The 72,089-nt window shown below is 35.9% G+C and overlaps 1 non-coding gene across 1 annotated transcript; it reads left to right on the top strand.

The window, feature by feature from the left end:
* The first annotated feature begins 38,303 nt into the window (after positions 1-38,303).
* LOC124965073 (U6 spliceosomal RNA) lies at positions 38,304-38,410 on the top strand. The gene has a single exon (XR_007105081.1). It is a non-coding gene; the product is annotated as a U6 spliceosomal RNA (small nuclear RNA).
* Positions 38,411-72,089: the final 33,679 nt, after the last annotated feature.

The raw sequence follows: 72,089 nt of genomic DNA, 5'->3' as shown, positions 1-72,089 counted from the left end.
ACCGATAGGCCTAATTCATTAGGATGCCTCTGTCATCTACTCAGTCATAGAGGATAACACATGCTGTGAATCTCAGGGATGCTCACACCACAGATGTTCCACAGAGGACTAAATTATGATAGGCAAAATGGCATTAGATTTAAGAGGATAAATACTACCCCAAGTTCTTTGAGCATTGTTATTGTGCACTTAAAATTTTGTCATCATAATCAAATAGCTCAAGCTAGGAAAGAAAGAAACTCAAAACTCTGAAAGACCTGAAAAGTGAACTCCCACTTTACACCAGAATCTTAGTGATAAAAGATCCTACTGCTTTGCTTGAACAAATTCAGTTGTGAAAAAACTCTCTTCTGAAGCATCTACTTTAATTCCTAAATGGCTGTCACTGTTAGAGATTTCTTTATAGTTGGTCAAACCCAATGCCTTTGTCTTATAAGGGTTAAAATTTCAGTGCCAAAGTCTGTTTCAATTATCTTGTATTTGTTCAGAGAAGTAACAAGTAAAATTTGTAGGCTTCATTCTTGGGGTGCCACTTGCACCAGAAAGACCTGTTTCATGATTCTAGTCCATTTCCCTGAGCAGCCATGTTACCCAGAAGTGTTCCGCAGTTGACGGCAGTGTGAGAATGAGAATGGGGATCAAGAGGTAGCACTAGGAAGCCCACTCAGTACAAAGCCATTGCCACTGTTGGAATAGTTGGCTTCCCTGTTGGTACTGTGAGCACCTATTACTTTCACAGCACCTAAGGTTCAGTGATATTTTCCTAAAAGATACCAGGAGAGGTAATTAAAAAAAAAAAGTTAATTATCTTTAGGAGAAAACTATAGCTGCATTTCTGAATGTTTCCTGTATTTCAACATTAAGATTATGGACACTTATTTCTCATTGAAATTTTAAATACAGATTCAGGGGAATTCGGATGGAATGGCATTTGAAGGGAGAACTCTTAAAATCCTGATTGTGATAGGAGAAACACTTCTGCTAATGCTTTCTTATTAATGCACTATATCTGTTATCTGCCCTTTGTCAGAAGCCTCAAAGAAAGCAGGAATCTTAAGGGGTTGTTAGAAGGTTATTTAAGAGAATAATAATCAAAAAATGAAAAAGCATCTCTCTGGGTAATGATTTGGAGGTGAAATTGGTGAGAAGAAAATTTGTCAAATGTCAGACTGAAATGGCATGCTGAATTTTGAGCCACCTTTGTTGGGGGAGGCTGTTCCCATTGTTTTCCTTCATAAAAGAACTTAATTTTAATGTAATAGAATTTTATAATTGATAGAACCTACAAGACAGTTTTGCTCACTCCCCTTCATTGTACAGGTAAGAAAACTGAAAGGATTTTTTTTAACAAATAATTATTGCATGCTTATTATGTTCTAGGCATTGTGGTAGAAACTGGGAATATTGTGGACAAGAAATCAAGGTTGACTAGTTAGACTAATTAGAGGGAATTCTAGAACTGGTCAGTGATGACCAAGGCTAGTACCCAACTTGCTATTACTTTGACCAGCAGCCTTGCCTCTGCCCCAAAGCAACTATGAACACCTTGAATTACTTATTCTTCTTTGTTCTTCACACTCGCTTCCCATATGTGTGAAGATCAATGGTTCTCAACACCTGTAGCCTTTCATCTCCTTCAAATGCAAATGTAAGTGCACACATGTAATTTTTCAAATGATCTCAGGGCATGTACAGCTCTTCTGATAGTCAAATGTCCATGAGCATCAGGGCAAGAAACTGGATTTGGGCGACATATGCTGGAACACTAACCAAATAAAGAAAGCCTTATGGGCTATCATTTTGTATCTAAGGGATTTTGTAAGTTATATATGCATAATTTTTATTATTGGTGGGAATTTTTTCAATCACTCAACAAATTAATTAAACTAAGAAGTAATTGACAGACTATTTTCTGGGCATTGTGAGAAATAAGGAATTTTAAGACACGATCATTGTTTTACTTGTGGAGAAACTGGGTTTTAGAAATGGTAAATATCAAGGGCCCACAGCTGGTAAATAGTGAGACCAGGGTTGGAGCTCAGGGCTTCAAACTCTGATTCCAGTACTTTTTCTTCCCCAAAGCAATTAATTTTGAAATATCAGAAGTAGCACCAGTGTAGAGAAACTTTGTGTAACAGCCTTCCAAGGTTTGGAGAGCACAAGAAGAAGTTCTTGGTGGACAGTTTATCAGTGAATGGGAAGATAATGAAGCAGGATCAAAACGATTTTGGGTTTTGAGTATAGCTCAGTGGTAGAGCACTTTGCTTAACATGCAAGAGGCCTTGGGCTTGGATCCCCAGAACTGCCAAAAGAAAAAAAAAAAAGATTTATTTTAATTTTACCCAGATGTTTCTAGAAGAATGGGAGTTAGCTTGAAGTACCAAAGAGAAAATTGCTGGTAAAGTAACTCTGATTACTTTAAATCTAATTTTAAATATAGACAAGTTTATTTAGGTAAGCAATGTTTTTCTTTTTATCCTCATATCTGGTATTTCAAGATGGAGAAAAGAAGAAGATGGCATCTGGTTACTTCACATATTTAGTCATCTATTACTTAGATGTGGTAAATAGAAAATAATAGTAATGTCAAAAAGTCCTTATTCTCAGGAAACTTGGATTCTGGAGGATTATGACTTCAGCTATGCCTGGAAAACTCAGCATTTAAAAATTATTGATGATTTTTATCTTTTTAATGCTTTTTAAATGACTAGTTGATAAGTAGAATAAGAAAATTAAATTAATATTTCACGCTGTATTAGCTATTTAGCTCAAGCTGACTAATACACCATAAACTAGGTGGCTTAAATGACAGACATTGCCAGATGTGATGGCTCATGCCTGTAACCCCAGCTACTTGGGAGGCTTAGGCAGGTGTATCACAAGTTAGATGCCAGCTTCTGTAACTTAGCAAGACCCTGTCTCAAAATAAAAATGTTTGGGGGATGTGGCTAGTTGGTAGAGCAGTCCTGGGTTCAACCCCCAGTACCGAAAACAAAGCAAAAATATGACATTTATTTTCTCACATTTCTGGAAGGTGGAAGTCCAATATTGGGGCTCTTGGTGAAGGATGGTTATCTTCTTTGTTCTCACATGGTAGAGAAAGACAGAGAGAGAACATGAGTGAGTTCTTGTGTTGCTTCCTATTCTTACAAGGACACTAAACCACTTCATGAAGTTTCCATCCTCATGACCTCATCTACACCTTGTAACCTTCCCTAAGGTCCTATCTCCAAATAATCACATCGGCCATCAGAGCTTCAACATATGAATTTTGTGGGGACACAAACAATACATAACTCTCAAATACATTTTCACTGGCAAAGGAAATCTGCTCTGCAATTTTAATTAAGAGACTAACTTCATATTGTATAGACTTTGAAGTTATCATATTTAATTCATGTTTTTTATTTTATTCAAAGTAATTAAATTGGTCTATAACTTAAGATGAGCTGGTTAAGAGAAATTTAAAATTATAAAGCATTGTTATTGCAAATGTTTCTGTGTATATAAATAACTGTAGACAAATTTGTAGAGTACCATGCTAAGTACATCATGGTGTGCTGCACCAGTATTGTCTCCATTCTGCAGATGAGAAAGTCCACAAAGAAAATAGTCTAGCTAGAGAGGAAGACTTCAGGGTTGTAATACCTAATACTTGAGTACAGAGTGTTTAATGGTAGTGATAAGTAACTTTCCTTGTACAATGTTATGTGCCCATCTTTCATTTATCAGAAAGAGACAGAAGTATTGTTATTGCTGATATTTTGGGATCACCCTACATTTAAATCTAGAAACTTCAGTCTGAAGTGGGGTGTTTCTCATGTAAACTTGCAGCTATGTTTCTTAAGCTGAAAGATCCAGAATGTCCATGTTTATGCAGATTCTGGACTGTTTAGTTTCTATGTACTCTTCTACAGTAGAAACCATTCTTCTGTATAATAATAAATAGCAATTTTATAGCATAATAAAATACAATTCTTTTGTGTCTTAATTCTCTTGCATCATTACATGGTATGTTATGAGAAAGGGTGCATCCGATGGTCATCACACTTTACCAATTAATTCTGAGTCTGTTTTCTGTTTGAAATTAGCTTGATTTCTGGAGGTTTAGGAAGAGTTAGTAAGTTTCCCTATTGACAACCAGAAAACGAAGAAGCAAAGATTCAAAACACATGCCCTTTACTTGCTGCTGACCCCAGTCTACAGTTTACCTTTTATCACACTCATTATATTTGTGAAATCATTAACTTCTTAAGTATATGCTTTTGAAGAGGTTTCAAGTTCATAATTCCATTAGAATTTCCATGCATGTAAGAGCATAAGGGACACACCTTGGGAAATTATGGAAGTTAGCACACAAAGTGTATGTATAGCATGCATGTTTATTATCCAGAGACCCATGATCCCTAGCTGTGGTTCTGTGAAATTATTTATGGAACTTGGCCAAAAAAAAAACACAGGAGCTATATACTGCACATGTAAAAATATGCTGAAATGATATTTTTCTGTCTTCGTTTTGGTTGAACCTAAGAAAATTGGTGGCATTATTCTGACTATCCAAAGTGAGGTGTGAATTTACTCCAAACTGTTAAAGGCTGTCAAAAGCAAGTTGAAGTTCTGTGATTCCTGTAAGGATGGAATAACAGGAATTGGCACTTTGCGAAAACATTAAAAAAGGAGAAAATAGACAAAACCACAGTTCTCAAGACATAGACCATCAGTCAGAAAGTCAGTGGTCATTGAGAGACAAGAGGCAAGAAAGGTGATCCCTATGACTGTCCCATTTGGCAGCCTTGAGATTCTGTCTGTGGCACGGAGTGGGGCACTGGGGTCTCCTTGAAAAGAGGAGATCTGTGAGCCGTGAAAGATCAAGACAGCTAAAGGACATCACACAGAACACTGAGGAAGAAAGAGCTGCCCAGAGTGAAGACTGCGGATCTGTATCCTTGGAGTATATGGCTGAGTAGATACTTCACAAGTACATGAGAGTATTAGAAACCAAGGAAAGAACCACAGAGAGGATTTAAGGGAATAGTGCTTAGTCTCCAGGACTGGACTAGTACTTATTTCCCCTAGCCCACACAGGAAAACCTCATTGCATTTGTCAGCTTTCTACCACTGTAATCAGTCAATGAGATAAATAAACTCTAAAGGCAGAAAGTTTTGTTTTGGCTTATATAATTCAAGGTCACTTGGCCTTGTTGCTTTCAGTTTATGTCAAAACATTATGTGAAGGTGGGAATGTGTTGTGGAAGAGGTCTGTTTACCTCATTGTGTCCAGAAAGCAAAGAGAGAGGAAGAAGAAAAGACCAGAGTCCCAACATATCTTTCAAGGACACACCCCCAATAAGCTAACTTCCTTCACTAGGTCCCACTTCCTAAAGATCTCACCACCTTCCAATAGTGCCTCAGACTGGGGACCAAGCTGTCAACCTATGGGCCTTTGGGAAGCATTCCAGATACAAACCATAGAACTCATCATAACCAGATTTGGAGTAGTGCACTCAGAAGAGTCCCATTTACTTAGTGGGGAATGATTAGCCCCTAAACAGACCATTCCGGTTTTTCCATATTGAAAGTTTAAAAGTAAGATCCAAAAAGGATAAACTTGTATCCAAGTTACTTTAGTACAAGATGAGACTATAAGACAGTACCAAACGTTGTTGAGTATATGTAGAAACTGGAAATCTCATACATCACTGATGGGAATGTCAAATGCTATAATCACTTTGAAAAACTGGCCATGTGTTATAATGTTAAATATATACCTACAATATGCCCCAACCATTTTTACCCCTAGGTACTTTACCAAGAGAAATGAAAGCAGCATCTTTACAAAGAATACTATACAAATTTTCAAATCAGCTTTATTTATAGCACCCCCATGCTGAAAAGAACCCCAATATCCATTAACAAATAAATAAATAAATAAATAAATAGTGGTATAACCAGTGATACAAAGAAATGAACTATTGAACATGGGTGGATGTCAAAGTCTTTGGTCTTGGACTTAGAGTTATACCATCAGTTCCTGTGCTTTTAGTCCTGGGACTCATGCTGAATTACATTGTTGGCTGTTCTGGTCCTCCAGCTTGCAGATAACAAATGATGGGAATTCTCAGCCTCCTTAATTGTATGAGCTAATCCCTATAATAAATGTCCTCTTTATCTCTCTCTCTCTCTCATCTATATATCTATCCCCTATTAGTTTTTTTTTTTTGTTTGTTTGTTTGTTTGTTTTTTTACAGTGCTGGGGATCGAACCCAGGGCCCTGTGCTTGCAAGGCAAGCCCTTTACCAACTGAGCTATCTCCCCAACCCTCCTATTAGTTTTATTTCTCTGGAGAATGCTGACTGACCAGAAATCCTGTTAAAATGTGGATTCTGATTCAGTAGTTCTGGGACACAGCCTAAACGGTCAGCATTTCTAATAAGCTATAGTGCTACCGGTGTGAGCCAGCCCATTACATAGGTGAGGTTATAAATGATTTGAATGGGTAATGTATAACAGAGTGGGTTAAAGTTTTGGTTAAAGCTTACTTGTTAATTGGATGGCTGTATTAGTCAGTTTTTCATCATTTGACCAAAATACCCAAAGAGAACAACCTAGAAGGGGAAAAGTTTATTTTGGCTTGTGGATTCAGAGATTTAGTTCATTGTTCTGGACCCATGATGAAGCAGAACATTTTGATGGAAGGGTGGAAAGCAGCTATTTACAGCTGCCATAAAGCAGAGAGAGTAAAACCCTTCTCAGGAAGACTCAGGAACCTTTGGAGGACACCTTTTATCCAAACCATAACCATGATTCTGGACAAGTCATCTAGTGTATGAAATCCTTCTATTCTTGTGTATAAAATGGGGATAATAATCTTCACCACATAAGATTGTTATGATAATTAAATCAAGTACTGCTTAGTGGTGCTTAATGACATGCAGTAAAAAATAACAAGAGTAGGGTGGAGGAATTTCTAAAATAATTTAGAATTTTCTAAATTATTTATTTCTAAAGAATCTCTACCATTTAGAGATAACATCATCTTCTACCAAGTAGTCCCAGTTCTATCCTCTGAAACAACAGAAAAAAAGATGACTTTACCCACCAGTTTTTCAATCCCCTCATATTTTTCTGCTGTATAGAGTTTCACATTTAATCAAGTCATCCTAGTCATTCACAATTACTTCATTGTCTCTGGTAGATATGAAGAGTCTTCCATAAGAGCTGAAAGTTATCATTCATTCCCCCTACAACCTCATTAAAATAAAAACCACAGATAGAAATTGGCCATTTTCAAACAAGCATGCATAAAAGGTCATGCAATCTACAGCAAGCTCACTAATTTCCTGAGTCTCTGTTCTTGTACGAATCTCCCAAAGGCTCTTTGCATGAAAGAGTCTGTAGAGATACTACTTCAGTGTTAGGAATCATCTAACCCCCTCTGAGAAGCAGGGAGTTAGGAATCCTAGGGGTTGGGTATCCTGTGTCTGGGATGCTGTTCTGAAGAATGTAAGATATTGGGCTTTTATGTCTTATTATCTCTGACAAGGAGAGAAAGATTAGTACTGGGTAGTCTTTTGATTGTTTTCTTAAGAAACAGAACACTTCATCCAGTTTAGGTAAAAGTATTTATGATCAGTGAAGAGGAAGTTTTCACAGAATCCAAGGGCAGAAATCACAGCTGAGGCTGATGAATCTGAACTTGGAAAGTATCCCTTTCCAGTGGCTAAGGACTTTCTACCTTCCTTGGTCTGGTATCATTAGACCTCTTGTCCATTCTTGCATGACAGTTTGCTTCACATTTTCTTTTTTCTACAGAATATATTCTCTTTACTTCCCTACACCTTTGTATAGCTACCACCAAACTGTGCTTATAGTCCTTGGGTCTGCATTATTTCCAGACCAGGGCACTTATGAAACAACTATGGTCTCTACCCAATCCAAATTCTGAAGATGGAACATTGATTGACAAACTCGAATCCTTTTTTCTCCTTGTTCCAGCCAGCAGAGGTTAAGTGGAAGTATGCAGGGAGGCCTAGGGCCTGCTCCCATTTGGTAAGAGCCCTGTATGTAGGCCGAAAGTTTGAATGTTATGTTTACTCTGGTTTTGCAATCTAATCTATTAGTCATCAACACTGTTTGGTTTACAGCAAATTTAATAAGTGTACATTTTATGTGTTTATTGTGAGCAGTTGGTAAGTGTGAATCAGGCCTTTGCCAGACAGCTAACCTTGTTTATTATTGGCAGTCATTCTCTTGGTTGATCCCAGAAGACTATTCTTGTTCAGTAATCTTTGGATGGGGCTATAAAATCAGCTGTAAATTGTACCACATGCATTTTTAGATTCACCCACATATTTATCCTTTGTCTCTAAGGCTATGATGAAGGTCAAAAACATTTTCTTAGTCTTAGTTTAATAGAACTGTTGAGAAAAATGATGTTAGATTAACAAGTTTTCACATCATAAAGAATATGTAAAGCAACAGAATGAGCCCTGTTCTTAAAATTAGAAGTCTCTTTCTCTGCCACTTATTGGCTAGCTGAACTCCTCCATCAGACTCTTCCAGTCTACTCTCCTGATTCATAAGTCAGAATTACAGTCTTATTTTCTAGTCTTTTTTACAGCTATGTGGGGTAATTTCTGTCTGTTAAGTTGCAATATTAAAGTAGTAAATTGAAGAAATTGGGTCTGGCCCTGTAGAAGGCTTCTTCCCTTTTATAGACCACTATACTAAGTTATGTCTCCAAGGATATGAACTCTTTCAGGGATGACAAAAGCCATATTTAATCTAATTGTCATATTTAGTAGATTTAGTTTATCAAATTATGTGAGAATTTTTAAAGACGAGGACAAAATGGTGTCAGTTCGAGAAAAGGGTGTATTTGGGAGGGTTGATCACTGATTTTACATGCAGATTCTCCAAGGACCTTGGGCATAACTACTAAAAACAAATTTCAGGAAAGTGGAGGTACTGAGGGAATGAAATTAACCAAATTATATTGAGTTTGTGTATAAATATGTAACAACAAATCCCACTAGTATGTATAATTTTAATGCACTAATAAAAAAATAAAAAATTCAAATCAGAGGTCTCAGTATTCCCCCACATTTGGAAGCTTTTACTTTTTGAAGTACTGATAACCTCAAGTAAAAATGTTTTTGTTGTGTTCCCTGGATTTAGGCTCTGACACCTTAGATCTTACACACATTATGATAATAAAATCATTAGTTTAAATATTATGAAAACTACATGCCATTTAGAGCAAGCACTTGGGCTTGTAATGAGTTCCATTGCATTTGAGATCTTTCCTAGAGACATTTTATTGACCAGACAGCCCAATTAGGCTTGTAAAATAATGTCAAGAAGATCTACCTTATAGATTCTCTGTGTTAATAGTCCTTACGACTCCATTAAATTTGCTCTTATGCAGGGATTACTGCTTAAATGTGGAGAATGGGAAATTTGTATATTATACATACAGAATTATCCTTTTCAAGTCTAGTGTTTTCCACAACACTTAAATGCAGAGAAGCTGTCAATATAGCTTTTGATAAAGACATTTTCTTTGGTCAGCCCCTTCCTTGTTAGAGCTCTGATAATTGAATGGAGTGTTATTGGGCCATCTTGGAAATCTGTCTGAATCATGCAGGATGGAAACACATTTCAGTACTGACTTCAATAGGAAACAAAGATTCTACATGAAAGGCTTTTGCTTTTAGCTTGCACAGTCATATGGAGATTCTCAGACCCTCAGACCTGATAAAGCATTCAAAGAATATCTGTCAAAACATAGGCAGTGCATGTGTGTGTGATGTCACCTGAGGTGGTCTTGTTTGACGTTCTAGAGATTGAGTTCTTTACCTCTGTCCTCTACTGCAGGCTCCAGAGTCTAAGCATGCCTGTGTGTTGGTCCAAGGCCTTTGGCCCTTTCAACAGGCAGCACCTGAATGAGAAGAGATGCCTGCTGGAGGTGTGATGTTTTAAGATTCTTTGATGGCAGTTTTCAAAAGAAAATCCCACTCAAAGTGCTTTGTACTCATTCAGAAAAAGCTTGATGCTGTATCATATAAAGCCTGGAATCTCTGTAAAATCTTACCATGAGAAATTTATTTCTTGAGCTTGTATGGCCTGTTTGGTGAGGGTGGGATAGTTGCTCCAAGCACTTTTTTTTTTCAGAACCCAGAATAATGAGCTCTGGCATTAACACGTGGATTTCATCATTGCCCTGGATGTTGACACCTGAGCACAGGAGAAAAGAGAGTTAGTGGAGACTCATGGGGAAGGTTTATTTATCTATTTTTTTTACATAACATAACAAAAAAACCATAACAATCATAAATATCTATGCCCCAAACAGTGGCTCACCCATGTATGTCAAACAAATCCTTCTCAATCTCAGAAACCAAATAGACCACAATACAATAATACTAGGTGATTTTAACACGCCTCTCTCACCACTGGACAGATCTTCCAAACAAAAATTGAACAAAGAAACCATAGATCTCAATAACACAATCAATAATTTAGACTTAACAGACATTTATAGAATATACCATCCAACCAAGAGTGAATACACTTTCTTCTCAGCAGCACATGGATCCTTCTCTAAAATAGACCATATATTATGCCACAAAGCTAATGTCAGCAAATACAAGAAGATAGAGACACTTCCTTGTATTTTATCAGACCATAATGGATTGAAACTAGAAATAAACGAAAGAGTAAAAAACAGAAATTACTCCAACACCTGGAGATTAAATAATATGCTATTATATGAGGAATGGATAACAGAAGATATTAGGAAGGAAATTAAAAAATTCCTAGAGGTAAACGAGAACAAAGAAACATCGTATCAAAATCTCTGGGACACTATGAAAGCGGTACTTAGAGGAAGATTTATTTCATGGAGCGCATTTAATAAAAGAAGTAAAACTCAAAAAATAAATGACCTAACACTACAACTCAAAGCCCTAGAAAAAGAAGAACAGACCAACACCAAAGTAGTAGAAGACAGGAATAGTTAAACTCAGAGCTGAATCAACGAAATTGAAACGAAAGAACAATACAAAAAATTACAAAATAAATAGTTGGTTCTTCAAAAAAATAAACAAAATTGATAACCTTTAGTCACACTAACACAAGAGAAGACGAGAGAAAACCAAATTACCAAATTCGGAATGAACAAGGAAATATCACAACAGACACGATTGAAATACAAACAAATTAGAAGCTATTTTGAATAATCTATATTCCAACAAAATAGAAAATTTCGAAGATATCAACAGTTTCTAGAGGACCTATGAATTGCCTAAACTAAACGAGGGAGGACATACACAATTTAAATAGACCAATTTTCAAGTAATGAAATAGAAGAAGTCATCAAAAGCCTACCAACAAAGAAAAGTCCAGGACCTGATGGTTTCTCAGCCGAGTTCTACAAAACCTTTAAAGAAGAGCTCATTCCAATACTTTTCAAAGTATTCCATGAAATGGAAGAGGAGGGAACCCTCCCAAACTCATTCTACGAAGCCAATATCACCCTGATACCTAAACCAGACAGAGACACATCGAGGAAAGAAAATTTCAGACCAATATCCTTAATGAACATCGACGCAAAAATTCTCAACAAAATTTTAGCAAATCACATACAAAAATGTATTAAAAAGATAGTGCATCATGATCAAGTGGGTTTCATCCCAGGGATGCAAGGTTGGTTCAACATCAGGAAATCAATAAATGTAATTCACCACATCAACAGACTTAAAGTCAAGAATCACATGATTATTTCAATAGATGCAGAAAAAGCATTTGATAAAATACAGCACCCCTTCATGCTCAAAACACTAGAAAAAATAGGGATAGTGGGAACGTTCCTTAACATTGTAAAGGCCATCTATGCTAAACCCATGGCTAATATTATTCTTAATGGTGAAAAACTGAAAGCATTCCCCCTAAAATCTGGAACAAGGCAGGGATGCCCTCTCTCACCACTCCTATTCAATATCGTCCTTGAAACTCTAGCCAGAGCAATTAGACAGACCAAAGAAATTAAAGGGATACGAATTGGAAAAGAAGAACTCAAACTATCCCTATTTGCTGATGATATGATTATATACTTAGAGGAACCAGGAAATTCCACCAGAAAACTTTTAGAACTCATAAGTGAATTCAGTAAAGTAGCAGGATACAAGATCAATGCTCATAAATCCAATGCATTTTTATACATAAGTGATGAATCTTCAGAAAGAGAAGTTAGGAAAACTACTCCATTCACAACAGCCTCGAAAAAAATAAAATACTTGGGAATCAATCTCACAAAAGAGGTGAAAGACCTCTACAATGAGAACTACAGAACACTAAAGAAAGAAATTCAAGAAAACCTTAGAAGATGGAAAGATCTCCCATGTTCCTGGATAGGCAGAATTAATATTGTCAAAATGGCCATACTACCTAAAGTGCTATACAGATTCAATGCAATTCCAATTAAAATCCCAACGATGTACCTTACAGAAGTAGAACAAGCAATCATGAAATTCATCTGGAAGAATAAGAAACCCAGAATTGCTAAAGCAATCCTTCGCAGGAAAAATGAAGCAGGGGGTATTGCAATACCTGAACTTCAACTGTACTACAAAGCAATAGTAACAAAAACAGCATGGTATTGGTACCAAAATAGACAGGTAGATCAATGGTACAGAATAGAGGACACAGACACAAACCCAAATAAATATAATTTCCTCATACTAGACAAAGGGGCCAAAAATATGCAATGGAGAAAAGATAGTCTCTTCAATAAATGGTGCTGGGAAAATTGGAAATCCATATGCAACAAAATGAAAATAAACCCATATCTCTCACCGTGCACAAAACTAAACTCAAAATGGATTAAGGACCTCGGAATCAGACCAGAGACCCTGCATCTTATAGAAGAAAAAGTAGGTCCAGATCTTCAACATGTCGGCTTAGGACCAGACTTTCTCAACAGGACTCCCATAGCACAAGAAATAAAAGCAAGAATCAACAACTGGGATAGATTCAAACTAAAAAGCTTTCTCTCAGCAAAGGAAACTATCAGCAATGTGAAGAAAGAGCTTACAGAGTGGGAGAAAATCTTTGCCAATCATACTTCAGATAGAGCACTAATCTCCAGAATCTATAAAGAACTCAAAAAACTCAACACCAAGACTACAAATAATCCAATCGACAAATGGTCTAAGGAAATGAACAGACACTTCACAGAAGAAGACCTACAAACAATCAACAAACATATGGAAAAATGTTCAACATCTCTAGTAATAAAAGAAATGCAAATCAAAACAACCCTAAGATTCCATCTCACCCCAATCAGAATGGCAATTATCAAGAACACAAGCAACAACAGGTGTTGGCGAGGATGTGGGGAAAAAGGTACACTCATACATTGCTGGTGGGGTTGCAAATTAGTGCAACCACTCTGGAAGGCAGTATGGAGATTCCTTAGAAAACTTGAAATGGAACTACCATTTGACCCAGCTATCCCACTCCTTGGCCTATACCCAAAGGACTTAAAATCAGCATACTACAGAGATACAGCCACATCAATGTTCATTGCTGCTCAATTCACCATAGCCAGATTGTGGAACCAACCTAGATGCCCTTCAGTTGATGAATGGATAAAGAAACTGTGGCATATATATACAATGGAACATTACTCAGCTATAAAGAATGATAAATTTATGGCATTTGCAAGCAAATGGACGAAATTGGAGAATATCATGCTAAGTGAGATAAGCCAATCTCAAAAAACCAAAGGAAGAATGATCTCTCTGATAAGTGGATGATGACACATAATGGGGGGTGGGAGGGGTTAGTTTTAGGGTTAGAGTGAGGGTTAGGAGGTGGGCAAGAATGGGGGAAGGAAGGACTGTATAGAGGGAAAAGAGGGATGGGAGGGGTGGGGGGAAGGGGAAAAAATAACAGAATGAATCAACCAACATCACCCTATGTAAACGTATGATTACACAAATGGTATGCCTTTACTCTATGTACAAACAGAGAAAGAACATGTATCCCATTTTTTCACAAAAAAAAATAATAAATAAAAAATAAAAAAATAAAAAAAATTTTAATTTAATTTAATTTTTATTTTTTAAATTTATTTTTATTGTCCACAAATGGATACATACTGTTTCTCTGTACATGAAGTAAGGGCACACCATTTGTGTAGTCATACTTTTACAAAGGATAATAGTGTTTGATTCATTCTGTTATTTTTTCCTCCCCCCCCATCCCTCTCACCTCTCTTTTCTCTCTATACAGTTCCTCTTTCCTCCATTCTTACCTCCTTCCCACCCCCCACTATGTGTCATCATCCACTGATCAGGGAGATCATTCGTCCTTTGGATTTTTGAGATTGGCTTATCTCACTTAGCATGATATTCTCCAATTTCATCCATTTGCTTGCAAATGCCATAATTTTATTATTCTTTATAGCTGAGTAATATTCCATTGTATATATATATACCAGAGTTTCTTTATCCATTCATCTATTGAAGGGCATCTAGGTTGGTTCCACAATCTGGCTATTGTGAATTGAGCAGCTATGAACATTGATGTGGCTGTATCTCTGTAGTATGCTGATTTTAAGTCCTTTGGGTATAGGCCAAGGAATAAGATAGCTGGGTCAAATGGTGGTTCCATTCCAAGTTTTCTGAGGAATCTCCATTCTGCTTTCCAGAGTGGCTGCACTAATTTGCATCCCCATCAGCAATGTGTGAGTGTACCTTTTCATGGAGAAGGTTTTTAATGCTAAGACTAAATGTAGAGGATATCACTTCCTGTCATATCACATTGATCAAGACTCAGACACATGGCCACAACTAAACTTATTAGAGACTGGGAATGTAGTTGTGCGGCATTAGTTTGACTACCCAGGAAAGTGGCTTGATAACAAATGTTTAGTCTGCCAGATAGAACAAAGTAAATCAGAATTATGACAAAGGCAGAGGGGTTCTCATTTTTCTTCATTTCTCCCTCCCCCCTTTTTTTTAACGATTGTGTCTTTCTTCTCTCTCTATCTTTCTCATCTTTTCAAGAAGTTGCTCCTTTATCTACAAAGCAGAAGGTGGCTGCTCTTTCTGTTTTCACAATATGAACAGAGAAATGAACTACTACCTGAGTTTCAATTCTACATGTCTAGGCAATAGAATATGGTTAGTCCAGCCTGCCCCTGTTCCAATCAACTGACAGCAGTGGTCAGTGTTCCAAAGGCCAAGCCTGCTTTTGGATTCCCCCAAACCCTGTGAACATGTGAACGAAGGAGACCGTGTCCAGAAATGAATGGTTTTGACCTGGATCAGAAGATTATTCAAATGTTAAAATGCCAGGCTTCAGAAAGTACTCAGGACTTTTTGACCTCAGAACATCTTCCACAAGAAGGCAGGAGGTGAAGTTGCTTTGCCTATAACTCTGTTATCTCCACTTCCCTCTTCTCCCACTCACTTCTTTGTATTTAATGCTTTGTATTTAATACTTCTTATGGGTTGAAACAGAAAGACTCACTTCTATGTATGTAAATATGCAACAGATCGAGTTTTTATTTAGGATTTTGTATTTTTATTTCTGCCATGCCAGTTCCCTCAAGTCAATAAGACCAATGATGTAAGTATTAACTTTATAAAAGATACATGAAAATGGAAAGCTAGAAAAAAACTCCTGGAGGGTTCCCTTACCCTAGAGTCTGTGGTATTTGATCAATATTATGCAATGTTCTGCTTTAATATTCATTTTGTTTTTAAGGTGGAAGAGGAAATATATCCAGAAATAAACCCGTCTACCTTTGGTTTTCACTACGGTCTTGTCAAATCTTTATTGTAGGATGCTGAATTAAGGTTCAACTTGGAAATTTGGTGAACATCTTTGAGACTTTATCTGTAAAATGGGGATTTTAATACATAGGTCAGAGAGATTGAGAAGATGAAATATAATAAAGACCATTAAAAAGCTTTTTAGGATTCTTGGAGGAGTCAAACCTAGTGCTCCCAATTGATCCAGTAATTCTACTCCTAGGTCTATACTACAAATAATTAGGAAGAAGTGTCTAAATAAGAACATAAAGGAGAGTTCATAGTAGCTAAAAAGTGGAAACATCCAAATGCCCATCCACTAATAAATATATCAATACACATAGTATATACAAAGTACTATTATTTAGCAATGAAAAGAATGAAGTACTCATACATGCTACAATATGGATGGACCTTAAAAACTTGAAATAAGAAGCCATAAATAAGAGACCACCTATTGTTTGATCTCATTTACATGAAATATCTAGAATAGGAAAGTCCAAACAGACAGAAAATAGATTAGTGGTTTTCCAGGATCATGGGGATGGGAAAATGGGGTGACTACTTAATGGGTGTGATTTCATTGAGGGGAATGATAAAGTTCTAGAACCATATAGAGATGATAATTATACAACACTGCAATTATACTTAATGGTCCTATTTGTACACATTAAAATGGTCAAATGGTAAATTTTATGTTAATTTTACAAAAATAAAAATTTTAAAAAAGAATGCTTCCTGTTATGGTTTAGATATGAGGTGTTCCCCAGTAGCTCATGTTTGAGACAATGCAAGAAGGGTTAAAGGTAAAATGATTGGGTTATGAGAGCCTAACCTCATTAGTGCATTAATCCAGTTGTATGGACTACTAGGTGATAACTGTAAGCAGGTGATAACTGTGGCTGGAGGAGGTGTGTCTTTGGGGTATATATTTTGTATATGAGGGGAATTCTTGCCCTCTGCTTCCTGGTGCCAAGTCATGAACTACTTTACTCTAGTACACTCTTCCACCATGATGTTTTGCCTTACCTAGGGCCCAGAGCAATGGAGTCAGTTGTCTTATGGACTAAGACCTCTGAAACAGTGAGTCTCAGAATAAACTTTTCATCCTCTAGATTTGTTCTTGTCAGGTCTTTTGGTCACAACAGCAAATAACTGACTAAAACAGTCCTCCTCTCCTTTACCAAACGTTTTGGAGACACAAATGTGGTATATGTAACTAACTCATGTGTGATTCTGTGCCCTTTATTAAACTGGCTGTCCTAGTCAGATGTCTTCAAGAATTGTGTTTTTCCATCATATCTAGTGTTTTCTCATAAACTCTTAAGACACCAATCAGTTCCTGGTTTTGCTTCTTTAACTCAAGTTTCTCTCCTCATACCTCTGAGAAAATGTTCATTGTAGTAGATTATTCAGAAAGGAAGAGAGATTCTGCTTCTAAGTTTTGTCCTAAATAATCAATGAGTTGTTCTTTAGCTGGTGGCTCCCTAGTCTTTAGAAAAATAATCTAAAGTTATTCAGTCATAGGAATAAAGAGAGAAAAGGATTTAAATTTTGCATTGCAATAAAATGTTTACTATTATAGTGTTTCTTATTACCAGTTCTTCTCTCCTTGTAGGAAGACTAGACCCCCTCAGTTCCCAGCATGCCTGGGAGGAGTGATCAGCCTAATTCTAACACACGAAATGAAGACATTTGAGAAACAATGTGCCTCCTCCTTCCCTCTCTTCCTCTGCAGCATGACCCTTCTCCACAGGGAACCAGAGAGGAACAGAAGACCCCTGATAGAGTAAGGACACTGATGGAAATGATGTAGACTGCTCTTTGAAGTTGAGCAGAGAAAGAGTTTCTGGGCTGCAAATGTAGTTCAGTAGTAGAGCACTTGCCTGATATGTGAAAGGCCTTGGGTTAAATCTCCAAAACCACAAAGGAAAAAAAATAAATAAATAAAAGGAGCATCAAGCCTATGGAGGACCAGTAGGATGCCACAATCCTTCCAGGAGATTCCAGCATCCCTAGGATCCCTTACTTCAACCTCCCTGCAACCTTCACCCTGTTCAAACCAGTCAATTAAAGCTGGTGCACAGGTGCATTACTCAGCACCAGTCCCTGGGGGTCAAAAGAAGAATGCTGTCAGAAGCATAGAGTTCAGTGGCAGAGACAGAAAGGAACAGATGCTTACAATACAGAGAAGTGAATGTGGCAGCAGAGGGAAATCCAGACACCTACTTATGCAGTGTAAAGGTGAATCCTCCAAGTTGGCCTGATGGGCAGAGGGACAGGAAAGTCTTCCGAAAAGGCATGGTTATTGAGCTCACACTTGAATAGGTTGGGCTGTGAGGAATCTGGAAGAGAGGTTTTATTTTCAATGTAGCGATAAATGGGGGGAATGTAATTTGTGCATTTTTATTTGGAAACCTATTTCATTTGTCATTAAAGAACATTATAGTTTAATGTGGTAGACACTCTGGTACTATAGGTAGACTGAGAGAGAATAGAGCAATGGTCGAGTTTTGCTGTGAGGTTAGACAAACCTTTATTTTAATGCTAGCTTAACCTTTTAATTTTAAACTCTATGACTTTGGGAAAATTTGTTTTTATTTTTTAAATCCTAAAGTACAGATTATGTATTGTCAAGAGTGAATTTATGCCTTAAATATTTGATAACATTTATAATAATATGGTTAAATTAATGATGACTTTTTAAAAAGATTTTAACTACTGTACTGACATGGTTTCACTGGAAAAGTACTTTTCATGTTCCAAATTACTGACCCAAAAGAAACACTGGGGACCCAAACTACTTAGAAGTTAGACTGCAATTTTATTTTAGCAGAGTTAAATTATAACTGTCATTTTCTGGCTCCTACTGAAGAGGAAGTTTGTTAGTGGAATACAGGGTATGTTTTGTAAATAAGAATATAATGCTTCCCTTATAGGCCTCTGCCCTTGTTTGCCCTATTCAGAAATTCATAACCAGTCAAGTTACTTTTATCCTCTAGCCTTGACCTTTGACTTGGACTAATAGGCGCACCCTTGGAAACTGGTTCCAGATAAAAATTTTGAGTATAGTCCCTTCATGCACCTATTCTTGAAGTTATCTTTTATCACCGTCCTCAGAAGTCATGTCAAAAGAGCACTATTGAGCAGACACTAATAAAGAAATCTCAAGGACAGAGACAACTTCAGGGAAACTGCTGCTTCTAGAAATATTCAGGGGCTAGGAACTGACTGTCCTATCTGTAGCCTCTTGGCCTGGGCTTCAGAAAGGCTATTGAGCTGCAGGGGCAGGGGGAGGGAGATTCTACTCAGGCTCTGAGGGCTCAAGAAACTTCCAAAGCTGTATAATCAAGCACTTGAACAAGCTCTTAACGAGACTGTCAATCTGCAGACCACATACCTTGGCAGAAATTGGGACATGCTAAGTGGAAGGAATTAATCAAGATTTGCAGATTGGATGGTGGGTCACTTGCCTCCTAATGTTTGAAAAGGAACGAGGAGCTGAAAGCAAGCATCTTGGTGTCAAGGTAAGTGGATATTAAAATATGTGACCCTCCCTGACAGCTTCAGGCTGCTTTTCAAAGAGCTAAACTTATGGGATGGCACAGTAATTAGTGTCAAGAAGCTGTTATAAGTTGACATCACTCTGAAAAGCACAGTCTGAAAGGAGTGAGTGTGTGTCTGGAAAAGATATTTTTCAGAAGGTTTTAGCGGGCTGAGGTGTTCTTTCCAGGTGGCACTTTATGATGTCACATTAATCAGGGAGGATTCATTGAACATGCAATGACACTAAAATGCAGGCTTTCTCTCTTCTCACTGGAGGTGCTCTGGGGATAAGGAACACGGGGTATCTAGTTTCCCATGAGGGTACAAGTGCTCCCTGCAGTTTGTTTTTCACAGTGACCTTGCAAAACAGAGGATGGATGATGTCTCATTCTTTATTCTTGAATGTTCTTGGGTTTTAATTTCTATTAAAAAAAAAGTCTAAATCAGTGACAAAATGAAGTTCTGTGTTTACATTTTTAATTTAAAAATGATAAATCATCTCTTTTTAGAACTTACCAACTCCTTCACAAAATTTTCTTTTTTTTTTTTTTCTTCCCCAGGCCCTGTTTGTCTTATATCTCAGCAATTTCTTAATGAGGAGAAGAAATTTAATCCAGCCTCTGCTTTGTCTATTTTCTCCAGCACCCAAATCTGTAATCACAACTCTTTTGTTGTTTTGTTTTCTTCATTTAACCTCTGGCAGTGGATGTTTATGGTACATGGTCTAGATTCATTTTTTCATCCTGTATACACATCCCACAGATGTTTTGAGGGTTGTTGCTAATGGTTAACACCCCGCAACCTTCTCTGAAAACTTGTCTGATCCCTGTCCCAGAGAATTCTGGGATTTATACTCTCTTCTTCTGATATTAATCACTACCCAAAAGAGAACCCAAACTTTTGCCACCTTGCCTTGAGGTTGGGAAATTCTGGATCTAGCCGTGGCTAAGTTTTCCGGAAGTCACATTCTTTCTTGCTTAATCTGCTTCCCTCTCTCTTTTGTAGCGTTTTCTTGAGGAACATACCCTCAATCAGTCATATGCTTTTGAATCTCTCACCTGTTTCTAGGGAACTTAGCCTAATCAACTCTGTGGTCCAGCAGGGTCTTTTGAGAATATTTATCTGAGTAAAGTTATTTGCATAAATATGTGAGAGTTCTCAGGTCTCCAAAGTCATTTTCATTTCATAGGAAGGACTTTATCAGCAGCTATTCATTCCTTATTGGTAAAATTTCGTTTAGTATGATAGCAGACTGAACATTTTTAGGCAATGTGGGGGACAAGTCTCAGGAGAATCATTTTTGATCCTATTTATCTTTTGTAGAGCAACCTACTGGTATGCCTTGTTAAGGTTACCAAATTGTTTATGCTTTATGTGGAAGTGCCATAAAAACTAAAAATGAAAAGACTTATTTAAAGACACAAGAAAATCTAGTTATGAGGAAATTTCCTTTACAACCTTAGAGTTGTATTGCTAACTGTGTTGTAAGGTAATCTGGCTGCAAGGCGAGGGCTGTGTAGTTTCTTCTCAGTGTCTCCCATCTGCCTTGTGTGACTTCTGTGGAGCATTACAGAGCTCCTGTCATTTGTTTAACGGAAAGCTGCGAGGATCACAACAGGAACGAGAAGTATGATATATAAAACAGTGTGGCAATTAAGAGTCTTCAAAGGAATAAGTTCAGTTTTCTATGTTGCGATCCTGTTAGAACATGCACTTTTTACCACACAAGGAATGTAAATGAATCATAAGGAGATGTTCCCAAAAGAATAGGCACTTTACCATTAAAATGAATGATTAAGCCAGGCATAGTCTGTAATCCCAGTGGCTCCGAGGCTGAGGCAGGAGGATCACAAGTTCTGAACCAGTCTCAGCAACTTAAGGAGGCCCTAAGCAACTTATCAAGACCCTTTTTCAAAACAACAACTAAAAAGGGTTGAGGATGTTGCTCAGTGGTAAAGTGCTCTTGGGTTCAATCCTCAGTACAATAAATAAATAACAAACAAATAAAAAAAAATAATGAAGAGAATGCCCTTTTTTCCCCCTATTGGAAAAAAGGGTAAAATTATTGTGAAAAAAATGCAAGAAATTTTGAAGAATAGAAAGTAAAATTAGAAATCTTTCTTGCTTTTATTTCCTATTTTTACTCTATGTCTTTAAGACAAGTATTATTTCCTTCCTACTTTATATATGCTTCCTAATACTACTATTATATAAACAAGCATATAGTTTTATGTATAGATTCTTATATTCCCACAAGGGCATGTTCATAGATTTTACTGAATCTCTAAATGAATGATATCACAATTTTATTCTTCAATTCCTTTCTTTGCCCCACAGCATACACATGATATCCTTTTGTGGCAGTACATACAGAACTACCAGCTTACATTTTAAATATATACAATACTATAGAACATAATTTTCAAGGTTTTTTTTTCACAATTGTGATTTACTAATCTGAACTGAAAATCAATATTTACCTATATCATGCTATTTTCTAGAAAATTTGAGGAAGAAGCAAAAACTCTAGAATCAGAGTAAAACCCTTTTTCTGTATGTTATCAACAACATGAGTGTGACAAATTGTTTAAACTTTTTCAGCCTAAATTCCCTTATTTATAAAATGGAGACAACAGTACTTCACTTATGAGGCTATTTTCACTATTAAATGAAATACTGTATGTAAAACAAGCAATAATTGTTAAATTATAGGTGTTCAGTAGAGTTTTCATTAAATAAAATTTATACATTAGGTTGAAACATGAAGTTGTTAATAGTTTTTTTTTTCTTTTTTTTTTGACTCATAAAAAGGCAACTTCATAGGTACAATTTCAATTTCATATCACTCTCTTCACAGAGTGTACTTATTGAGGAGAGAATGGACAGACATAGAAATTTATATTTGTGCTAGTTTTGCCTGACTATAGCAAAATAACAGAGATAATCAACTTAAACAAAAGAAAGGTTCAGTTTTGTCCATGGTTTCAGAAACTTCAGTTCATGGTTGGTTGGCCCAATAACTTTTGGGCCTGTAGTGAGATAGTGCTTTATAGTAGGAGTGCATGGTGGAGCAAGCCACTCACCTCTGTAGGTCAGGAAGAAAAGAGAGAGGCAGGAAGAGGCCAGGGTCACAATAACCTCTTCGAGTATAGCCATCCTTGAAGACCAAACTTCTTTCTATGAAGATTTGGCTACCAAAGTTCCCACCACCTCCCAATAGTGCCGTTGGCAGGCAACCATGCCTTGAGCTCACAGGCCTTTGGGACATTCAAGATCTAAACTATCACACTTTATAAGAGCCTAATATAAGACATGACTCCATGAGAAATTAAAACATAGAGATGAATGTGGGCCAAAATAATTAGTAATTAATGGTAGCATGAGATCTGATACCTACCTCAAAATATGGGTGGGTTTGAATGGAAGAAGAAGGAATATTCCAGAAACTACGACTAATTAAGCCATCTCTTTCGAAATGGAAGAGTGGCACAGTGAAGGGTTTGTATTTAGACTATTAGTGCCATATGAGACCTATAAAATATTTAGTTTTATCATTTTATATTAAAGTATAAGGGATAAGTAAAGGGACCTGCAGAATTTAAATTATTATCCTAATACATGTAGTCAGTTATAAGTTTACAGGAAAAGAGGTGATTAATACCATCATTATTTTCAATTAAGAAACAGAGATAATTTGGGGTTATACATAGTCATTAAGAATATTTAAAAAAAAACTTTACATAATAATATTTAAGAAAACACCGCCTCCAGAATCAATCAATTGGGGAATACAGAACAAATAAGACATGTTGATGGAAATGAAGGATGCAGAGGGAAATGCCAAGCATTTGAACAAAAATTAATATATGCCCAGGGGCTATGCAAACCAGTGAATGATAAACACAATACAGGCTTTCCACACACCATGAAAATGAAGGAGCAGAGCGGAGAGCAATCAAGGGTGAGCAAGAGGCATATGCAAGATATAAAACATTCGGGACAGAAGAGGCTGGGAAAGATTACAGAATAAATTTAGAGAGTGTACAAAGGCTCAGGCAAATCAAAGGTAGAAAATGAAGGGAAGATTGCACAAGAGGATTGATAATAAGATGTGTTTCAAGTACATGAAAACAAGATGTCTGCACAGAAGGCAAGAGTCTCTCACAGGTGGCAGAAGTAATTTATTGAGACAAGAGGTAGCATTTCTGAAACTAGATAATTAAATGACTCAGTTTTCCCAACCATTTAGTAATGACAGGAGTGGACACATACATCTAGGAGGACAAATGGAGAAAAATCAGACTCATCTTAGCATAACAAGAAGGAAATGGATTGAGCTTTGGGTGGCTTATTTAAGATTGAATGAAAACATGATTGCTGTAGGGAAATCTAACAAGTTTGGGATATCTGGAAAATTGTCAAAATTATCAGGATCTCAGTTTTTTTTTAGCCATAAATTTAAGAGGTTGGATAAAATGAACTTTAAGGCAGTGCTCTGATTTGAATGGTTCCCCTAATGCTCATGTGTTGGAACTGAATCTCCAAAACAACAGTGCAGAGAATTGGGAACTTTGGAAGGTGACCAGATTTTGAGGTCTCTGACCTCATAAATGGGGTAATACTGTTATGGAGGTAGTGAGTTAGTTATCATGGAGTAGATTCCTGATAAAAGGATCAGTTTAGCAACCTCCCCCCCCACACACTCTGTCATGCACACACACTGTACAACCATATGTTCTCTTGTCCTTCTGCCTTTCACCAGGGAAGAAGGCCATTGCCAGATGTGGACCCTCTACCTTGGACTTCCCAAACTCAACAGTTGTTAAAAAAAAGTTTTCCTTCTTCGTATATTACCCAGGCTCACATTTTCTGTTACAGTGCATGAAATGGATGAAGACAGGCAATTTTACTCAAACCGTATGTCCAAAAACACAATTGCTATTTAATTATTCAATTAACAATTGTTATTTGAAGTGTTAGGAAACAAACTTTGGAGTTACAAACCAAAGTTATAGTAATATTAGTAGTTAGGTTAATAATTATTTTTACAATGCATCAGTTTCTTAAATCATGTATAAAACAAAAACTGAAGTTACAAACCATTGCTACCATACCATTAGTCTTTATAATTGACCATTTATTTACCTTTGATATTGAATGTCCTAGTCTGTAATGGCCAGCTGCCAAAAGGGAAAAAGAGAAAAAAAAGAAGAGAAGGAAAGGCTTTGGTTCTTTAAATTGCCTACACGTTGCTTTGGAAAGAGAAGAGGTGATTGTAGCAGTGTGTGCATGTGTGTGTGTGTGTGTGTGTGTGTGTTTGCCTGCACACACCTGCAACAGTGGCTGCCCACTTGTTTTTCTAACTAGCACTTAGTGATCAGAGCACAGGTTTCCTAAATTTGGAGGACAGAGTTCTTATTGCCACTCTAGCTCTCAAAAGCTGCACGCAAAACAAGTTACATACACAGTGGCCTGGCACAGAGCTGGGAGCTGAGGAATAGGTAGCCTCTGCTGAGTGAATACCTGAGATTGACCAAAATTAGCTAATCGGTCAATTACTTAGTTGGACAATTTACTGTCCATGCCACAAGCCTTCTGCGGACGCTAGGTTTCTAAAAGAGTTACAACAAATTCTGCTAGAGTAATTCTTGTCTAAGTTGGAAGGCAAATTCTTGGTACTTCTTTATCTTCCCGTAATTCTTCTACATTTGTAAACATTAATTACCAATGTTGAAAAATCTGGATAATCACAAAGAAATTCATATTTAAGAACTGGATTAAAAATTGGAAGGTCTACTGGGTTGTCATTCCCTCCTGTCAACAATTAGATGAAGCTGTCATGGATGGCCCTGAGCACTGGTGTGCTCTTTTTGGTTTGCTGTTATCGTTACCTGTAGTGATCCCTAACTCCATTTAGCATCAAACTTTTGTGGTCTACTGCACTCATTTGTGCTACTCCTTGGGCTCCTTTAATACATTTGATTTTGAGAACCTGATTTGTATGTATATTGGTGGTTCTTCTCTCAGATGAATAAGTGACTGAAAAAATCCTAGACTTTGGAAAGAGGGTTTCTTTAACCTCATACTGGTTTGGCTAATTTGTGTGCCTCTATTTGCTCATCTGCAAAATAAGCTGCTTGGATAGGACGAACTTGACTTTCCACTGTAATATTCTCTCATTGACTTCATGCCATTACAGACTTTGGGTAGGTACCTTAGCAAGTGTGTTGTAATTAAAACTCTGAACTGAAAGTATTACCATACTTGATTTACAGTTATGTGATTATTCCTTTGGTGAAGTTTCTGATACCTTGAGCTTTAGGCTGGCCAAATTTTCCCCTTTGAATTATTGGTAATTGTGTTAGTGGTGTATTTATTTTTATTTTATGTTTGTAAGGAAAAAAGACCTGCCAAGCAGAAACAGGGCATTTGGCACTAGGAATAAATCTCTGAATCTAACCATCACATCCAGCTTTGAAAACAGAAAGCAACAGTCATTCAGTAGAAGCTTGTGTGAAACTGGTATTTTCAGGCAAACAAGCTGTTTATGCAATGGTTATAATCCTAGGGAGTTGAGTCATTTTTGGGAGCTGATTAAGGAATTCTTGTTGTGATTATTCTTGACAGCCTAGTTATAAGCAGTTGGTGATCTTTCAATAATAAACTGAAGTGTACCCCCATGTGTTGTGGCAGCGGAGCTGGTAACAGATTTCTAAGCTATTAATTATTCATATTTCTCTAATCATTGGAAATGCCTGTTATATTTTTCCTTTACCATGTAAACTGAAAATGGCCACTAGAGTCTTTAGTGTTAATTTTATCAATTACTTTAATAATTCCATACCTTTCCCTATCTAATTGCAAGATATTTGCCATATTTTTTAGAAAGTAAGTGGTAAAGATAAGGTCGACAGTTTTCTGAAAAATAATTTTTTTCCCATTATACAGAAACAAATTGGTATTTATCACTGAATGAGTTTTCTTATTATGAATAGATAGCTAATGATTCCTCCTTGGAGTCTATTTGTATAGTGTGTAGTGTGTGAACACATGCATGTGTTGTGTGTGCACTATGTATATATATATATATATATATATATATATATATATATATATATAGTCCATGATTAACTGGCAATAATGAAGTGCACATGAGCATTCTATTTAGTACCCGATTTAAATGACATATAATGGCAAAATGTGGCAGACATAAATGATTTGTTTTCTCAAATGAATCACAATTGGTCTTGATTTCTTGAACTGAGATTGTGTGTGTGTGTGTGTGCGTGTGCGCGTGTGTTACTGGGAATTGAACCCAGGGCCTTGTGCATGCGAGGCAAGAACTCTACCATCTGAGCTATCTCCCCAGCCCTTGAACTGAGATATTAAACCACATGTATTATTCTTTTTATAGTTCAGCATCTTTAAGTATCAAGCATTTAACCCCCTTAAGAGTCTAGTATTTTTATTTTTTGAATTCTTAAAGTTGTGTTTATATAATTATTCTTTCCTGACCTCTTTTACCTAGGAAACTCTACTATTTTCCTTTAGTAAGTAGAAGTTGCTAATGATTTCATTCCTCCTTCTAATTTATTGCATTTACTCTACCATGGCTAGGTTTAAATTTTTTTGTAAAATAAAAATAAGCCTTCTTCTGAGAAAAAGTTTGAGTGGTTCTCTCAACATTTGAAGTAACTTGAACTGTAGAATATGTGTTTTATGAGATTTGTCTCCTCGGTACTGTAGTTTGGTTGTGTTTGGAAGACAGCCTAGAACAGCTTTTGGTTCTGACTTGTCATTAATGAAAGATGCTATAATTACCATGATGAAAAATTTTTTCTAGTAGGTGCAGGATTTCTGGTCTAATTTCTAGGTCTTTGATGCACTCTGAGTTGAGTTTTATATAGGCTAAGAGATAGGGGTTAAATTCCATTCTACTACCTGTGGATTTCCAGTTTTCCCAGCACCATTTGTTGAAGAGGCTATCTTTTCTCCCATGTATGCTTTTAGCACCTTTGTCTAGTGAGGTAGCTGTATTTTTGTAGGTGTGTATTCTTGCCTGTTTTGGTGTCAATACCATGTTATTTTATTACTATAGTTCTGTAGTATAATGTTAAAGTCTGGTATTGCAAAGTCTCCCACTTTACTTTTCTTGCTAAGGATTGCTTTGACTGTACTGAGCCTCTTATTTTAACAAATAAATTTTATGACTGCTTTTTTCTATTTCTATGAAGAACATCATTGGAATTTTAATAGGGATTGTATTAAATCTGTATAGTGCTTTTGGTAGTATGGCCATTTTGACAGTATTGATTCTGCCTATCCAAGAACACAGGAGGTCTTTCCATTTTCTAAGGTCTTTCTCAATTTCTTTCTTTAGTGTTCTGTAGTGTTCATTGTATAGGTCTCTCACCTCTCTTGTTAGATCGATTCCCAAGTTTTTTTTTTTTTTTTTTTTTTTTTGGAGGCTATTGTGAATTGGATGGTTTTCTTAATTTCTGTTTCAGTTTATTCATCATTGGAGTATAAAACACAATTGATTTCTGGGTGTTAAGTTTGTATTCTGCTACTTTGCTAAATTCATTTATGAGTTCTAGAAGTTTTATGGTGGAGTTTTTGGGTCTTCTAAATATGGGATCATGTCATTGGCAGACAGTTTGAGCTCTTCTTTTTCTATTCATATCCCTTTAATTTCTTTTTTTGCCTAATTTCTGTGGATAGAGCTGAGGTGGTGAAAGTGGGAATCCCTGTCTTGTTCCAGTTTTTAAGGGAATGCTTTCATTCTTTCTCTATTTAGAATGACGTTGACCTTGGGTTTGTTGTGTACAGTTTTTACAATGTTGAATTATGTTACTTGTAGTCCGAGTTTTTCTAGTGTTTTTAACATGAATGGATGTTATATTTTGTCAAAAGCTTTTTGTTCATCTATTGAGATAGTCCTGTGATTCTTGTCTTTATGTGATTAATTACATATATTGATTTCCATATGTTGAATCAACCTTCTGTAGGCCCAGTACTCCAAAATATCAGCTCAGGAATCAACTTACTTAACAAGCATAATAAGTAAAATCAATAATTAATAAGTGCAATGGCATCAAGCTAAAAAGTTTCTTCACAGGAGAGGAAATAATCAAGAGTGTTAAGAGAGAGCCTACAAAATGAGAGAAAATCTTTGCCACCTGCACATCAGATAAAGCATTAATCTCCAGGCTATATGAAGAACTCAAACAACTTAATTCACAATAGCTAAGTTATGGAACCAAGCTAGGTGCTCTTCAATAGATGAATGCATAAACAAAATGTGGTATTTATACACAATGAAGTATTACTCAGTCATTAAGAAGAATGACTTTATGACATTTATCAGTAAATGTTTGGATCTGGAGACTATCATGCTACGTGGAATAAGTCAACCCCCAAAAGTGAAAGGTTGAATGTTTTCACTGATATGTGATGCTAACACACAATAAGTGGGGAGAGGGCAAGAATAACTATTCAGTAGATTAGACAAAGGAGAATGAAGGGAAGGGAGGGGACATAGGAAAAGTAAAGACAATGGAATGAATCTGAAATAATTTTCCTGTGTACATATATGAATATACCACAGTGAATCCCACCATGTATATCCAAAAGAATAGAGTCCTAATTAGAATAAGATGCATTATGTGCTTTTATATTTATATCAAAATGAATTCTGTCATATATAACTAATAGAACCAATAAAGATAATTGGTTGGTTAGCTGTGGTGCGGAAAAGTTTTTAGACATTGCCTTTGCCATACAGTCAACTAAACATTTCATGTGAAGAGACATGCTCTGTTTTCAATGATCAAATCCCAGTCTGGTTACCTTGAAGTTTTATCCACAGGTTACTACTCAATCCAGTATTAAAAGTTTTGCTTCAGTTTATTATTAAACTAATTATTTACCATTATTAGTTATATTTGTCCACATTTCAACTCATTCTATATAGATCCTTGGAAATTCTGCTGTTAGTTCTTCGTAAATATCTGTTGGGAGGAATAGTGCTGCTCTTAGTAAATTTTTAGTATTGGGTGGTTGCTTGTCATAGGGCTTCCTCAGTGGTTGTATACTCAAAAAAGGCCACATATTTCATATTTAACCCATATTTATTTATTTTTGTAATGGTTTTCTTTCCTTTCTGTACATTGCAATAATATTAATTATTAATATTAATTAATATTATTAATTCATCTCACCCCAATTAGAATGGCGATTATCAAGAATACAAGCAACAATAGGTGTTGGCGAGGATGTGGTGAAAAAGGAACACTCATACATTGCTGGTGGGGTTGCAAATTAGTGCAACCACTCTGGAAAGCAGTGTGGAGATTCCTCAGAAAGCTTGGAATGGAAACACCATTTGACCCAGCTATCCCACTCCTTGGCCTATACCCAAAGGAATTAAAAGCAGCATACTACAGAGATACAGACACATCAATGTTCATTGCTGCTCAATTCACCATAGCCAGATTGTGGAACCAACCTAGATGTCCTTCGGTTGATGAATGGATAAAGAAACTGTGGCATATTTATACAATGGAATATTACTCCGCAATGAAGAATGATAAAATTATGGCATTTGTAGGCAAATGGTCGAAATTGGAGAATATCATGCTAAGTGAGATAAGCCAATCTCAAAAAACTAAAGGACGAATGATCTCGCTGATAAGCGGATGAGGACATATAATGGGGGGTGGGACGGGCTAGCATTAGGTTTAGGGTTAGGTTTAGAGTTAGGCTAAGGAGAGCAGTAAGAATGAAGGAAAGAAGGACTGTGTAGAGGGAAAAGAGGGGTGGGAGGGGTGGGAGGGGTGGGAGGGTTGGGGGGGGAGGGGAAAAATATAATAAACATCATTACCCTATGTAAACGTAAAAAAAAATAAATAAATATAAAAAAAAAAAAAAACAATTAATCTGGTATTTTCCTTGTCTGCAACTCTTCTTATAAAACTATGGCAAATTTTATCAGTTGTCATTTGCCTAAAAATGCTTTTATTCACTCTTACATTTAAAAGATGATTTCACTGGATGTAGAGATATTTTTTGACAGGTTTTATTATCTCTCACTGTTTTTAAGGAAAAAATTGCACTGTGTTCTGATATCCATTGTATCTGGTAAGAAGATTTATATATTTCACATCATTGTTACCTGTATATGTTGTCACTTTTCTCTGGTTACTTGTTGCTTCTTTACTTTTGGTTTTCATCAATTTAACTGAGGCATGTGTAGAAAAGGGTTAAATTATCAGGCGTGAACAGCTCACACACTGTGCATTCCCAAAATGGCTTATTCTTGGCTGATTTCAAGGAGATGAGATATGAGTCCTTGGACTATTCTGCTTGATATGAATGTTTTTGTATGTCTGAAGACTTGGGTTACATAGCATCAGCTTGATCTGACAGTTCATGACAAAAATGTATTGTGAACACTTGTTTTTGTTGTGTGGGGAGTGACTGGAGTAAGTAGCTCAAGTCAGTTATGCAGGTACTGGTTGCCCACATGAATGACTTGCAGTGAAAGTCCTGGACACCAAGGCTTGGGTGAGGATTCCTGGCTAGTAACTGTTATGGTCTGGGTATGAGGCATCCCCCTGAAGTTCCTGGATTAATGTAGAAATATTCAGAGGCAAAATGATTAGATTATGAGAGCTGTAACCTAACCACTTCATCCTAATTTGAAAGGACTGACTGGGTGGTAACTGTAGGCAAGTAGGCATGGTTGGAGTAGGTGGGTCACTGGTGATATGCCCTGGAAGGATGCTTCTTCCCTGTGGTACCTTTCCCCCTCTCTCTCTCTGCTTTCTAACCCTGCATGAGTTTAGTAGTTTTCCTCTGCTGTGCCCTTCCCCCATGGTATAGTTTTTTACCTTGGGCCCACATCATTGTTAGGAGAATTAGCATGTCCATATGACTCCATTGGAAGGTGACACCTGGAAGCTTGTTTCTGGTTTCTCCTGGAATTTACCCTATGTGCCTTTTCCTTTTGCTGATTTTAATCTGCATCCCTTCACTGTAATAAACTGTTATTGTGAGTATGACAGTGTTTTTAAGCCCTGTGACTTAGTGAATCATTGAGTCTGAGGGTGGTCTTGAGGATTTGCAACACAGTTGAGTCAGAAGTGTGAGTTATTAGCCTGTCCAACTCTCTAAGACATGGGAGAAATGTTGTTTGGAATAAGAAAAGATACTCAGGTAGGGAATGATGACCCTTTGATGCTTAGGTGGTTAATGAGTCATCTGTGACATGAGGCTACATCTGTGTTGCAATCAGCTACTTGAGGTAAGTTACCCATGAAATTTAGAAATGATAGACTCAACTACTGAGGAATTGATTCACTGTGTACCTTAAGGAATGAAAATTAATGAGAATCAAGGTCAATATATCATACTTTGATTATTATTTTTATTTATAATAGCCAACATGGAGCAAAAGGGTTAGTGTTGAGGTAGATCTGATCACTTTGCCAATGTTGGATTTAGGTCAGTCTAAGGTATGAATGTTAGCCTTAGGGCTGATACCAACAGGAAAATTATGCTAAGACAACAGATAGGGCTTCTGTGACATTGGTTCCCCAGTCTGTATTTCAGTTGGCAAGTGATGGGGAATAATCAAGAAACTACTAAGACCAGTGAGCATAGCATAAAGGAGCTGACCCCTTTTGTGGTTGATATAATCAGGTTCCTGAACAACCTTTAATAAAATGGATTATGAAAGTGACTCACACAGGATCAGCCTCCTTGGTTTTGAATCCTGTAGACTGAAGGAGTGTATTTGGGTGGATGCAGGACCCACAACTTACTACTGAATAATAACTGATAACTATATGTGAACCAAATGCCAGCAGGTTGTTCTCAAATTGATAGCTAGCCTGGGAAAAAGGATAAAAGTCATTATAAAGTTTTTTTAACCTGAGAAAGGTAATTGCCTTTCTATCTTAAAGTCAAGTGGCACTGACATGATGAAGTGATTGATATCCTGTGTATGCAAGTCATAGGGGATTGGCTTTATAGTGACTGAGATGTTCATACACTTAACTATTTCCCCTTCTCAGTTTATGAGTACTCTGGAGTTCCTTTTTCAAGGAAATCCCATGTAACAGTATTGCTGTAAAGTCAAGTAACTGTCCAAAAGTCATATCAAATTTATTGCCTTGGTTTTTTCTTATGGATCTTACATATGTTAAGAAAGCTAAAATGTTTCATAAGAGAATAAGAATAACAAAGGAGATTATCAAAAGCTTTATCCCAGGAGGGTGGAAGTCTTTAAAATGATTATTGTTAAGTGGGATGAATGAATTGGAAATTGATGGGTCAGCACCGAGATCTTACTAATGCAGCATTGTTGGAGGTTGGGTGACTGATAGAAGCTTCCACTTCTCTCCCACCATTGAAAAGCACTAAACAAATCTTCTCTATTTACTTCTGATTGGAGAAATTTAAAAAGCAGGGAAGTAAAAATGACAAGAAATCTGATTTTGAATTACTGGGGACAATAGTCCTGCAAGTTAATTGGGATAAAAACTGACCAAGGAGTCACCGTGTTGTGTCTTCCCAAAGATGAAGCACATATATGTGTAGATTGATCAGGGGACGGATAATAAGTCTTTCTGGGGATTCTTATGTGGAGCCCAGTACATTTTATATCCAAAATATGTAAGTGATACCCTAAGGAGGTATATAATTAGAATGGGAGCATATGAAGAAGCCATGACTGACAGGATTGAGGTAAAAGTTTGGATATGAATTGGTATTTTTGAACTGAATTTATGAAAAGTGGTTACACTGCTTCACCTGACTGTGTTATTAGGATGGATATTATGTCTGACTGGGGAACCCTTCCCTTATCATAAAACATGAGCCTTGGAAGTTCACCCTTCATCCAGACTAAACAAGAGCCTGTAGAATTGACTGGACCCACATAGATCATTAATTTGAAAGAGTTTTGAATACCTAGTGAACAGGAAGAGATCAACACTCTATAACAGGTTAGGAGTGCTGGATCCAACAACTTCTCTGTACAGTGGCCCCATGTGGTCCATGAAAAAGTGGATTTTTAATGAAGACTAATGGTAGATGACAGAGACTCAAATAAAGTAGCACCACCAATAACATCAGCAGCCACTGATATGGTTCTAACAGTGTGAAAATACACTAGCTAAGGAAGGTTGGTACTTAGTGCCTGATCTTATAAATGTTTGATTTGCAATTCTGATCTTGGGAAAGAGCCAAGTAGTTTGTCTGCACCTAGGAAGGATCCAATTTACCTTTACTCAATTGCTACAGGAGTATTTAAATTCACCATTTCACTTCCATAATTTAGTTGTAAGGGATTTGGACTTGATGAAGGTCCTGAGGGTGATAATAGATACAAGATATTGGTGAAGTCATGATATCAGACAGTGAAGAACAAGTTATGCAGTGGTGACAAAAAGAGGCTAGTTGTTAAATTCAGTGAAAATTCAAATGCCCATCTAAAGGTGAAATTCTTGGGAATAGCCTGGGCAGGAGACACCTGTACCTTATCACAAGCAACTAAAAATAAACTTCATATTATTAGTTCCTATCCATAAATTGCTCAAAAGAAGGCAATATATGTAGAGGGGAACTGAACATCAGGCTACAACAAAAGCCCATGAGTGCCTCCTAGGAGAGACCATTGGGATTTTCGATCAGAAAAAGTACAGTTATTGTTGTATGGGACATGCATTTGAGAGATAATTATAAGCATTGCCTGAAACTGCTTTGTGACTGAATGACACAAAATAATCTTGAAACTTAAAGCATCCATAATGTCTTGGATAATGTCAGAGAAAAACATTTAATAAGGAAGGCAGCACTCAGAAACTTCTCAAAAAATAAAAATGGTTCATACAGTAACATGAAACTGGAAGAATGAAAGTAGTTAACTCATCTTTTTCATGAGCAGATCAACTGCATGTGGAGCTGCTGGATCCTGTTGCCACATGGACAGTATCATATGAAGTGCTCTAAATCAATTGCTATGAAAGATTCTTTATTTGTAGATGACAGGTCCAAGTCGTATGAACAGGAAGGATCCTGTATGAAAGGACATCACACTGTGTATGACTCGGATAAAAATAATTCTTATTACTGGAGGTAAGAACAAATCAGCTAAGGAGGATGAATTTCTTGCTGATTTCCCTGCAGAGGTGCAAGAATTGAACAACAATTAGAGTCTGGATGTTTGGGTGCAATGTGAGTCATGGGTGGTGGCCAGGCAGATTGTCAATAGAAAACTAGACAAGTTAATAGATGCCAAATGACACTTTGGAAAACATTATGGTAATTGCAGAGCTGAATTAAAGTTGAACATATTAAAGTCCATCAGAACTCCTTTCCAAGACTGGAAGGTGACCAGAATCTGCAAGTAGACATCCTGGTTTACCTGCTTGAGGTGGCTACCTAGGTCCATGAAACAAGTGGACATTTAGGAGTTGGAGAAATATGGACATGGGCTAATTGTTGACATATCCCCCTCTCATTATTCAAGGTACAAAATGCCAATATGAACTGTTCTATATAGCAAGAAGAGAGAGAGAGAGAGGATGGGGATGGGGCAGATTTCTTAGGTGGGGAGAGTCCTGAGAGAAGGCAGGTAGACTAAATTTAAGAACTACTTGTTATATCCTTCATTTACATTCAGAAGGATATAAATGAGTCGTGACCGGAACAGACACTTACTCTAGATTGGGTGGTAGATGTAAATACTCAAACATTAGAAAAGAACTGGAATAGTTTTTTTTGGATTTCAAGGTATTTTTCTTCAGACCAAGAGACATGCATCTAGCCCATGGTGCATATTTATGGATAAAGAGAATCACATCAGTTGAGTAGACCATACTCATTCATGTCATCCTCAGAGTCATGATTTCATAGAGAATTGGAAAAGGCAATTAAAACCTTTGTCTGAGATGAGAGGAGATAAAGACATGAAAGGTTGGCTTATATAAAATATGCATGAGCTCAAGATGAGGTGGGTCAAAGTAGGGTCTGCATTAGTTTATTCCAATATTGTAGGGAATCTGGGAAGAGAGGGTCGAGGAAGAAGTTGGTATGGTTGTGTAATTCTTCCTCACATATTCTCAACTTTCTATCTTTTTTTTTCCTGTCTGGTACATGTTTTCAGGACTAGGACTGCAACTGTGAGTGCCAGAGCAGGATAATCTCTAAGAAAGAAACTAACTACATATTTAAACATTTCTTTGGTAGAATTTCTAAGGATAGGATGCACTTTTACCCCATCTGGAAAAATTGGGTTTGACAGTGAAGCAGCTTTATTGCCCAGTGGTCAAGATAGTCTATTAGTTCTGTACCTATGTAGTCATATTCTAAATGAATGGGGTTGGATTGAGGGGAGTTGCTTGCTACACAGCTTCAGCAGTACCCCCATCTACAGTTTAACCTTCTGTAGTTTCAATTCCCCATGGTCAACCATGATCTGAAAATATTAAGTGAAACATTCCAGATATCAAAAGTTTGTAAATTTAAATAGTTTGGCATCAGGATTAGCAGGATAAAATCTTATTTCATCCAGCTTTGTTCCTTTCAGCATATGAATCATTCTTTTCCCCCAGAATATCCACATTGCATACGCTACCCAACCTTTAATCACTTAGTAGCCAGTTTACTCATCAGATTGACTACTTTGGTATTGGTATTGTGATGATTATGTTCAAGTAACCCATTTTTAATACTCTCACACTAGAGGAGTGAAGCTGATAATTGAAAGGTGCCAAAGAGAAGTAATAAACTGTTTTCTTAAGTGAAAATGTGCAAGCTCTTGACTTAGGAATGAAAGTAAAATTTGTATGTTGTGGTTGCTAAGATTTACAGTAAGAATGAATTTTCTGTCCATGAAATTATGGAGGAATAACAAACTCATGGTAGGTTTGCTGTTGCAACTCCCACTGGAAAAGTTATGGTCATAGTGCATGATAAGTACTTAATTAAGATGAAAAGGCATTTCATTTGTAAGTGGAAGACGTGCAAAGAAAATGTGTGCTGATTGATGGCTTCATGTTGTGCCAGAGAGCAATGAGCATCATTTAATTTTATCATGTAGGATTTGCTTCATCTCATATCATTACAAAAAGAATGGTGAGTACAATACCACAGAAAATTTTGAGGAAGAGAGAGGGAAAGAGAGGCATTCACATAACTTGTATTATAGTATATTGTTACCATTGTTCTAGTTTATTATTCCTCTTGTTAATGTCATATTGTGTCTAAATTATAAATTAAATTTTATCACAGATATGTATGTATAGGAAGAAGCATAGTATTTATAACATCCAGTATTATTCACAGTTACATCCTCTGGGATCTTGAAACATATCCTCTGCAGATGAGAGGGCTATGTATTATTGCCAGCAATCTGGACCAGAACAGTGACTAAACTAATATCTCTCCCATCTGTGGAAAAGTTTGGGTTAAAAATCAATGACAATCAAGGGAAGGAGAAATAGTAGCTGAGGGTAGATGAATGAATAAATGGATTATATCTGAGGGAAATCCAATATTATATCAGTACCTCTAGAGAGGCTTAAAGTGAGAGAATGTCCCTAGCACAGTCATACCGGACACTCAAATGCTGAATTTGTATAGTTGCCAAACCATTTCTGCTTTGGGAACTCGATAAAGTGAATAAAAGCCTACAAATCTGAACAACATTGCTCTGAGAGACTTTTTAGTCTTATGATGATGAAATGGACAAAATATAAAGTGGGATATTTAATATGCTACAGGTGTTGTGTACAAATATACATCATCCTTCTTTTTGTGAATGGAAACCATTAAACAGAATTGGATAAGATAACATATCCACTATGAGAACACAATAATAAGTTTCACATATTTGGTCCTAATTCTCCTTGGGGAACAATCCTACACTGAGATGAGGAAAGCTCTGGGATACTTTATGGCATACTTAGACAAAATTATATCCAACGTGATCACACTCATCTAACCCAAGTTTGCTGAACCCAACACTTACCCTAGCTTCAGTCAGGTCAATAGTTCACAGTGGTAGCATCATGAATGGTAGATCAAACATTAGCCCACAAGACAGAAAAAGATGATAGGGACATCACCTAGGGATTGTGAGACAAGTCGAATTCACTTTAAGTGAGTAATAACCTTCTAGAGTAAAAAGATTTATGAATTAGCAGATTAAAAAAAAAAACAAAAAACTTTTTCTTAGGAAAGAGGCAAGGAATAAGAGCTAGCCTGTAAAGATGATGAGATTTTACTGAAGTGGGTTAGGAAGATCAAACAAATTGTGATGGATAGTGTTAGAAGCCAGCATTCAGAAAGGCTTATATCCTGACCCAGTAGGGCCTCTTGACTATTTAAGACAAGAGTCTGAGTACCCATGGACTAATGTCCCTTGATCCTAGCTCCTGAGGCTACAGGATAATGTAGATTGAATGCTTATGAATCTCAAAAAGTTCCCTAAAGGCATATGTAATTTACACTATAATCATCCTTAATCCAAGAATAGATCGAAATAAGACATGTCCTGTAGTATGGTTAATAGAAATAGAAACCATTCTGATTATCATCCCTGTCCTCCCAATAAGAGGGAAAGGAACCTTGCTTTATTACATGAAATAGTCTCAATGCAAGCCTTTGATCTAAGACAGAAGAAAAGACTTTGACCTCAACTGACCTGGAACACAGAAATTACTGAACCAAGGTAATGAAGCCCGTTCATACTAACATATTGCATATGGGCTATTTCTGTTTGGAAGGCATAGCAAGTATCTTTTTAATTCTTGCTGACTTATCCTGTGATGGAACTGAATTGTATCATGAACATAATACAAAATGCAATGTTGTGAAATGTTGGCAATATTGGTGAGACTCAACTTCTCTATATAAATAAGTAATGTAGTGCTCGCTTCGGCAGCACATATACTAAAATTGGAACGATACAGAGAAGATTAGCATGGCCCCTGCGCAAGGATGACATGCAAATTCGTGAAGCATTCCATATTTTTAGAATAGCTAAAGCAATCCTTGGCAGAAAGAGTGAAGCAGGGGGTATCGTAATACCAGATCTTCAACTCTACTACAAAGCAATAGTAACAAAAACGGCATGGTATTGGTACCAAAATAGAAAGGTGGATCAATGGTACAGAATAGAGGACACGGACACAAACCCAAATAAATACAATTTCTCATACTAGACAAAGGGGCCAAAAATATGCAATGGAGAAAAGATAGCCTCTTCAACAAATGGTGCTGGGAGAATTGGAAATCCATATGCAACAATGAAACTAAACCCATATCTCTCACCATGCACGAAACTAAACTCAAAATGGATTAAGGACCTCGGAATCAGACCAGAGACCTTGCATCTTATAGAAGAAAAGTAGGTCCAGATCTTCAACATGTCGGCTTAGGACCAAACTTCCTCAACAGGACTCCCATAGCACAAGAAATAAAAGCAAGAATTAATAACTGGGATAGATTCAAACTAAAAAGCTTTCTCTCAGCAAAGGAAACTATCAGCAATGCAAAGAAAGAACCTACAGAGTGGGAGAAAATCTTTGCCAATCATACTTCAGATAGAGCACTAATCTCCAGAATCTATAAAGAACTCAAAAAAACTCTACACCAAGAATGCAAATAATCCAATCGACAAATGGGCTAAGGAAATGAATAGACACTTCACAGAAGAAGATCTACAAGCAATCAACAAACATGTGGAAAAATGTTCAACATCTCTAGTAATAAGAGAAATGCAAACCAAAACTACCCTAAGATTCCATCTCACCCCAATTAGAATGTATCAAGAATACAAGCAACAACAGGTGTTGGAGAGGATGTGGGGAGAAAGGTACACTCATACATTGCTGGTGGGGCTGCAAATTAGTGCAGCCACTCTGGAAAGCAGTGTGGAGACTCCTTAGAAAACTTGGAATGGAACCACCATTTGACCCAGCTATCCCACTCCTTGGTCTATACCCAAAGGACTTAAAATCAGCATATTACAGAGATACAGCCACATCAATGTTCATAGCTGCTTAGTTCACAATAGCCAGATTGTGGAACCAACCTAGATGTCCTTCAATTGATGAATGGATAAAGAAAATGTGGTATATATATACAATGGAATATTACTCAGCCATAAAGAATGATAAAATTATGGCTATTGCAGGCAAATGGATGAAACTGGAGAATATCATGCTAAGTGAGATAAGCCAATCTCAAAAAACCAAAGGACGAATGATATCACTAATAAGTGGATGATGACACATAATGGGGGGTGGGAGGGGTTAGTGTTAGGGTTAGAGTTAGGGTTAGGGAGGGGGCCAAGAATGGAGGAAGGAAGGACTGTATAGAGGGAAAAGAGGGGTGGGAGGGGTGGGGAGGAAGCGGAAAAAATAACAGAATGAATCAAACAACATTACCCTATGTAAATTTATGATTACACAAATGGTATGCCTTTACAAACAGAGAAACAACATGTATCCCATTTGTTTACAATAAAAAAATAAGTAATGTAATAGAATAATGATGATCAAATGTACTGAGAGATAAAAATGAAGTTTCTTTAGAGTGTAATACAAATGAACAATAATACGTGAGCAAGAATGGATTCAGTTACTTGTCAGTTCATTTCTATGCTGAGTAGTTTCTCTGCACAATTTTGTCACAAGATACAAATCAGGATGAATCAGGGGGAATGAGTAATCAAATTAACTCAGTAGATGAGAAGGCTGTTTTCAGCACTGTCCCTAGGCTAAGTTCTGAGGATGATCTCTGAGCTCTTGGAATGATGTATTCAGTAAAAATGTTTTGTATGCCTGAAGCCTTGGGCCATAAGGAAGAGTTATGAGAGTAGGAATAAGTGTTTGTATGACTGTTGGGAGAGGAAAGATGGAATCTTGTGCTTGGTTGCTTTTAGACTTTACCCCTTGCCCTTTTCCCTTCATTTACTTTGTTTGAATGCATCCTTTCTGTGGATACTATGACTGTAAATACAACAGATTTTTTTGAATCTTTGTGTTCATTTAGCAAATATTTGAGACTGTGGGTTATCTTGCAGACACCTAGCACTTCTTTGTATGTAACCAAATTAGGGCCTGCTCCCATAAATTGATGTTTCTTCATCAAATGTTGGAAATTTTCAACCACTGTTTCTTCAAAAAATAATTTCAATTTTTGTTTTTATTCTCCTCTAGGGTTCTAGTTGAACATACATTAGAATATTTTAAATGCCCTGTAAGTCACAAATGCTTCTTCACATTTTTATACCTTTCATTAACCTTTTTTGATTGAATAATTTCCATAAGGCTCTAATTAAGCTGACTTTTAAAATCTCCAATATGCTGTTGAACACATGATAAGTATTTTTTCTGTAGTATGCTAATTTAAGTCCTTTTGGGATAAACCGAGGAGTGGGATGACTTGGTCAAAACGTGGGTCCATGCCAAGTTTTCTGAGAATTCTCCAAACTGCTTTCCAGAGTGGCTGCACCAGTTTACAACTCCAGCAGCAATGTAGAAGTGTGCCTTTTTCCCCACATCCACGTCAACATCTATTATTGTTTGTGTTCTTGATAATAGTACTACAGTAATGCAGCCACATCAATGTTTATAGCAGCTCAATTCACAATGTCTAGATTGTGGAACCAACCTAAATGCCCTTCAACAGATGAATGGATAAAAAAACTGTGGCATATATACATAATAGAATATTATTCAGTCATAAAGAAGAATAATATTATGGTATTTGCAGGTAAATGGATGGAATTGAAGAATATCACGCTAAGTGAAATAAGCCAATCCAAAAAAAACAAAGGCCAAATGTTTTCCCTGATAAGTGGATGATGATATATAATGAGGGAGGAGGGTCGAGGGTGAGAGAAGAACGGGGGAACTTTAGATTATGTAGAGGGAAATGAGAGGGAGCGGGTATGAAAAATGGTGGAATGAGACCGATATCCTTCTGGTACTTATCCTGTGAGTTCCAGCTATTTTAACAAACTTGAGTTCTGATTTCTGCTTCCTTAACTTAAGAGACCACCATATTCTGGATGAACCCTATGTACATGTATGATTACATGAATGGTACAAATCTACATCATGCACAGCCATAAAAATGAAATGATGAACCCCATTTGTGTACAATGAATCAAAATGCAGCCTGTAAAAAATTTTAAAAAAGTATTTTTTTCATTTTAAATATTGTTCCTTTAATTTCTGGAAGTGATTCTATTTTGAATAATTTCCATGTTTTGAGAGTCTTCATTTGTTTACTCATTATCTTTAACTTTTTATTTATATCCTTGAATATAAATATAATGATTATTTTAAAGTTTTGTTGTTAGTTTCTTGTTCACTTCAGGATCTATTTCTATTAAGTGATTTTTTTTTCCTTGACTATAGGTGACAGTTTCACATACTTCTCAAGTCTTCCAACTTCATATTGTTTCCTGAACATTCTAGAAGATATTTGTAAAGATTATGCTTATGGGTTATGGGTGCCCTCTCCTTCAAAGAATCTTAAATTATGTTTGGAAAGCAGTTAATATTCTGGTATTGCTCTCTCAACCCACTGAGATTTAGGTTTTATTAATATTTATCTTTTGGGTGTGGTGGTGCATGCCTGTAAACCCAGAAGGGGATTCCTGAGGCAGGAAGATGGGAAGTTCAAAGCCAGCCTCAGCAACTTAGTAAGGCTCTAAGCAATTTAGTGAGACCTTGTCTCGAAATAAAAAATAAATGGACTGGGATGTAGTTCAGTGGTTAAGCATCTCTGGGTTTAATCCCCAGTAGTAAAATAAACAAACAAACAATCAAACGAGATGGATCTAAGCTTTTTTTTTTCCTTTTTTTCTTCCATCATTGAGAATCAAGTCCAGAGTCTCAAGTGTGTTAGGTTAGCAGTCTACCACTGAACTACACCCTAATCCCTTGAGATGGATCTAGAACAGCCATTACTTGGACTGTGGTTCCTCTCCCTAAGACATGGATTTTCTGGCATTTTAATACTCTTGCTGTGCCAGAACTTGATCATCTACTAGCACAGTGAAACCTATGGTACTTCTGTTCTTTTCTCAATCCTACAGAAAAAAAAAAAATTTTTTAAGCTTTACTGAGTCAGTTTTGCGAAAGTATTACTCCTTGGTCCAGGAACTCACATCTTTAAGACCTGCCTCTGTTTAGTTCTCTCCTCTCTGGTATTCATCCTAAGGGTTCCAGCTATTTTAACAAACTCGAATTCTGATTTCTGCTTCCTTAGCTTAAGAGACCACCATACTCGGGATGAACCCTGTGCATATTTTATCTTCTTTCAAGCACATACTCCCTCATTCATTTCTATCATTTCTGTCTTAGTATCCCATAATTCAAAACATAGCAAAAGCCTGCCAGTTTCATTATACCTAGTCTCATTATGTCATCTAGAAGAGATTACTTCTCCTTCTCTGTTTATTTTGTACTGTTCCCATCAGGTTAGTGACACATCATCTGGTATAATAATTGCTTGTGTAAACATCTTAACCTCTTCACTGATTTGTGACTTTCTTGTAGAAAACTTTTTTTTTTATGCTTTATCTAATTTTCGCTGGTGTGTAGTCCTGGGTTTTCACATAATAGATACCAAATAATGTTTTCTAAACAAATTGAAAAATAAGTAAATAAATAGTATGCTGCTTGGATGGTAAAATTCAACTGCCAGACATGGGACTACCTTTGACTTTTCATATTGTTTTCATTTGCTGTGTCCAGGTAGAATTTATTTGAGCATCAGGCTGTGGCTATATATCCACCAGTATCTTCACCGTCCCAATGATTGTATCAATTGCTTTTGGTCATGTTCAGATACACCTGAAAGATGTTTTTTATCAAATTTGAGGCTTTGGACTGTATTATAGACTACATGCTTGAACTATCTTCTTGTTCCAAGGCAACTGGCAGAAATTAAAACCTCTGTTCTCTGCCTTGTCCAGATATTGTTATCTCAAAAGCTGTATTTAAACCAAGTAAATCACTTTGGCCCTCATTTCACCTATAAAATGGAGATTTACAGATTCAAACAAATAAGAAACACTTTTAAATCTAACTTAGAAAGCAAAATTCAAATGCAATTAATTATTATAATTGTTATTAAGAGTTCTCTCATGGAAAAAATGAAACTCACTCTGAAATAAAATTCTTTTGCCTTATTTCAATGTCAGAATTGCTTATGTCCACTTCTTGTTGAACATCAGTATGCATACATGAGGCAACATGCTCCACAAACTGGAAAATAAGGGGAAAATTCTAATTCAAAAAGTAAAAACTATAAACTTATTTGAAATAAAAAGTGCTACGCCAATTCCCAATATAATAAATCACTTATGGCTTGTTTTTCATCTGGCTAAGCAACAATTTCCTGTGTTTATAATTCTCTTGCTTCTCATGTGTTATCTCTCTTAAGTTGATTAACATGGCTTTATGATTTGTATATCCTTCTTTGTACACTTATTAATGTTGCCTGAAGCTGGGAATGTCAGGATTTAGTTTTTCCACTCTAGAACATCCTGAGCAAGCAATAATAATATAGTTTCCACACAACATGTTGCTTTTTTTCTCTTTATTTGTTTGAGCATCAGGCTGTGGCTATATATTTTTGAAGCTTATAAAGTCATTAGTTTAAACACAGAAACTAATACTTAGATAAAGGCATAATTACAAGCTGCCAAAAAGATGAATTTTCTCTTGTGTGGGATATGAGGGTCATCAGAATATGTATCTTCCCAACATTACATTGATTGTATCCCTGTGTCTTGAATTTAGGTCATGTAATTCCAACTTCCAGTACATAAACTTTTTTTTATTTCTCATGTTCTTCCCTAAGTCTGCAGTATTCTTTTTATCACTTATGCAAATCAAACTCATATTTTAAGGCTCAACTCAATGGTGATGTTAATGGGATAATATTATTTTATTAGTTAAAAATATGGACCCTGAGGGCTGAGGCGATAGCTCAGTTGGTAGAGTGCTTGCCTTGCAAGCATGAGGCCCTGGGTTTAATCCCCAGCACCAGAAAAAAAAAAAAAAAAAAAAAAAAAAATGGACCCTGGAATTGATTACCTGAGTTCAAAATTCTGAATTTTCCATTTATTGTTTGTGACTTTGGAAAAGTTACTCTCCTGGTTTCAATGTTTCTATGAGTAAAATCCAGGTGTTAGTAGCATCTACTGCATATAATACATTTGAGGATTAAATGTGAGATTACGTGAGGCACTTAAGTGCCTAACTGAGACACTATGTGATCATTATTAGCTATTACCTATTCAAGTCATAGTAATCATTTCTTTCTCTGTATGTTCACAGCATTTTTCACCTATTTCTGTCATGGGACTTATTTTATTCTGTTTTATACTAGAGCAACAATATATCATAATTTCCTTATGGGTGAGCTGATGGTTAATTTATTTCCTTGTGTTCTGCCAGTTGCTAATGTAGTGTTTTGCATATAGGTGATGTTTAATGAATGCTTTTTAAAAAAGAAGTAATAAATAAAATTCGAGTTGACACCTTGGATAACACATTGATTTTGACTAAACTGTTACAACTTATAATTTAATTTGGCATCACAATCTTAGCAAAACAAGAAAAAGAGCAATTAGAGGAAATTTCAAACCTTTCTTCCAGTGTCCTTTAGCCAACTTTGACCTGAGATATGTCAATCTTTTGTATAGAATTGTTGTGTGTATCAAATTATGCATGACAGTATGAACTGTAGGCTAACATTCTTGAGGTTCTATTATATATACTTAAACGTAGGTGTATAATTTTCTGATTATCTACGATCAGCAATTGCTGTTAGAATTTTCCTTTCATTAAGAAAAAAAGATACACCAACATTTCTGCTTTTCGTATGAGTAATAGGGACCATATTTACCATCTTATATTAAACAACTGGAAATCAAGAGAGATAAATGAAATGGCAATCTTCATATTTTGGAAAAGGAGTAGCACTGATCAGTGATAGGGGAGGGAAATAAAATGAATAAGTTGAGACCTATGACTGCTCCACTTTACTGCCTAGGAAAACTTTCAGTCTAGAGAATTCAAAAGCACAAATGCCACAAAACCCAGCAGCTTTGCTGAGTTAAAGAGTCAGCATTGGGAGTTTGCAGAGAATGATGTGACTAGATTTGGGGGACCAGGAATCAGAAAAGAGATATATAGTGAAAGAACCCTGGGAATCCTCAAGTCTTTGACTACACATTGATCTATGCATTGCAAGGGAAGAAATGAGTCAAGTTTAGGAAGAGAAAATGAGAAAGAAGTTGGATTAATGTGACCATAGTTCACACCAGGATAGGAGTTGATTTTTTTCGAAAGTAGAAAGTCATATAAGGCACAGTTCAACATGCAAAGTTCTCAGAAGGGTATTTTCACAAAATTAGCCCTAAAAGCTGCTCTGGTTTCACATTAGCAAATTCTAAAAGCAATCCATAAACTAATTTCAAGTAGCTCAACCGAATCTCAGAACAAAGATTAAAAAGTACTTCATGAATATTGTGAAGTCCTATACTAATCAACATAAATTTCATCAGCTTATTCATTAAATAGAAACTTTCCAAATATTTACAGAAGAAAGAAAATACTATGTATAAGCATGAAACAAAAATATTCCAAAACTGACAGAGGTTAAGAACTTAAAAAGATCTGTACTAAATGTAATCCAAATTTCAGACATGAACAAAAACCTTATAATAATGAGGAGAGAAATAAAAGATACTTAAAGGTACAAATGAAATTTTTGGAGATAAAAAATAAAGATCCTAAAAAAAAAACAACAAAAAAATTACATTGAGATTAACAGCAGATTATGTACTACAGAGAAGTTTCAAAACAAACAAAAAAAGAGACACCCAAAGTGAAGCACAGAGGGAATAAAGGTTGAAAAAAACGACTGTTAATAAGTTGTGAGACAGTAGGATCCTAACATATGTTTAATTAGATTATCACAAAGGTTGAAGAGAGAATAAGGGGGAAAAATAATATAAAATAAAACTGAAAAAAAAATAGTGGCCATTATTTTTTACAATTTACTGAAAACTACATATTCCCTTACCCAATAATCTCACTAAAACAATACACATGAAGTAAGCCATGACAAGGCTCATAATACTCAACTTTCTATAAACCAAAGATAAAGAAAGATTTTAAAAGCAGCCAAAGAGAAAAAGAGTGTTACACATACAAGCTAATCTTTAATAACAATGCAGAAGACTTTACTGGGTAACCATAGAAGCCACAAAACAATGGAACAATTTCTTTAAATTATTGAAAGAAAATATAGACCTAGAATTCTACATCCAGAAAACATTGCCTTAAAAGTGAAATAAGGTATGGACTTCTCCAGACTAAAAATAGCTGAGAAAATTGAACACAAGAAGAAAGACACAGTAAAATAAATAAATAAATAAATAAATATATATATATATATATATGTGTGTGTGCATATATATAAATATATACAAGAAAGTTTTTCAGACAGAAGGAAAATTATATCACATGGAAATTTAAACTGTAGGAAATGAAGGACACTTGAAATAGTGAACATGGAAACAAATGTAAATGCTTTCTACTTGATTAACTTTAAAGCAGATTAGAAGATGATTTAATTAAGTATTTAAAACAAATATAACAACATTGGGGCTCTAGCATATGTAGAGAAAAGCTGTGTGGTCACAAAACCACAAAGGAAAGAATTAGGTAATACAAATATACTATTATTAAGTAATGTGGCATACAATATGGAGATAGGCATTTTGTAAATTCTAGAGATTAAAAAAATGCCAGAAGATGAAGTATAACTAAAAAGAAAATAATGGAGAGAAAACAGAAAAATAAACCTACATAGCTGATTTTAAAGAAGACAAAAAAAAAAAAAAAAAGGAAAAAACTACAAAAAAGATGGGACAAAAAAATAAGAGCAAGATTGTAAATTAATATAATCACATCAATATTTATAGCAGCACAATTGGCAAATAGCTAAGTTATGGAACCAACCTAGATGCCCATCAACAGATGAATGGATAATGAAAATGTCCTATGTATATAATGGAATATTACTCAGTCAGTAAAAAAAAATGATTTTATGACATTTTCCACTAGATGTATGGATCTGGAGACTATTGTGCTAAGGGAAATAAACCAATACCCAAAACCAAAGTTTGAATGTTTCCTCTGATATGTGGATGGTAACCCACAACAAGGGGAAGGGGAAGAACAGAAGTTCAGTGAATTAGACAAGGGAGAAAAAAGGGAAGGGAGTGGGGACAGGAATAAGAAAGACAGTGGAATGAATCTGACATAACTTTCCTATGTACATATGTGAATAAACCATCATGAATTTCACGTTGGTGTACATCTACAATTCTGGGGTCCTAATTAGAATAGGATATATTCCATGCTTATGTAAATACATCAAAATAGATTCTACTGTCATGTATAACTAAAGAAACCAATAAAAAAAGACCACATTAGGGCTGGGATTGTGGCTCAGTGGTATTGGAGCGCTTGCCTAGCATGCATGAGGCACTGGGTTTGATCCTCAGCACCACATACAAGACTAAATAAAATAAAGTTAAAAAAATAGACCACATTAATAATCACATTACATATAAATGATTTAAATACAAGAAATAGACGAGATAAACAAAAGAAAACCTCTCCAGAACACATTGAAATTAATGTCAAACATATACAGCAAGGATATCTTTTTAAAATTCCCAAGAGAAAAGTGTCAATTTACATTTAGTAGTAAACCAATAAAAAATAACTTCAGATTTCTTGTTGACTCTGAAATCCAAGAGGGCTTGGAACAACTTATTCAAAGTCCTTAAAAAACAATTGTCAATCAAGATTGCTATATCCACCAAAGATGTCCATCAGAATTTAAAAAGAAATAAAAACCTTTCAAGATAAGCATAAACTAAAAGAATTATTACTACCAAGTCAGCAGTACAGAAAATATGTAAAGAAATACTACACACAAAAGAATTTAAAAGCAAACTTCAGAACTTCCCAAAGGGTGGGATCTGGCTCAAGATGGTAGAGGGGAGCTAGGTAGCAGCCCTGGATTTCCTCTCAGCATGGAAAGGAGGCATCAAAGACAAAGCAGAATTGAGAGGTGAGTGATGGAATAAATACACAAAGACTGGATATTACATGGTCTGAGACCTGGAGACACCGGAAGTAGAAAACAAATGCAGAGGGCCCTAAACCTGCTAGCCCAAATGGTGGATAAGGGAGGGAGGGAGAGTGAGAGGGCAGACATTCTCTCAAGTTTACCCACTTCAAAACAGTTGGAAAGACAGAAAAAAACTTAAAGAACAACAGGAAAAGAAAGCTCCTTAAAACAGCAAAAATAGCTTAAAGCCAAATTGTGGAAAGAAAACTGAGCCAGGGGTTCGCAGCCACCTTGTGGAGCCATCAGCTAATCATTCACCTTAAATCAGCACAGCATCTTCCCAGGCCCAGAAAGCTGCAAACCAAACCAGAGGAAAGTCTCCTGAAGTGGGATCTCTTAAAAATCCAGCCAGAAAGAACTTCTGGAAGGACCACTACTAGTTCTAAATAACTGAAACTGCCCACCCCCTTCCCACTCACTCTGAACTAGGGGAATGGAGTCAGCTGAAGGGGACTGGTACTAGGGAAGTGCAGTGAGCCCCCCTCAATGTATGTGGCCTGGCAAAAGTGAAAGCTCTGTGTTGCTTCCACTTGCTCATTTGATACCAACAGAAATGTCAAAGAAGCAACTTTGTCACTGAATAAAGGAAGGCAAATTCACCAGGCCTCCAACCACTGACTCTTGGTGGAAGCCCCATAGGAAGACCAGGAACAGTACCCAGGATCCAGATTGCAGGGCTGGGATCAAAGGGCTTACCAGAGGGAAGCTGCCTGAATATCCAATAGATATCCAGCAAGAAAGAGCCTGAGACTTTTTATGCAGCAGATAGGGGCTGATACCAGCACGATCATTACTGGCAAATGAGAGGGATTGTTTGGGATACTTGTGGGACCTTGTAATGGGAATCAACACATGCCATTCACAACCTGGGGCAGTGAAAACTAGAGTCCAGGTGAACCACTGCAGTCCTTTCACTACCACACCTGAGACAGCTGTGTCTGCTAGGTGATCACATTGCCACTACAGATCACCTACATAAAATCCACAACCAGCATTCTTGAGCCTACAGACAGACTCTTCACTATTGCAAAAAGGATCGGTAGAGGAGAATAGATACACAAGGACAAACAGTAGTCACAGGGATACAGCAGAACCTGCATCCTGAACTACTACACATATAAAGCACCAACTAAGCAGTCAGCTGCAGGCCCTAAGCTGACAAGCCAGAAGCTCCTGGTAGGATGATTACAGCAACTAAGAAACAGGTCCCTGCCCCCAGCAACTCAGGAAAGATCCATGGCCTAAGCTGATGGACATTTGCTAAATGTCCAAATCCCAATGAAATTCAAACCAAAATTCAACAAGAATTTTCTTCACCAGGACATTGTATAACATAAACAACTCTAACATCAATTTTGATCAAACAAGTAATTCAGTTTGAATGATAATTGTTAAACCAATTGCTAACTTTGTACCTTTAACTCATTTGATTGTTATTTTTTGTATTTCATCTAATGGTTTAAAGCATTAATTGGAATCAATATGTCTATCTTTGTTTTTCCTAGCTCTGGTTTATACCTTCCTCTGCTCACCCGCTGGTACTATCAGCTACAATTTCAAATTACACTCATCCATCTTTCTCTCCTTTCTTCCTTGGTATAAAGTATTATTTTATAGCTTCTCAGCTGGAAAGTGCCTGTCTTTCTTTCTATTGCTCTTTTTCTCCCTCCCATTTCCTCAATCTTATTCCTTCTTCCTTTTAATCCCCACTTATGGATATAGTAAGTTTACTAAATTTGACAACTAATTTTGACTTGTTCCAGAACTTCATGATAGGCATATGCTTGAAATTGAGGAACAACAGAGATCATCTGCAATAAGTTTTTGTTCTTATGAGGTTGAATAGAACAAGACCTGACCCAGAAGTGATTATAGTGATTATAGTGGCATTACTTAAAGTAAGGGCTTTTATCAGGATCAGCAGAGATCATTCAGTGAGCTAAACTATCATTTTCTGGATATTCACTAAACACAGGACTCACAAGAAAAAGAAACTCACGAAGTAGTCTGTCACTGAAAAGAAGTTAGAACCATACTGATACATGGGCAGACATATAAACAACATGAATAAACAAGGGAAAAACCATCCCAAACAACCCCAAATGCCTCAACAACATACTTCATTGATATCACAGTGGAGGAAATGTCAGAGAAGAAATTTAGAAAGTTTATATACTGTTCTATGAGCAAAAGACAATGTAAGGAGTAAAATCACAAATAAAATACATGAAGTGAAAGATCACTTCAATAAAGAGGTAGAGACGCTGAAAAAGAATCAAAAGAAAATCCTTGAAATGAGGAAATAAATAAACCAAATTAAAAATTCAATGGAAAGCATCACCAATATACTAGATTACTTTGAAGACAGTTATTAAGACTTCAGAAACAATGTATATAATCTTGAAAATAATGTTGACCATAGAGAAAAGATGTTAAGAGACCATGAAGAGAGTATTCAAGAACTATGGGAAAACATGAAAAGGTCAAATTAAAGATACATCAGGATAGATGAAGGCTCTGAAATATAAACTAAAGAAATGCACAATCTCTTCAATGAAATAATATCAGAAAAATTTCCAAACCTTGAGAATAAAATGGAAATTTAAAAACAGGAAGCATTCAGGACTCCAAGTATACAAAATCAAAATATATCAACTCTAAGACACATTATTATGAAAATGTCTAGTAAGGATGGAATTTTGAAAGCTGCTAGATAAAAGTGACTGGTCACATTCATTAGTTAACATATCCATATCTCATCTGATTTCTCAACACAGACACCAATTGTGAGGCTTGGAGTGATATATACTGAGTTCAGAAAGAAAATGTATGATACCCAAGAATACTATCTCCAGCAAAGTTACGCTTCAGAATTGAAGATGAAATAAAAACCTTCCATGATAATCAAAAGCTAAGAGAATTCATTACTAGAAATCCTGCACTAAAAAACATACTCAATAAAATATTTCATGAAGAAGAAGAAATAAATAAAAATGAAACAGCAGAGGGAGGAAATACAGTAGACAAATATTCAATCAAAGGAGAAACTAATTCAGATAAAAATTAGAAGTAAATCAAAATAAGAGAAATAAAATATTTTCTTAATAAACATTGAATGTAATTGACTTAAATTCTTCCTTAAAAAGATGTAAGTTTACCGACTAAATTGAAAAGTAATACCCAATAATATGCTACCTCCAAAGAGATTCACCTCAGACGAAAATACACCCACAGACTGAAGGTGAAGGGATGGGAAAAACACGCCGATCATATAGATCTTATATAACAAACAGGGTTTACTATTTCATATCAAATAAAGTGGGACTCCAAGCCAAAATTAATCAGAAGAAACAAGAAGGTCATTTCACACTGCTTAAGGGAATCATTCAAGAAGAAGAAATAATGATTATAATTATTTATGCACCAAACAATGAAGCATTCACATACATCAGATAAACCCTTATCAATGTCAAGAATCATATAGACCACAAGACAATACTGGGTGACTTTAATATGCCTCTTTCATCATTAGATAGTTCTTCCAAACAAAACTAAATAAGAAAGCCATGGAATTAAAAATACAATTAACAATTTAGACTTCACAGACATATATAGAATATTTCATCCATCAATGAGTGAATACACTTTCTTCCCAGTGGCACATGGAACATTTTCTAAAATAGACCATATCTTAGGTCACAAAGCAACTCTTACCAGATACAAAAAAATAGAGATAATATCTTGCATCCTGTCATATCATAATGTAATAAAACTAAAAATCGGCAGTTAAATAAAAAAAAATAGAAACTACTCTAACAACTGGAGACCAAATAATATGCTATAGCATGACAAATGGATAGCAGAAGAAATAAGGTATGAAATTAAAAACTACTTAGAGGTAAATGAGAATAGTGACACAACATATCAAAATCTTTGGGAAAATATGAAGGCAGTTCTAAGAGGAAAGTTCATTGCATTGAGTTTATTCATTGAAAGAACAGAAACTCACTGGATAAATAATCTAACATTGTATCTGCCAAGTTCTAGAGAAAGAAGAACAAAGCAGTACAACAGGAAATAATTAAAAGCAGAGGTAAAATCAGTAAAATTGAGATAAAAAACAGTTCAAAAATCAATGAAGTAAAATGTTGGCTTTTTAAAAAAATAAACAAAATTGATAGACACTTAGCTAAGCTAACCAAAAGAAAGCGGGTTAAAACTTATTATTAAAATCCATAATGAAAACTACTGAAATCCAGAGGATAATTAGAAAGTCTTTTGAAAATTTATACATCAATAAATTAGAAAATCTTGAAGACATAGACAAATTCCTGGAGACATATTCCAAACTGACCCAGGAGAATATAGAAGACTTAAACAGATCAATTTCAAATAACAAAATTGAAGAAGTCATTAAATACCTATCAACAAAGAAAAGACCAGGACTGAATGGATTCTCAGTCAGATTCTACAGGAACTTTAAAGAATAACTAATACCAATCCTCCTCAAATTATTCCATGGAATAGAAAAGGAGGAAAGTCTCCAAACTCATTCTATTAATCTAGTATCTCCCTGAAAAATGAGAAAAATAAAAATCAAGGAAAGAAAGCTTGAGGCTTTTAGATGCAAAAATTCTTAATAAAATACTGGCAAATTTCATACAAAAACATCTTTAGAAAGATAGTGTACCACAGTCAAGTGGGGTTCATCCCAGGGATGCAAGTTTGGTTCAATATAAGGAAATAAATAAATGTAATTCACCACATAAATAGACTTAAAGACAAGAGTCACATACTTGTATCAATAGATGCAGAGAAGCATTTGACAAAATATAACATCTATTCATGTTTAAAACACTAGAAAACTAGGTCTAAAAGGAACATACATCAACATTATAAAAGTTATCAGAGTGTTGGGCCTATAATTTCTTCTAGAAGGTGAAGTGTTTCTGTCTTTGATCCACTTTGAGTTGAATTTTGCGCAGGGTGGACATACCTCAATATTGTAAAACAAACCCAAGGCCAACATCATTATAAATGGAGGAAAAGAGAAAGCATTCCCTCTAAAATCAGGAACAAGACAAGGTTGCCCACTTTCACTACTCCTATCAGCATAGGCCATGAAAATTTAGCCAGAGCACTTAGGCAAGAAAAAAAAAGAGTAAAGGGAAACATATAGGGAAAGAAGAATTCAAATTATTTCTGTTTGACAATGACATTTAGAAGACCAAAAATGTCCAGAAGAAAACTTCTAGAACTCATAAATGAATTCAACAAATTAGTAGAATACAAAATCACCACTCAGAACTCAGTTGTGCTCTCATATTCCAAAAATGAATCTGCTGAAAAAGAAATTAGGAAAACCATATCATTCACAATATCCTCAAAATAAGAATAATAAAAAACCCACAAAACTTTGGAATCAATCTCACAAAAGAGTTGAAGAACCACTACAATGAAAACTATAGAATACTAAGGAAAGAAAATGAAGACTTTAGAAAGTGGAAAAATCTCCCATTTTCTTGGAAAGATGAATTAATATTGTCTAAATGATCACATTACCTAAAGCTTTTATACAGATTCAATGCAATTTCTGTTAAACTTCCAATGATTTTTTTTTTATGGAACATCATTAGAAAAGGCAGTCATAAAATACATCTGAGAAAATTAAGAGACCCAAAACATCCAAAGCAATACTTAGTGAGAAAAGTGAATCAGGAAGCATTAATAAAGAGAAAATTATATTCCACGCAAATGAAGCCTCTACACAAGGAGAAATAGGTGCTCACATAGCCAGCAAAGGATACTTCAAACCAAAATTAATCATAAGAGACAATCATACTTTTAAAGGGAATGAACCAACAAGAAGATACAATGATAGTAAATATTTATGCTCTAAATGTCCATGAATATAATTACAAAAAACAAACACTTCTTGACATAAAGGCTAAGATTGATCCAAATACAACAATGATGGGTAATTTCAATATCCCTCTCTCACCAAAACATAGATCATCCACACATAAAATCAGTAAGGACATTTAGACCTAAAAACTGCTATAATGACAGATATCTATGTAATATATTATACTATAAAAGTTGACTTCCCTTTTGTCTCAGATGCTTATGAAATCATCTCCAAAATAGACCATATTTTAGGACACATAGCAAATCTTAGCATATAAGATGCTGTGAGATGGACATCATTACCCTATGTACATGTATGATTACACAAAGGGTATGAATCTACATCATGCACAACCATAGAAATGATGTACCCCATTTCTGCACAATGAATCAAAATGCAGTCTGTAAAAATAAAAATAAATTAAAAAATAATTTATGTAGACCCTTGCATTTTATAAGATCATAATGGAATGAAATTAGATATCAGCCTCAAGATAACCTTTTGAAACACATAAACACATGGAGAATGAAGAAGACACTTTTGAATGATGAATAGATCATATAAAAAGTGAGGGGGGAAATTAAAAATTTTATAGATTTATACAAGAATAGAGATACAAGAAAATTTGGGGGACTCTATGAAGACAGTTCTAAAAGGAAAGTTTATGGCATTGAGTGTTTACATAAAAACAAAATCACAACTATTCCAAATAAACAACTCAATGATGCATCTGAAGACACTAGAAAAAGAATACACCAATTCCAAGAGTAGAGGGAAGAAAATAAGATCAGAGTCAAAATGAATGTAACAGAGCCACAAAAGTAATACAAAGGATTAATGTAATAAGGAGTCTTCAAAAAGATAAAAATAATTGATAAATGCTTAGCAAAATTAACCAGTAGAAAAATAATCATATTAATAAAGTTAGAGATAAAAAATGAGTTATCATCACCAACATCTCTGAAATACAGAGGATTATTAGAGACTATACTGAGAATGTATATTTCAATAAATTGGAAAATCTAGAGGAAATGGACATATTTCTAGACATGTATAATCAATCAAAATTGAACCAAGAGGGGGAGAACTAGGTGGATGGAGATCCAAGATGGTGGACTAGAGGGAGACTGCAGTTCCTTGTCACTCCATAATTCAGATTTCAAGCAGAGGAAATCTGTTTCTCTATGAGGCAGTCTTTGCCACTTATCCATCTCCTGCTCTTTACCCCATTTGTCCACCTCAATCACCTGTAATCCGCCAGCATATCAACTGCTTTTTGAGTGCAGATTACTCATTGACTGCCGCCTATCATCCACCATTTGCCCATTTGCCTGCCTCTTGCCTGCCCAATCCTGCCTCTCACCTACCCATCACCCATGGCCCAAGGTCCACCTGCCAATTGTCAGTATCCTGCAGACCCACCACAGACCACCAGCAGATTGCCAGCTGCCTGCTGCTGCCTGGAAGTCCACTGTCACAATACCCACAGGTTTGGTTACATGTGGCTGCTGCCATTTTGAGACAACAGCCAGGACCTGCAGGATCCCCTGGCCTGACTGACTAAATCCTGTATCCAGAACCCCTCAGCCTGACTGACTGCACCCCACCTTTGGGACCCCCGACCCAACCATGCCCATGCCCTGAGCTGTAGCTCCCCATTTGACAACACATTTGGAAGCCAGTGTGGCCATCTTGGATTATACTGGAAGTGGAAGCTCCCATTTTTAGGTGGAGCAAATCCCATCCTGAGACGCCTGCTGGAGACTGGAAGCTCATTGTCAGGTACCTCTCATGCATCAGGTTACTGAAGACTGGGGGGTTTGAATAGTATATGACTGTTATAATGCAGATTTCTTTCCCTCCTTTTTCAATTTTTTTTTTTTCTCCTTTTTGAACCAAGAGGCTATGGAAAGCCTAAACAAATCAATAGCAAGCAATGATATGGAACAGTGATATAAATGCCCTCCAACTAAGTAAAGACCAGAGTCAGTTGGATTCTCAGCTCAATTCTACCATATATTTAAAGAAGAATTAATGCCAATGATCTCAAATTATTTCATGGATCAGAAAGGTGATGAAAACACTTGCAAATTCATTGTGTCCAGCCAGTGTCATTGTGATACCAAAAGCAGATAAAAACAGATAAAAGAAAGAAATTACAGACCAATATCTCTGATGTGCATAAATGCAAGAAGCTTCAATAAAATATTAGTACTCTGTATTCAAAAACATAGTAAGCTTAAATATCATGATTTAGTTTGTTTCATCCCAGGATGCAAAGATGGTTCAACATATGCATATCACTAAATGCATTTCATCATATAAATAGAATAAAGGACAAAAATCACATGATCATCCCAGTAGATGAAGAATACTGATAAAACACACATCCATGTTTAAAACACTGAAGAAATTAGGTTTAGAAGAAATTTGCCCCAACATCACATGTTCTCATCATTCCTATTCAATATAGTACTTGAAACTCTAACCAGAGCAATCAGGAAAGAAAAGGAAATTAAAGGGATACAAATAAGAATAGTCAAATTATCACTGTTTTCAGGTGATAATAATCCTATACTGTGTACTCAGGAAAATTCCACCAGAAATCTTCTATAGCTGATTAACAAATTCAGAAAAGGAGCAGGATGCAAAATTAACATACAAAATCAATAACTTTTCTATACACTGATAATAAATCCACTGAGGAAGAAAACGGAAAGCAATTCCATTTGCAACAACTTAAAATGAACAAACAAAAAACAAACTATTAAGAATAAATCTAACCAAGAGGTGAAAAATCTATACAATAAAAATTCTAGAACACTGAAAGGAAGTTGAAGACAACATTAGTAGATGGAAAGACTTCTCATGTTCCTGGATCAGCAGAATCAATACAACAAAATGGCCTTATTATCAAAAGCGATCTACATATTCAATGCAATCCCCATCAAAATAGCAGTGATGTTCTTCACAGAATGAGAAAAAAAATAAACTGTTCTAAAATTCACTTGGAATGAAAAGAGACTCAGAATAGTCAAAGTGCTCCTGAAAAAGAAGTGCAGACCTGAAGACATCACAATATCAGGGTTCAAATTATACTACAGAGATCTAATGAATGCATGATGACAGCATGATAATGAATGTAATGAAAACACCATGGTATTGGCACCAAAACACATATGAAGACCAATGGAATAGAATATAAGACAAACCCACACAGACACAGTCATCTGACAAAGGTGCCAAAAAACATACATTGGAGAAAAGATAAACTTTTAAATACATGGTGCTAGGAAAAATGGATTATCCATATTTAGAAAAATGAAACTAGATCCATAGTTCACACCCTACACAAAAGTGAACTCAAAATAGATCAAACACCTAGGAATTAGACCATGAAATGTGTAACTGCTACAAGAAAGTATAGGGTCAACACTCCAACATAGCAGGCAATAGCTTCCTCAGTAAAACTCCTAATACAGAAAATAAAACCAAGAATCAATAAATGGGATGACATCAAAAAGTTTCTGCACAGCTAAGGAAACAATATGAAGAGAAAGCCTGTAGAATGGGAGAAAAATCTTTTCCAGCCACTCCTTTGACAGAAAATTTATGCTCAGAATATATAAAGAATCAAAAAACTTAATATCCCTCCCCAAGCCCAATCAATAAATGGGCAAATGAACTTAAATAGACATTCCCAAAGAAGAACTATAAATGTTCAACAAATACATGAGAAGATGTACACAGTTTTAGAAATCAGAGAAATGAAAATTAGAACCTCACTGAGATTTCATCTTGCTTTATTTAAAATGGCAACCACCAAGAATACAAACGATAATAAAGTCTGTTGAGGATGTGGGGGAGGAGGAACATATATATACACTGTTGGTGAGATTATAAATTAGTACAACCACATGGAAATCAGTATGGAGTCTCCTGAAAAGACTAAGAATGGAAGTGCCATATGATCAAACTATACCACTCCTTTATATATATATGTATATATATATATAATATATATACATATATATATATAAAAGAATTAAAGTTAGCATATTACGGTAATACACGCACACCCATGTTTATATCAGCACAATTCACAGTAACCAAGTCATAGAACCAGCCTAAGTGTCCATCACCAGATGAATGAATAAAGAAAATATGGAATCTATACACAATGTATACTCATACATAAAGGAGAACAAAATTATGTCATTTGTAGGAAAATGGATGGACCTAGACAATTTCATGCTAAGTGAGATAAACCAGACTCAAAAAGTCAATTATTATATGTTTTCTCTCATCTGTGAATACTAAAAAGAAAAAAAGGACTAAAAAAGCAATCTCATGAAAATAGAAGAGAGACTATAAGAATGGAGGTAAGAAACAAGGGGAAGGGAAGAAAAGGAAGGAAAGGGAAGGTACTAGGGAATTAAATTGACAAAATTATGCTATGTACATGTACAAATATGTCACAATGAGTCTCACTATTATGTCTAATTATAATGCACAAACAAAAATAATTTACTAAATATCCATTGAGGAAAAAAGAAAAAAGAAACCAAATGTCATTACACTGAGACAAAATATCTGCAAAACCTATCTGATAAAACATTTACATATCAAATATATAAAGAACTATGACTCCATAATAAGATTTCCCACTAAAAATCATGGGCCAATCATTTGTACAGATGGTCAATACACACCAAAAAAGATAGTCAACATCATTAGTCAGGATGTTACTGCAAATTAAAACCAAAATAAAATACTTCTGCTCCTCTCCTAGAATATCTATCAGGACTGGCCATGTCAAGGGTGGATGATGAGATAAAAGAATCTCGTATACTGCTCATGGGATGAAAAATGATACAGCTGCTTTGGGAAAATAGTTTGGCAGTTTATTAAAGGGATACACATATACTCAGCAATGATGTAATTTGGTTTTTATCCATGTGAAATAAAAACAGATTGCTCAGAAAATTAGTTCAAAAACGATCATGGCAGCTTTATTCATAATAGCTTCAAATTGGGAAGAAACCACATTTCTTCCAATAAGCACATACATTTTTAAAAATTTTGCTATAACCATACAATAGATGTCATTCCCTAATAAAGAGGAATTAACCAAAAAGTACAAAATGTAGCAACATGGAAGAAGCTCAAAAGCATTTGCCCAGTAAGAGACCAGTTATAAAGGGGTACATGGTGTGTATATTTTCATCTAAAGAAAATTCTTGAGAGGGTAAAACTAAGGTGATAGAAGTCGTATCCATTGTTGCTGGGGCCAAGGGTTGAAGGAAGGGAATTTAATTACAAAGGACTGCAGAGTGGATACTGAAAGAAAAGTTTTGTATCATGCTTATGGTGGTAGTATACATTTGTCAAAACTCATAGGATTTTATATATTAAATTGTTCAGTTTTATTGCATACCAGTAATACCTCAATCGGTCTGACAAAAATCAGCTTCCATACTGGGTTAATATTTGCCAGGAGCAAAGATCAACCCTTTAATTATTTTGCCTTTCTTACTTTTCTCTGACATTGTTGCTGGTGTCATATCTTATATTTTGTTAAAATCTAGCATTCACCCAATGCAAAAAGGAGCATATTAACAAACAGAAAACACTCTTTGAAGGATGGTATAAGCTTCTATTTGTAGAATGAAGTGACGGGAAAAGTAAATAATAATCAGTCATAATCTAATTAATTGCTAAGTGGTAGTACAAAATGTGAAAAGCTTCATGAAGATCAGGATCGCTCCTTTGCTTTAAAGTGCTTTAATGCCTCTTGAATCCCAGGTGTGGAAAGAAAGAATAAAAAAAAAAAAAATCCATCAGCAAAACTGTCAGACCCTTTGGGTCTTTGGCTCTCAGAAGGAAAGGTCACTCTGCTGCCTTTTCCAAAATGCTAACAGTAATCTTTCTTAGGCAGCAGCAGTGGTTCTATTATCAACTGAGCAAGCCCCATGTCGCTGATTGACAAGGTTTCCACCTCCAGATTTCTTCCATAACTGTGCTTAACAACTTGGGGCTTGCAGCCTCCTGCTCATGAAGAGAATTCAACAGGGCTTAGGGAGGCAGAAACCCAGCGTGGGTTTCATGTGGCATGCATTCCTTATCATTGCACTCTGCCGTGGAATGTTCTGCTTAGCGAGGCAGGCAGTTAAAGGCAGGAAGAATGTCGACAGTAGGAATACACTCTGCACAGCTCAAACACTTCTGAGTCCCTTTTTGTGGCAACCTACAAAAAGTCCCGTGCAAGTGGATAGTAGCATTTTCAACTGAAAGCAAATATGAGGACATGGGTTAAAAACATGTTTGAACAGAAATATGGGAAATCAGCAACATCCTGTCAGTTGGTAATGGAATGGTTCAGAGGACTTCACCCCCAAGACATGAACATGAACCAATCAATAAGTGTTATGAGTATGTAGCTTTTTTTAATGCTCTTCTATCACCAATTTGAAGTTACTGACAATTTTATCTTTGGGCTTGTTTTATAAGTGAGATCCAATGGGATAATAGGGCATGTGCATAAAGGGAGGAAACACATGCTTTATATATATCTGCCTTTCCTTTGCCACTCCATTCATGGATTATGTGCACCATGTCCCATGAATACAGAATCCCAGTAGAACCTTGAAGCATGGGAGTTCAAGAGGATTTAAAGGGAGTACACACGGTAGGCATGTTATAACTAAAACTGAATAAGCCTGTCCATGGAAGTCCCAAGATGCCAGGCTTCCCATTTTTGAACCAGAACTTGCTTCAAATGCAGAAAGAAAGTAATGGCATTCTAAGGAATAAGCAAATAATCTCACATCCTTTGTTACTTATATTACTTTCTTGTATTAGCCAACTACTTATGCTGAAAATAATAACATAGGAGGAAAAAGGAATAATAAAGCAACCCAGTTACTTTTTTCTTTTATTGTTCATTATTCATCTCTAAGCTGAAGATAGGGTGTGTTGACAGAATGTGTGCATATCAAAAAGTAAGAGGAAAACAGTCGGGTTAGCTTTGTCCATTGTTTCTACTGTTTTGGCAGGAATGAAATGCATATGTGTATAAGAGTTACAAAATGAGAATTGTGTGGTTTGGTGATTCTGCTTGTGAGTTAAAGGCTCCAATATTTGCACTTACAATACATTGCACATTGTAAAGATTAGTGATGAAATTCTTGCTAGTAATCAAACATTTTAATTTAGTTAATATTGGATGACATTAAGTGACAAAATACTATCATAATAGAGAAGGTCAACTGAAGAAAAGAAAAAAGTTGTACATTTTAGTGTCTTTAATTTTTTTGCTTTTGGAAGAAGAGTCCCCATATTTTCATTTTGCACTGGGCCCTGCAAATTATGTAACTGGAGCCCTGTCATAAATCATGGGTTCTCTCCCAAAGAAAATGTATTACTGCTGTTTTGCATGCTAAATATTAATTATGGGGCAGTTATAAATTTTATATGGTAGTTATAAATTTTGTTAATTTGGTTTTTCTATTTGGCTTTCTAACATGGTTTGAACAATCATATAAACTTATTTCCTGGTTTTGGGTTGTTTTTTTTTTTGTTTGATTGGTTTATTTTGTATTGTTTTAGGTAAAGTTCTATTCTTTGATTTAAGTTGAGGGAACAAATATAATCAGTGTAGAGTGATATATGCTATCTGAAACAGACATGAAAACACAAAGGAGAGAGTGATGTAATTTTGCCTGACAGAACAATAGGAGGTGACAGACTTGACTTGCTTGAGCTTGTATTGTTTTAGCAAAATTGAGGTGTGAACTATTTTTGTAGGTGGTTGGTAGGTAGTTGGTGGGCTGATGAGAGGACATTTTAGGCCCATGTATGTTTTATTCCTATAAGCAAATTCAGTGGAGTTCACTCTTCTCTTGATCTAGGGATTCTGTGGTTAGCATTTATTTATTTAAGTTTACAATTGTGTATACACTGACACATATTTTTAGTTTTTAGTATAACTTAAGATTAATTTTTGTGTTTAGAATAATACACATGTACATTTCTGTTTTGAAATTTTGGTTCTTTTTTTTTAATCCTTTTAGGAATGTGGGGAGATTATTTTAAAAATAAAATAGTTCTATACCATTAACTTACCATTACAGATTTGGATATCTAAAATCATGTTTTGTGTCTTGAGAAGTAATCTGCCATCTTCTCTATTATCACCAGTGAACAAAGATATACAAAAGTCACCATGATAGTGAGAAGAAATACAAGTCACTTACGAGTCCCACAGAAATTCGCTGAAGACTTGGCCCTATCAGTAACACCAACGAAACAATGATGGGGTTACAACTCAAGAACCACTTAATGCATGGGATGACTTGAAATTTGATGTTATGATGACACTCTAGTGTATTAGTTGGGAACATTATCCTGTGGGAACCATAGAACACATCTGAAAATTTAATGTATATATACATTATGTATATGTATAATAATGTATATATATATTTAATAATATATATACATAATGTATATATATATATATTTAATATAATATCTATTGTGAGAGATGTTTGTTATCACTGCAAGGCTACATTAACCCTGGAGATTCTGATGTCATGAAGGTCACTGTTGCTAGTTTGACTAAAGTAAAATGTAACTCCTGGTCATGCAGAGCAAAATTATGTTATATTTTATGCCACCTTTTCCTTTGTCTGTAATGGCAGCAATGTCGGGGAGACAGGGAAGGAATTATGGGAAGAGAGGTGGAAGAATCCATCAGGAATGTGGTATGGCTGAAGGGAAATAGTACTGAGTGTAGTTTTATTACTTGTTGTTTCTTTATTGTTGTTGTTTTTTCCCACAAATAAAATTTTTGCCCCAAATTTTCATATGCCAAAGACATATAACATTCTGAATTACATGTAATCATCAAAAATCCTCTGAAGGCATTCACATACCTTTTAGTCTAACAGGGATTTAAACAAATAGTTGTGATTTAAGATATTGCTGCATTTCTTTTGAAATAGTTCCATAAATTTTACATTCTATATCAAGGTATCTACTTGCAGTGAAAAATAAAGATTCAAGACATATCTGGAAGGCATTGTCTATTATTTATAGTAAATATGATCTTAATAACAAACAAATCCAGAAGAAATCATAAATAAATTCTATATTTAAAACCTCTTTGCTCTAATTAATTCAAGGTGGCATATGGAGGAAAATCCCAAGTTTTTACAAATAAAACCAGCTACTGTCTGGTTGAGAATAGGAATAGAGATTAAGGCAAGAAGCAATGAAAAGGATGAATTGAGGTATCATGAGTAAGAATGCTGATCATTGGAAACACATAGAGGTAGATGATGATTAGGAATGTTAAAAAAAAAAAAAAATAGAGAAGTAAATATTGGGTAACAAATAACCCCAGATGAAATCCATATGATTAGAAGGTAAACAAGGAAGTAAGAAATGGAAAAAAACCTTATCAAGTATGAAAAGGAAAGGTATACAAAGGGTGAATCTGAATAAAGGAATCACAATAAATTAATCACAGAGTAAGAGCTCAGAACACTTTGGCTATCTGCAGGGAGTCTTGGAAGGAATCATGGGAGGTGAGGGGGGATCCACCAGGATATTGTGTGGCTGCAGGGATTCAGCACTGAGGGCAGTTTTAAGCTGTCTTTTCCTCTTCTCATGACTTTTCTGTCATTGTCTTCTCCAGTAATTAAAATGGCTGTGAACCCAGGCCTCTCTTCCCAGCTGACCACAGAACAGGAATCAGTGCTTACAACCAAGAATGGGAAAAAGCAGTCTGGCTGGAGCTGGGTGGCTAAAGGTTATGGTTAAACCATGTTTACTTATAAGCCTTTCCATGTTGGAGACCAAAGTTAGTGCTTTTGAGAGATTGTTTTCCTCTGGAGATAAATGTCTTGTAGACACTCATTCCTTTCCTGCCACTGTCTAAAGAGGCTTTTATAAATGATGTTCTTTCACTTCCTTTTGTTTGGCTTTTAGCAGCAGGAAGCTAAGAAAAGACCCAACTCTGGGTTTGAGGGCCCTGGGGAAGAGTTGCAAAAATAACACCTGCAGATGTGGAAGGCTGTTCAGTGACCCCCGGTGTGCAGAAGGCCATGAAGAAATTATGAGATTAGAGGATGGAGCAAGTGACAGCAGCGGCCTTTCTGCAGCTTTTTCCTGTTGCCCTGAGAATAATTCAACTCTAGCAGACTTATTTAAGCCATGGGAAAACAGTGCAAAGTGAAGAAAGGGCCAGAAATGGTTGTTGTCCACCCTTGGGTAAGAAAAGATACTTCAGCTATCCCCAGGATGTTGAGAAGTTCAATGGCTGAGCAAATCATGCTGGCAGAGTAGGAAAATATACTTCTCTGCAAATTCCTAAGAGAAAAAAATGGATCTACCTAAATATTGAGAGTATCCTAAATAATTGATGCGAGGATTACTAATGCTAGGAGAGCTTACAAACCAAACCCAACCCTTCAACCCTTCAAAGTTTTGAGTGTGAACAGAGTATAATGAAGACACAATAAATGAAGATTGATGACTTCCTTAAAAAGGATTAAAGTAAATTTTAGTTTAAAACTGTATCTAACAAACAGTCTCTTACACAATCTCTTTAACTTGTTATTGAATTGCTAATGAAGACATACAGAAAGACAAAAACTTATACTGCCACAGAAATTGGACATTTCAACCTATTTCCACAATATTGGCAATTATGATTGTTGGAAATTAATTCAGAAGTGTACTTGGTGAATTTTTCAAGAGACCAACCCTCTGAGAGTAGATTCTTTCATCCCCAAATGACTAACCAGTTCAGAAATGCCAAGTCCTTACCACCAAAGCAATTCAGAAGCCAACTTTCTATTTTAGAAGCTGCAGTTGTTCAAAGTAACTGTAGTTTCGTTATTCTTTCTTTCTCATCTCCTGTGAAGAACCTTTCTCCTATACAAATTTGGGAACCACAACTCTGAACCCAAAAATCAAAACAAAACAAAAACCTTAAAAATTGGCAGAAGGAAGGAAGGAGGAAGTATCTCAAGATACAGAATTTCATCCCAAGAGAGGTAACTCAGAAATGCCATTACTGGAGAAAAAGATTTGGTACACAAGCTTGATCCTGAAGTTTGTTTATATGAGACTCCTTTAGTGAACAGAGTCACAACAATGTGTATGTGTGTGTCTCTGTATGCATGTGTAAGAAATTCTGAGTTTATACTGATATCTTAGCTAAAATCTTACAGCGCCCCTCATTGCCTCCACACTCTTCCTTGATATCTCTATTGTGAACTGTAGGACTCAGCATCAATGTATTTACTTGCCTCTTAGCTAATCCTACAGTATACCCCAAACAGTTTCAGATTTTCATACCTATGCCATTATGAAAAAAACCCTTTTATTAGTTCACTATATACTTTTAGTTTTTATTTTCTCCAGACTAAGAATATACAAATTTTAGTGTTTGAAAAGTACTTGGGTACACTTCCCACCCCGTCCTTTGAAATACAAATGTGTTTGTTTCTTTTTTCATTGTCTTAGAATTCCTTCCATTCTTGGCGTTTTTAAATTTATTTCATTTTTTTCCTGTTTGGAACACTAAAATATTTCCAAGTGTTAAAAGTATGCATCTCCTCCCTTAGCCTTTCCACCTACCCTCCTCCCCATAAGTAATCAATTTTATTATTTTTGAGACAGAGTTACTATATTTATATTTGCCAAAACAAGCAAGCACATGTAGGATTTCTACTCAAAAGGTAGCATACTATGTATAATCTTTTGGGTTTTTTGTTTTGTTTTGTTTTCACTTAACAATATATCCTAGAAAATTTTCTCCAGCTCAGGTGGGCCTCCAAAAAGCATATTGAATATGAATACTGGATTTGTAACAGCAAAAGAAAACTCTTATATAACAATATAATAAGGCCACAATTTCCCATCCTGAAATGAAGAAAAGCATGAATATATAACTAAGGCCATAATACATTTCAAAAGAAAACAATTCATCAAAAATGATCCACATGAACGTTTAAAATGGTAAAACTTATACATCCTAGGGAAAAGAATCCTATGGTTAACGAGGAGGTTGATAAAAGTTTACCTTTATGAAAGCAGGACATACTGGCTCAGAGTTCTTCAAAACCAGAAGACAATGAAGCAAGGGCTAAAGATTTTGGAAGAGTAAATATAGACCAAAGAATATTGTACCCAGCCAAGATGTCTTTCATTTATAGATGTAACAGACTTTTCAAATATATAAAAACTCAAACACTACAGTGCACTAGACGACTTTGAAACTATTACATGTTAACAAAATCAAAAAAATATTCAAAACAAAGAACACAGGAAAGTGAGAAACATTAAAAGACAATGGGAGTGAACCTATTTACACATAGAACTGAGACTTAAGTTTAAAATTATTATTGTGCAGCAAAATTAACGTGTTATAAATGTTAAAAGAAATATACCTCAGATAAAATATGTTAATATAATAGAAGACTTAGACTAAAGTCCCATTTTGATGTGTCTTACTTTTAAAAAATCGAGTCTATCAATTTGTATTGGTTTTTAAAGAAATGATAAAAAGAAATGGATTTTAAAAATTTAAAAATCCAATAACAGATCATATCTTTCTAAATTTTGACTAGAGATAGTAAGAGGAAAGAAGATATATACTACAGATCAAATAATAAAGTCATAGGAAACAAGGAAAAAATACCACATGAAGCAAAAAATGAAAAGGCAAAAATGATTAATGAGATGATTATTTAGGGCAATCAAATGCTTTAGCAAAAGATTAAACTTAAAAGATTATCGTCCCATATCTCTTATCACATAGCAACATATGTAGAAACTAAAAGCTGAGCAACAACACAAAACATTAAACACTTTGTGGTTTTTAGAATCTACTGTATTTAATTACTTTTGGGTCAAAGAGTAAATTAGAAAGAAAATTGCAAAGTAATGAGAAAAAAGCCATAAGGAAAATACTAGTCAAGACCTACAGCAAGTTGGTAAATCAAGCTTTAAGTAAAGAAAAGTACAAAGTTTTTAATATTCACCTGGCTAAACAAACAAAAAAAAAAGTAAAATAAATGAATTACATTTTACAAAAGAAATTAGGAAGCAAATCACAAATTAAGCAGAAAGAAGGACATAGGCAAGGTAAAAGTAGAAAATAGTTTTAAAAAGAGGAAAAACTCATTGATAAACTATAAAATGATTCCTTAGGGGAAAAGTCAATAAAATAGATAATTAATTAGCTAGTTCCATAAAGAAAACCACAGAGAACATGAAATAGCAAATCAAAACCAAAATAGAGAAATAACCACAGATGCAGAGAAAAGTTACAACTTTGTTAAAATACATTTGGGATCCTGGAATGGTTAATTTTCTTGGAAAATAAGTACCAATTATGAAAAGGAGAAATAAACAGATCAGTAATGATGAAATTTTTTATAGAATTATAAAACTATATATTTTTATAAAACACTACAATAGCCTTGAGTATTTAACAAATGAATTCTTTCAAATCTATTAAAATTTTTGACCTTGGTAGGTGCATTTTATTCATCCCAGATAGCCATAACAAATAATATAGCCACGGAAACTTGAACAGCTCACATTTATTTTCTGGCACTTGTGGACACTGAACATCCTAGATCAAAGTCTAGTATTGTTGGGTTCTGGCTTGTAGAAGGCTGCCCTTTTGCTATGTCCCCACAAGGCCCAAAGAAAGCTCTTCCAATGTATCTTTCTCTACTTCTAGGGGTACTATAATACGTGATATATGATATCCCCATTTTCATTTAAGTTTATTTATCTTCTTAAAGTTTCATCTCCAAATACCATTACACTGGGGTTAGTAGGGATTCAACATATGAATTTGCGGGGGAACATGATTCAGTCCATAGAAAGGGACTGGGAAGAAAACAAGTGTTTTTAGTTAGATGTTCAAGGATGATAAGAAAAATGATGATGATGATGATGTTCAAGGATGGAAAGACAAAGAGCTTCAATACCCTGACATGTCACTGAGGGATAGTGATTAGACCAAATCTCTACTTTTATAGTCTTATTATTAACTAAATAAATAATTATAGTGAATATTAAGTATAAAAATCTATGCAGTTTTTTTGTTTTATTTTGTTTTGTTTTTTGTTTTTTTTTTTTTGAAATTCCACATTGACTAGTCACTGGTCCTTGAATGGACCTTTTAAGTTGAAGGTAATCCCCAACTGAAGAATCAGGTGAGGGCTGTCAGTCACCACCATTTTCAGAAGCTAAGAAAAGTCCACACCTTGTAGTCCACACCTTGCACTCCTTGACTCTGATTCTTTGCTAAAATTTCTGGTAGAGGCTCCTGCAGGATTCTGGTGCACCTCTTTTCCATTCTTTTTCTTTTTTTTTTTTTCTCTTTTCTTAATGTAATAAAAGGGCAGATAGGGGATGAAGTACTGTTATTTATTGTCTCCTGTTTCTACAGTCTATTCTAGAATAATGAAGACATCTGTGATCAAAGTGGCTTCCTCTATAAGCAGACTCAAGCCCTCTTTCCTCTTGGGTCAGAATTCGTGGTTATAACCTCTTTCCCAAGCTGTGACTGAAAAGCTTCCATTTTTACCATTAAAACTGAAGAGTAGAAGAATAAGAAGCATGTAAGTTAATTGTCTTATGTTCAAACAAATTCCTCCTTCTCTCAATTGTGTAACAGAAGCTATTTTGGTCACCTTGCATAACTATGACCAAAAGACCTGAAAAGAACACATTAAAGGGGGCAAAGTTTATTTTATTATTTATTAAAGCTAATAGTTTCAGAAATTCAATCCATGATCAGCTGACTCCATAGCTTTGAGCTCAAAGTGAAGCAAAACATCACAGCAGAAGTGCATGGCAGAGGAAAGCAGCCCTTGACGTGGCAACTGGAAGCAGAGAGAGAGAAAAAGAGAACTCTGCTCACCAAGGATAAAATATAAACCACAAAGGCACACCCCTAGTAACCTATTTCCTTTAGTCACAGTCTACCTGCCTACAATTTACACCTAGTTAGTCCATATTGTGGATTAACCCTCTGATAGGTTAATTATTTCACCTCTGAAAATTCTTGCATTATCTCACACATAAGCTTTTGGTGGACACCTCATATCTAAACCATAACATTCTACTCTGGTTCCCAAAAGCTTATGCCCATCTCACAATGTAAAATACATTTAGTCCATTTGAAAGAGTCCCCATAACCTTATCAGTTCCAGCATCACCCCAAAGTCTAAGTCCAAAATCTCATTGAGACCCAAGGCCACGTCATGAATCCCCTATAAAGATCAAAAGGAAGTTGCATCTATCCAATGTACAATGGCACAGTGTAAACATTTCCATTGCACATGGGAGAAACTGAAGCATAGAAAGAAGAGGTGGGAACAAAGAAGACCAAAATCCAGATAAGCAAATAAGTCCTATTCCTCCATGTCCAATTTCTGGGACACATGGCATTGTGATATTCTCTCTAGAGGGCTCGGGTAGCTCTGTCCCTATGGCCTTACGGGTTGTAGTCCATATTGCCATCCTTTTGGATTGTTTCTGCTTGATTCCTGCAACTTTCCTTGGCAGACATTCCACATTACTGACATCCGCTAATCTTGGGGTTTTCCACTGCAGCTTCGGCTTCCTCCTTATATCTTATGTCATGTATCACCCTCTCAGGGGCAGCCCACAAGGACTCCAACCCTGGTACACTTTGCCTGGCCTCCCAGGCCTTCCTTTAAAGTCTTGGTGGAAGCCTTCATGACCCTGTAATTCTGAAATCCTGTATTTCTGCAGAACCAACACAACATGGTTGATGCCAAGGTCTACCACAATCTCAAGCAGCAGTTAAGCCTCCAGAGACTGTGGCTTCAAAATTCTCTGAGTGCCTGAGCAGCCGAACATGGCAACAATACTTCCTAGACTCCCCTACCCCCATGAAAGCAGGGTGCCCCCATAATCCCTTTTCAAAGGAAGCTTTAGTTTAACAGTCTGGAGACTGAGATGGGTGTTGTCTTGCTAATTTCTGAGATGCCCTCAAACCATATTTCCTATTTTCTCTGTACAAAGCACTTAGCATCTCTTTGATGCCTGTAAGGTTTTTAACAACCACAACTTTCTTAGCCCCAGCTTTACTCAAATTTTCTGCCCAAACTCCAAGTTTTTCAAATCTTTCTGCTTTTCTTTCTGCTCCTGGTTATCACAATAATCTTGGCTAAAACATCCGGCAATATATATGCCACCCCTGAAGGCATATAGGCTGTGCTGTCTTGAAATCTTCTCCACCAGATTAATTAGTACAGTGTTATTAAATTCAGCTCAGTAAAAGTCTCAGGACATGGGCAAAATATAGACAATTTTTTTTGGCCTTCGCCTAACACACATAACTCTAGTTCAATCCAAAAGCGTCCTCCTCCTCTGAAAACTCATGAGTCCCATCTTTATTGTCCATAGTCCTATCAGTATTCTAGTCTTCTGAGCTTTTGCCAAAACCATCTATTACACAACATTATAAAGCTTTACCAGTTTTTATCTCTAAAAATCCTCCACTGTAAACCAATTCCAAAGGCTTCTTATAGTCCTACTCCCAAAATCAATTTCTGTTTTCATCAGATTTGTGACTCTGTGATTAAAAGATCTGACAAGAACAACTTAAAGGAGACAAAGTTTATTTTGGTTTGTAGTTTGAGGGATTAAGTTCATGGTTGGCCAACTCTATAACTCTGGGCTTAAGGTGAGGCAGAACATCATGGTAGAGGGGCATGATGGAGGAAAGGAGCTCAAGAGGGGCAACCAGGAAGCAGAGAGAGTTTTGCTCACCAGGGACAAAATATAAACCCCAAAGTTACACCTCTATCTCCTCCAGTGTCACCCTACCTGCTTAAAGTTACCACATGGTTAATCCATGTTTGTATATTAATCAACTGATTGGTTTAAAACTCTCATAATCTAATCATTTCATCTCTGGAACTTCTTGCATTGTCTCACACTTTAGCTTTTGGGGGACACCTCTATCTAAACCATAACAGAAGCCCTAACTCTTTCCAATCATCAGTACAAATTACCCTTACCAGAATAAAGACATTCTTTTCTTTGCCTTCTTTTCTTCTAACAAAAGGGACTGACATGACTATAGTTTCTGTTATTGCTTGAAATTTAATGGAATTCTTACTCTGTTGCTGGTGGATGTGTTCTTCCTCTCACAGCCAAAATTTCTAAACACACAAATCCCAGAGTTGCTGGCACAGGATGCACACATTCTCTTGCATTGGTTACTGGGAGTAATAGTATTTTACTATTAGGTACATGCTGCAATTATTGTTTTAGATTCATGGTTCTCAGTGGCAGGTGATTTTCTCTTCTTTAGGGACACATGGCAATGTCCCTCAAGTCTCATTTTGCTTGTCGAGGTTGGACTTGCTAGTGGGTAGAATCAGAGTTGCTGCTAATTGTATCATAATACAAAGGTCATCCCACACAAAGATGACTTACCCAGCTCAAAATGTCAATCCTGCCAGTGTTGTTTTAGAGTATATTCTGGATCTTACATG

Source organism: Sciurus carolinensis, chromosome 14 (genome assembly GCF_902686445.1).
Source record: "Sciurus carolinensis chromosome 14, mSciCar1.2, whole genome shotgun sequence".
NCBI classification, from domain to species: domain Eukaryota; kingdom Metazoa; phylum Chordata; class Mammalia; order Rodentia; family Sciuridae; genus Sciurus; species Sciurus carolinensis.
This window is presented reverse-complemented; position numbering and strand designations above follow the sequence as displayed.